The 55830-nt window shown below is 40.0% G+C and overlaps 7 protein-coding genes and 3 long non-coding RNA genes across 12 annotated transcripts; 6 read left to right on the forward strand and 4 right to left on the reverse strand.

The window, feature by feature from the left end:
* Positions 1 to 2405: 2405 nt before the first annotated feature.
* On the reverse strand, positions 2406 to 5869 carry LOC125316695. Its single transcript, XR_007199782.1, has 3 exons — positions 5859 to 5869; positions 4736 to 4738; positions 2406 to 2551 (listed from the first exon to the last, which is right to left on the reverse strand). It is a non-coding gene; the product is annotated as an uncharacterized LOC125316695 (long non-coding RNA).
* A 2042-nt stretch (positions 5870 to 7911) lies between these two features.
* On the forward strand, positions 7912 to 8785 carry LOC115732166 (BON1-associated protein 2-like). The gene has a single exon (XM_030662832.2). It carries the CDS (start codon positions 8071 to 8073, stop codon positions 8617 to 8619), a length of 549 nt encoding a protein of 182 aa, XP_030518692.2. The 5' UTR covers positions 7912 to 8070; the 3' UTR covers positions 8620 to 8785.
* Positions 8786 to 9727: 942 nt separating this feature from the next.
* LOC115732167 (E3 ubiquitin-protein ligase At1g12760-like) lies at positions 9728 to 15371 on the reverse strand. 2 transcript variants are annotated; one of them, XM_048285204.1, is made up of 5 exons: positions 14574 to 15371; positions 13860 to 14021; positions 13641 to 13773; positions 10601 to 10768; positions 9728 to 10347 (listed from the first exon to the last, which is right to left on the reverse strand). In XM_048285204.1, the coding sequence occupies exons 1-5, from the start codon at positions 14960 to 14962 to the stop codon at positions 10174 to 10176; spliced, it is 1026 nt and encodes a 341-aa protein (XP_048141161.1). In that variant the 5' UTR covers positions 14963 to 15371; the 3' UTR covers positions 9728 to 10173. The 2 variants fall into 2 exon arrangements, with proteins under 2 accessions (XP_048141161.1, XP_030518693.1); XM_030662833.2 differs by having other exon boundaries at positions 13860 to 13982; positions 14574 to 15365.
* Positions 11547 to 13634, reverse strand: LOC115732168. The gene is made up of 2 exons (XR_007199689.1): positions 12932 to 13634; positions 11547 to 11746 (listed from the first exon to the last, which is right to left on the reverse strand). It is a non-coding gene; the product is annotated as an uncharacterized LOC115732168 (long non-coding RNA).
* Positions 15372 to 16374: 1003 nt separating the features above from the next.
* Positions 16375 to 21013, forward strand: LOC115737081 (replication factor C subunit 2). The gene is made up of 7 exons (XM_030669042.2): positions 16375 to 16654; positions 17216 to 17322; positions 17405 to 17506; positions 17727 to 17922; positions 20161 to 20289; positions 20369 to 20563; positions 20641 to 21013. The coding sequence occupies exons 1-7, from the start codon at positions 16487 to 16489 to the stop codon at positions 20749 to 20751; spliced, it is 1008 nt and encodes a 335-aa protein (XP_030524902.2). The 5' UTR covers positions 16375 to 16486; the 3' UTR covers positions 20752 to 21013.
* A 1518-nt stretch (positions 21014 to 22531) lies between these two features.
* LOC115737026 (60S ribosomal protein L24-like) lies at positions 22532 to 24326 on the forward strand. Of its 2 annotated transcripts, none has more exons than XM_030668971.2 (5): positions 22532 to 22674; positions 23384 to 23459; positions 23543 to 23644; positions 23762 to 23910; positions 24005 to 24326. In XM_030668971.2, the coding sequence occupies exons 1-5, from the start codon at positions 22664 to 22666 to the stop codon at positions 24159 to 24161; spliced, it is 495 nt and encodes a 164-aa protein (XP_030524831.2). In that variant the 5' UTR covers positions 22532 to 22663; the 3' UTR covers positions 24162 to 24326. The 2 variants fall into 2 exon arrangements, with proteins under 2 accessions (XP_030524831.2, XP_048141282.1); XM_048285325.1 differs by lacking the exon at positions 22532 to 22674 and adding an exon at positions 22885 to 23166.
* Positions 24327 to 27816: 3490 nt separating this feature from the next.
* LOC115737027 (RHOMBOID-like protein 2) lies at positions 27817 to 29816 on the forward strand. The gene is made up of 5 exons (XM_030668972.2): positions 27817 to 28112; positions 28642 to 28805; positions 28941 to 29104; positions 29197 to 29450; positions 29578 to 29816. The coding sequence occupies exons 1-5, from the start codon at positions 27817 to 27819 to the stop codon at positions 29690 to 29692; spliced, it is 993 nt and encodes a 330-aa protein (XP_030524832.2). The 3' UTR covers positions 29693 to 29816.
* Positions 29817 to 30960: 1144 nt separating this feature from the next.
* On the forward strand, positions 30961 to 39931 carry LOC115737024 (protein HAPLESS 2). Its single transcript, XM_030668969.2, has 18 exons — positions 30961 to 31273; positions 31602 to 31745; positions 32102 to 32190; positions 32652 to 32691; positions 33138 to 33195; positions 33282 to 33342; positions 33922 to 34000; positions 34437 to 34571; positions 35376 to 35570; positions 35950 to 36030; positions 36105 to 36205; positions 36709 to 36826; positions 37637 to 37669; positions 37746 to 37839; positions 37937 to 38025; positions 38370 to 38485; positions 39145 to 39245; positions 39331 to 39931. Exons 1-18 carry the CDS (start codon positions 31079 to 31081, stop codon positions 39843 to 39845), a joined length of 2244 nt encoding a protein of 747 aa, XP_030524829.2. The 5' UTR covers positions 30961 to 31078; the 3' UTR covers positions 39846 to 39931.
* A 320-nt stretch (positions 39932 to 40251) lies between these two features.
* Positions 40252 to 42211, forward strand: LOC125316590. Its single transcript, XR_007199718.1, has 6 exons — positions 40252 to 40364; positions 40593 to 40705; positions 40823 to 40942; positions 41065 to 41244; positions 41410 to 41518; positions 42097 to 42211. It is a non-coding gene; the product is annotated as an uncharacterized LOC125316590 (long non-coding RNA).
* LOC115737025 (cytochrome P450 87A3) lies at positions 40361 to 42695 on the reverse strand. Its single transcript, XM_030668970.2, has 9 exons — positions 42460 to 42695; positions 42029 to 42350; positions 41794 to 41943; positions 41395 to 41646; positions 41208 to 41297; positions 41043 to 41121; positions 40848 to 40954; positions 40576 to 40703; positions 40361 to 40493 (listed from the first exon to the last, which is right to left on the reverse strand). The coding sequence occupies exons 1-9, from the start codon at positions 42657 to 42659 to the stop codon at positions 40361 to 40363; spliced, it is 1461 nt and encodes a 486-aa protein (XP_030524830.2). The 5' UTR covers positions 42660 to 42695.
* Positions 42696 to 55830: the final 13135 nt, after the last annotated feature.

Raw genomic sequence — 55830 nt, forward strand, 5'->3', positions numbered from 1 at the left:
TAAACTTATTTATTACCCATTTAACAAATATAATTCATCAACCTTGAAGTATGGATTCTGCCAAAAAAAAAAAAAAAACCATGAAGTATGGATATATATAATTGACTTTGAGGGGACTACGTTGGTCCAACGAAGAGATGACAATACATTGGTCCATGCTCAAGCGACCACAGGGTCAACGTCCTTAACCCTTTGAGCTGTCCATCGTGATTGTCATGTGTCGGAAGCAATTTCTACACGGAATGAGGTCAACATCTTCCTCACTAAAGATCAAACGATGTTTTAGTCGTCAAGAATTGTTCAAAACGTTATAAATTCATTATACAACGAGGCCTAATAATTCGATATTTAATCCTAAGTTTTTTTAAAGATTTGTGAATGTAGTCATTTCGATCAATTTTAACCGAAAATCATTGATGTGGACTACAATCCAACGTGGTACGGTCGACAAGAGACATTGACTAGATCGACATATTAGCGGTTTCTGGTCAAAATTGAACGAAAGGACTATATTTACAAGTGACTAAATTAGTTAAATTGAAAAGCTTAAGACCGACAAATCGGCTTAGTACAAATATCTTTTGGACGATTATTTCATGCAAACTAGCCATTGGTTTAAGTATCTTTTGATTTATTTAGTCTTTTTTAAAGTCTACATCCATTCCATTCCATTCCATTGCTTGGCGAACTCAATGACGAAATTGAAAGGCGTGAAATTCTTTCGCGGAAAGGACATGCGATCGTTTCCCACCATATGCAGCGCAAAAAGATCTGTGAACACGTTGACGTCTTTGGGAGTATTGCTTGGAACATCACCCTCTGGTGCTGATACATAAATTAATGAAAATTATGGATGATGCTGATTGAAGCAAGGACAAAGAAAAAAAGTAATTAATTAACTTTGCAATTCTATTTAAAAAAAAAAAATCATGAAAAAATTCTCAAACTATGCCCGCTATAATATATTTCCTCTGAACTTTTTTGTTCTAACATCCAAAATCTTAAACTATGCTCACTATGAGACATTTACCCTAAAATTTCTTACCGTGATATAAAAAACTCCAAACTTGTACCTATGTGATACATTTACCGTCCATCATGATTCCTTCGGATGATTTTTCAGTCAAAATAACGTCATTTTTATTTCACTTAAGCATATCAACACCGTTTCCATGTAAACAGATTTTTAACAATCCTCATCAATGGAACTTTAACGGAAGGTAAATGTGCCACACATGTACAAATTTAGGAATACAATTTGCTTTCAAGCATCCATGTAGGCAGAGTTTTAGTAGTTCTCATCAACAGAACTTTGACAGAAGGTAAATGTATTACACATGTACAAGTCAAGGATTTTTGGGTGTCTAGAATAAAGTTTAGGGTAAATGTGCCCTAATAAGCATAGTTTGAAATTTTTTTTATGGCTTTTGCCTTATATTTATGAAAAGAAGAATTCCACTGATACATGGGTAAGTTTCGACAGTGCTTCACGTATAGAAAGGACGGTTTGCTAGGAAGCTGAAAGCAACCTTCGGTTTTGACAACTCCTCAAAGACGATGTATTGAGGTTTCAATGCCCTATTGACTTTTTCATCCTCAAAAGAGTTTTCGATTTGACTCGGAAAGGTGTTTTTTTGGCAAGAAGTATAAAAAAATTGACTGAGTGAACCAGCCTTAGAAAGGTTGGGGTTAAATTTAGGGGGGTTCTTTTTTAGGTCAAGAAGTCATAAAATAAATAGCATAGAACTAAAAAAAAAACCACTTTTTAATAAATATAAATACGAGTATACGAATTATCTAGGAAAATTACTTGCATGGAACAATCTTAATTGTTAATGGTAAAAAGGTAACAAGACGATAGCATGATTTTTGTATTGATTTAGAAAAGGATTTAAAGGAAAATTTGTTGCATAGTATGGGCCACTGGTGCAAATATGAAAACTTGGGAATAGTGCCGAATGACTAATTTAACTTCGTTATGGAAATTTGAGAGACTAGAATGAATAAATTAAAAATTTAGGGACTACATTAAACATTAGTGAATAATCCAATGACCATATTTGATGAATTAAATTTCAAATGATGACGTTGTACATTAATCTAAAATTTAGATACTAGGGCTAATTTCCTAAAAAAGCACTAACTTTAGGTTTAATGACAATTCCGGCATGAACTTTTTTTTTTTTGTCCATAAAAAATCATCCACTTTAACTCGAGTCCCAACTCGCGAACCGAAAAATCAGCTGCGACGATGTTTCGATCCCCGTATATTCAACTCATCCAACGAGAAACTGAACCAAACGAAACGGTCCCATCGGTCGGGGTTCAAGGATTCTATCTTGTGCACATGGAAAGAGAGAAAGCGATAAAAAGAAAAACGAGCCTCCAGCACCGGCATTGCATTCAAATGCACGAGTACGAGGAACGAACCTGGGGTAGGGTGCCCGGCGCCTTTGTCGGTTACGGGCTACAATGGAGGAGAAGATTTGCAGCGCGGGTCGCGTTGCGGTGGAGGCGAACGCCAGGCCGGAACGTCGGTCGGGCCTAATCTCTTGGAGCTGCGATTGCTTTGCCCCTAAAAAAGAGAACAGCAAAGAAAAGAAATACACAAACATGACATTTGCAATTAAACTGAAACTATGCAGCAAACGGCGTAGTTTCAGTTTTAATGTATGTATACGTATGTATGTATGTATGTGTTGGATTTGGATAAATGTATTTGGCGGTGGGATTTTCGTATAATTTATTAATCACTGAGATAAACACATTATGTTACGTACGTACATACATATATATAATAATAATAAATTGATCACAAAATCAGAGTCAAATTAGTGTTGATTAATGTGTGCGAGGCTACATCGTTAGAGCTGGAGGAAAATAGTGTAAAATGCCCTCATGTTTATAGAGCTGGGATGTAATGGAAAAGGCAATACCTTGCTTTAAAAACAGGTAGGTGGAATTAAGTTTCTGACCAATAGGTATGCGACCTTACTGATAAAGAGATTGAAGATGTTAGGATGCTAGTATCAAAGGTACGGGGTCGGTTTGACTCCCGCATTATACAAAAAGGTAGAGCAAAAGTCAAAGAGATGAGAATTCGAGAAAAAATAGACATTAAAAAAAAAAAATAAATCTATGGATTTGCTTGTTCTAAGTGAGGTGCTTTCTGGGAGGAAATACATGTCTATCCTTGTCATGTCCATCAAGAATTTCTTTCTCTTTCCTTTTTTTCTAAAAGAGTATACCAAAATTGTCCTTTCATCATGCGATACCTTTTTCATTTCGGGTTCATTTGACCGTCGAAACTGTGTAGGGCTCTCTCGTGAAAGGCACGAGATCCGAAGGCTGGAATGATGCGGGCGACGGTACTTTTGGCCGCAATTTAAGAGGGGTGGCCATAGCAAGCGTCGACCATCGTGGTGGCGGTTGTGTTTGACGATGATTTGTAGGGCATCGTAACGGTCCGCGGTTCATCCACTTAAGATGGGCTATCTCATCGTTAAAAAAAAAAAAGGAGTAAAACAATCATAAGGGTGTTACGGAGAAAATTTCATGATAGAAGATTACGTTTTCGGGGAAATTATTTTTCAGGAGGATGTCATCTCCTTTTTGAACTCGAGAATTCATTTTCTTAACTTTAAACATGTACATTTTCTTTGATCATAAATGATTTTTTTGTTGATCGGTCGTTTCTAGCGAATCAAACTTTTGAAAGTCCAAAAAACTAATTCACATAAAATTCTTTTTACTCAAATAAACGCAGCTTATATCGATTTTCACAATAAACGAAAAGAGCTTTGATAGGGATATACGACCTTATGAATCACGATATTTACAAGTGATGAGCGTCGCCACAACTTTTATTTACATCGTTTTCGTTGTCTTCTTGTTCATTTGCATATGGAAATTTTTTTTTATAACCGAGGTTTCCCACATGTAATGAACTATTCCTCGAGGTGGAGGAGTTTTTGCCAATACCACTAGATAAGTCCCTCAACACGTGGTTGTTGGGAGTCGAACCTGGGATCTCATTAGTTTAATTGTTTAAAGCCCGGACGTCTTAGCAACTTGTCCAACGTCTCAGTGGCATTTGCATATGGAAGTTGCCATGTCTTTATTTGGATATAAGTGATGTAGTATGCGTTGACGGGTGAAATCACTTGACTCAGCAGCAAATAGACTATCTTGACCATGATTACCCAAATGCCACTTTCCCTCTCAATGATGAGCCGCTCACTTTGTCTGAAACCTTAAGGGTGGATTGGATCGGCCAAAAAATCGTCCGACTCAAATTGATCAATTTAACTTGTTTTGATTCATTTTCATATAATATAAATTTAGTGACCCATACCCAACCCATCTTATATCCAACACATACCCGTCCCAACCCACATTGTTAACTCACTTTCATATTTAATCAAATTCAAGAAAACTCATAAGCAAACCGAGGTAAAAGCGAGAAGTGACCGAGCACGAGATCGAGTAAGGGCAAAAGAAAGAGAGAGAGAGAGTCATAAAGACGAATTGAGTTTAAGTAAGTTATGAACTCATTTTTTAAATTTATTTATTACCCATTTAACAAATATAATTCATCAACCTTGAAGTATGGATTCTGACCAAAAAAAAAACCATGAAGTATGGATATATATATAATTGACTTTGAGGGGACTACGTTGGTCCAACGAAGAGATGACAATACATTGGTCCCTGCTCAAGCGACCACAGGGTCAACGTCCTTAACCCTTTGAGCTGTCCATCGTGATTGTCATGTGTCGGAAGCAATTTCTACACGGAATGAGGTCAACATCTTCCTCACTAAAGATCAAACGATGTCTTATTCGTCAAGAATTGTTCAAAACGTTATAAATTCATTATACAACGAGGCCTAATAATTTGATATTTAGTCCTAAGTTTTTTTAAAGATTTGTGAATATAATTATTTCGACTAATTTTAACAGAAAATTATCGACGTAGTGGACTACTATCTAACATGGTACGGTCGACAGCAGACATTGACTAGACCGACACATTAGCAGTTTATGGTTAAAATTGAACGAAAGGACTATATTCACAAGTGACTAAATTAGTTAAATTGAAAAGTTTAAGACCGGCGAATCGGCTGAGTACAAGTATCTTTTGGACGATTATTTCATGCAAACTAGCCATTGGTTTAAGTATCTTTTGATTTATTTAGTCTTTTTTAAAGTCTGCATCCATTCCATTCCACTGCTTGGCGAACTCAATGACGAAATTGAAAGGCGTGAAATTCTTTCGCGAAAAGGACATGCGATCGTTTCCCACCATATGCAGCGCAAAAAGATCTGTGAACACGTTGACGTCTTTGGGAGTATTGCTTGGAACATCACCCTCTGGTGCTGATACATAAATTAATGAAAATTATGGATGATGCTGATTGAAGCAAGGACAAAGAAAAAAAGTAATTAATTAACTTTGCATTTCTATTTAAAAAAAAAAATCATGAAAAAATTCTCAAACTATGCCCGCTATAATATATTTCCTCCGAACTTTTTTCTTCTGACATCCAAAATCCTAAACTATGCTCCTTGTGAGACATTTACCCTAAAATTTCTTACCGTGATATAAAAAACTCCAAACTTGTACCTATGTGATACATTTACCGTCCATCATGATTCCTTTAGATGATTTTTCAGTCAAAATAACGTTATTTTTATTTCACTTGAGCATGTCAACACCGTTTCCATGTAAGTAGATTTTTAATGGTCCTTATCAATGGAACTTTAACGGAAGGTAAATGTGCCACACATGTACAAATTTAGGAACACAATTTGCTTTCAAGCGTCCATGTAGGTAGAGTTTTAGTAGTTCTCATCAACGGAACTTTGACGGAAGGTAAATGTATTACACATGTACAAGTCAAGGATTTTTTGGTGTCTAGAATAAAGTTTAGGGTAAATGTGCCCTAATAAGCATAGTTTGAAATTTTTTATGGCTTTTGCCTTATATTTATGAAAAGAAAAATTCCATTGTACATGGGTAAGTTTCGACGGTGCTTCACGTATAGAAAGGACGGTTTGCTAGGAAGCTGAAAGCAACCTTCGGTTTTGACAACTCCTCAAAGACGATGTATCGAGGTTTCAATGCCCTATTGACTTTTTCATCCTCAAAAGAGTTCCGTTCTCGGCGGAGCAAGATTTGACTAGCGAAAGAAAAGGATGTTCTTTTTTAGGTCAAGAAGTCATAAAATAAACAACATAGAACCCACCCACGCATGGTGTAGTTGTTTGAGCTTGAGCCCCTCTTCCTCTCATGAAAGGTTGGGGGTTCAAAACTCCTGACCGCGTTCCGTGATTTAAGTGGGAGGCCCGACGGTGGGTTGCTAGGCCAATCCCCCTCCAAGTATAGTCATTGTTTAGCCCTCGAGCCGTACACTGGGCGAAGCCCGGTGGGGCCTGTGGATCTTGGATTATCAAAAAAATAAAAATAAAAAAATAAACATCATAGAACTAAAAAAAACACTTTTTAATAAATACAAATACCAGCATAAGAATTATCTAGTAAAATTTACTTGCATGGAACAATCTTAATTGTTAATGGTAAAAAGGTAACAAGACGATGGCATGATTTTTGTATTGATTTAGAAAAGGATTTAAAGGAAAATTTGTTGCATAGTATAGGCAACTGTGCAAATATGAAAACTTGGGAATAGTGCCGAATGACTAATTTAACTTTGTTATGGAAATTTGAGAGACTAGAATGAATAAATTAAAAATTTAGGGACTACATTGAACATTAGTGAATAATCCAATGACCATATTGGATGAATTAAATTTCAAATGATGACGTTGTACATTGATCTAAAATTTAGATACTAGGGCCAATTCCCTAAAAAAGCACTAACTTTAGGTCTAATGACGATTCTGGCCCGAATTTTTTTTTTTTTGTCTCGTAAAATATCATCCACTTTAACTTAAGTCCCAAATCTGACTCAAACTTTGTTTTGTTTCATAAAATATCACCAATTTTAACTCGAGTCCCAAATTTAGCTCAAACTTTTCTTTGTCTCGTAAAAAATCATCAACTTTAACTCAAGTCCCAAATATGCCCCCCTTAATTTGGAACCTTTAGTTGTCCAACATGACAATTCCACGTCATCAATCAATCAATCAACATGACTTAGCATGGAGTCCAAAGTCATTCCTCTCCTTCACCATGGTCACAGCTTGATTCAACGTATGGAGAGGATTGACGATTGGAACCATGCCACGAGTTTAGATTGGATTTCACGAAATTACTTTTTGATACGCATTAATGGAAAAAACAAGTTACACGAATGCATTATCATATAATAAGTATAAGATACTCAATCGAACATCATCAATGTGCAAAAATCCTATTTTATACGAATATATAAGAAAATTATTCAAATACACATCTTCCTTAATTTAGAATAATCATCTTTTAATAATTAATTAATAAAATATCTCTAGGACAAACAATCGTTGCTAAATCTCTTACATAATTTGGCTTCCAAGTAGACGTGTAGTGGCACATTGAATCTCTAACGAAATTATAGATACTCAAATTAAAGTTGGTATTTTCTTACGAGATAAAAAAGCATTGGATCAGAACCGGGACACACAGAGTTAAAGTTGAATTAAATGCTGAGACTAGATGCAGGGGGTCATCACATCGCCCCGGAAAATTTAAGCTCTTTCAAAATTATGTAATTAGGAAATACTGGGTAAGTTCTTCGTAATTTTCTGAAATTAAATCATATAAATTATAAATTGGGAATATATATTATGGATATTGATGTGGATAATAACGCCACCCACCTCACGCCAAGTGGACATTTTATTATCATTTTTCGTTCTGCGTCCTTTGTCCGAATTTGACGTGACATCACCGTCACATACCACTCAAGAGCCCCTTCCGTCTCGTTATCTGATCTAACTTTCAAGAAAATCGCCCTTCACCTTCCTCTTCGCTCTCCCATGGTCAATCTCTTCTCCTCCCCACTTCACTCACCAACTCCTCTCGAAACCCCGCTCAAACTTCTAGCTCCGAATCGAGATCTGCGTCCACATGGCGAGCGACAAGACTCGGTGTCGCCCAATCTCCGTCGAGATCACCGTCATATCGGCTCACGGCCTCAAGAACCCGACCCTGAACGCGCTCTTCTCGCGGCGCCTCAAGCCCTTCGCCACCCTCACCGCCGCGCCCTCCACGTCGCCGGTCCAAGTTCACGCCACCAGCGTCGATCCCCGGGGGGGCTCGAGCCCGACGTGGAACGAGAAGTTCCGCCTCTCCGTGGACCCCGCCTTCTTCGCCGACGTCCGGTCGTCCGTCCATCTCGCCGTCCGCGCGCGGCCGCTCGGAGGCGGCGAGGCCCTGCTGGGGTGGTGCCAGATCCCGGCCGGCGACATCCTCTCTCCGGCGGCGCCGGCGGGGCCCGTCGGGTTCCTGAGCTACCGGTTGAGGGACAGGGACGGGACGAGAGGCCACGGCACGGTGAACGTAGCGGTGAGAGTCGCGGTCGAAGAAGGGTGGGCAGGCTCCGTTGCGACGCGGGCGAGCCGTGCGGACGCGTGGCCGACGGTCATTGGCTGGCCGGTTGCGTCCGCTTGCGGGTGATCACTGATCAGTAGACGGAGCGTGGGTGGGCCCACCAACCTGATCGAGCGGTGAGGATGGGGTGAGGATGGGTCAACGATTTGATTTTTTTTTTCATATTTTTCTGTAAAAACAATGATTTGGGTTTTGCTTCAAACGATGGAGAGTTGTCTTCCCTTTTCTCATTCTTTTTGGTTTTAATCTTTTTTGTTGATTTTTTCTTTTTGCAACCAGAATTGGCCTGAAATAACCTTGTACCAGTGATAAAACATGGCATATAAATATTTAAGTGTAAAAATAATATGCTGAGATTAACAACGTTAAGACAACGTTAATCATTCAAAGCAATAATAAAACATGTAACCCAAAAATTAGTAACTTCTCATGCCAAAAGAGAGGAAACTTCGAAACATGGGCAATCGATTTCAGGGCGGGTACCTTCCAAAACAAGGATATGGAAATTTCCACGACAAAGCTGCTTCCGGTGCATGAACAAGAGTCTGGAAAATGCCATGTTAGATAGAGTTGCTTCCAAGTACTTGAAATTGGAAATTGAACCGGCTCCCTTAGGAAACAGCTTAGAACCGAACCGAACCGACTGGTTCCAGAACCTCGAGAACCAACTCCACCTTTTTTCGAAACGTAAAACAACTTTCAAGTGACATTATAATTGATTTAGGAAAACATGTCACGTTAATAGCCTCAGACATTGTGGTCAAAGCATCGTTTCACTTGATGCTTCTTGGGAAAATGGCTTTGTATTTGCGCGAAAGCTGAATCAGACGCACTTGTGACCCACGATCCATCATCCCCATACCGCGGTTAGCAATATTCCATACGAAAAAAATGAACATCTACGGTCTAGATTTCGCAGGTATCAAAGCAAGTGAGATGGGACTTAGGTATGGCGTATGGGATCCAAGGGAGTGTTGAATCTCTTGAAGAAGACAAGTAATCCAGAGATGTCAACCGTGTTAGCAGAACTAATTCCTTTCCCGAAGCTCCTGCAGTGTCCTCTACAAGCTCGAGCACATCTCGCTGCGAGCAAACACTCTCTACTCACAGATTCCTCGAGAGTTGTAACTCTCAGAGTGTACACACTCAAAAAATCGGTATGCACAAGCACAACTAGATGGAAAGCCATCTATTGAACGCATCGAATACATGTTGTCACTGTCATAAACAATGCTAGATCAACACATCACGTTGTTGGCCCGACAAAGGAAGTTAATCATCGCCTCATTTCTCACGTTTCAAGAAGTCTCATGACTCTTACGCCTTTAATTCACAAGCAGCATCTGATATTTAATCGTGCCATCATCGATGGCGAAAGCCGACAGAAGACAGCTACTTGAATCATCAGACTCCGTAAAAATCCAGACATGAACATGTACAAGGGGAGGTTGAAAACGTACATACCAAGACGGACAGAACACATGGGTATGTTTGCCATTACAGCTACCACGACGATGGAAAAGACAGCCCACAACTTGTCCTTCAACATGCTATGAAACTCGAATTCTCTTGAACTGGAAGTTCAGGAATATGTAGTTTGTGTCGGGCACTCGGACCCTTCTACACTTCCTCCGATCCATTGTTGGTACTCTTCAAGATGTTATACTTGCAGAGTGGGCAGGTAGCATTTATGTATAGCCATTTATCTACACAGGTACAATGAAAATGATGACGGCACGGAAGTTCCCTCAGATCGACCCCGTCCTCGTAAGCCGAAAGGCAAATGCAACACTCCTACAGAGAGCACAGATACCAATTTCAAACACCCAGGAATGCAATGGTGTTTCAGCGGGTTCTATATCGACCAAGGGATGGCAAAAGTCATGGAAGGAACAATTTCTATCACCAATTATCAGGTAAAAAGTTTCTAACAATTTCATCACCCATACTATTATACGAATACCAATAGAAATTTCAAGGGTTAGTTTTGATAAAACAAAGATAAAAAAGAGATCCAATGGAACTCAGAGAAAATTGGACTACGTACTGCATCATCTTGCGATAGGTAATGTTCAATGGGCGAGCCTTTGGTGCCACATTCGGTCATTATGCCTCCTAGAGGTCCCTCGACCTCAGAGATATGTTTCTCCCCGTCACCAATTTTCCGGAATTTGAACTTGGGCAGTTGCTCAATATCTTCTTTAGATGCTCCTTCCTGTATTGACGTAAAGTAGGAATATCAATGAAAACATAGTCCAAACTGCCCGCCAAAACCAAAACCAAAAGATCTCTACAGTACTAAAACATACACGTGAAATCATTGACACAGTTCCTCATATGCATGAAATATGCATGGTTGCAACATCATGAATTGCACTCATTAGTTAATAGAACACATGGTAAGAATACAAGCAAAGAGTGAATGCCACTCATCACACTTGGCTAGACAAAGAAAGTCAAATAACTAATAACTAAGCCAGAATGGAGGATAGTAACATGAGGATACTGGTTAGTCTAAGTTTATTCCAGAATACACGAAGTAAGATCCTGCTTCTCTAAACTGATGTCTCTGCGTTGCAACCTGATGTATACTACTCACCAAATTATCTTTGGTGTTAGCAAATAATAGCTTTTATATCAGCTTGCATACAGTTCCTGATAGCTCCCAACTTTTACTCTATAACAATTTATTAACAAGCAACAAATGGAACTGTAGAACTCATCTAAGAAGTTCAAGCTTCGGAAAAATGTTAGGCAAAAGTAAGTACGTTTTTACACCAAAATGACCCGACCACAAACATGAACCAGTGACATAGGACAGTGATTTCATTAGACACCATGAAAGGAATCATAATCAAAACTGGCAAGGACGTGTTAAAGGGAGATATTCTTCAACATAATCCAAATGCGATGATAAGTCTGCAACGTGATCCACAGAAATACCTCGTGTCTCCTCATTCACCACTCCTCAACAAAAACCTAAGTTTTTTCAGAAATTAATTAAGCATATGGACGTCATACTGAACATACACGACATATAAGGTATTGCAACTAACTACAGAATGACTATCCCCACCCAGATCCATAGAACTGAAAGTTCAAAGAAGGAAACAAATTTTTGACTACTAAAGACCACAATAGTTCAATACTGGTGTACCAAGAATTATGGCTTGAGCACATGTTTACGTTCAGCCTGAATCAACATCAACAACACCAACATCAACATCATCTTTATTCCAAACTGGTTGGGGTCGGCGATCAATGAACCAAAAATAAAATAAAATAAAATAAAATAAAAGCAAGATCGATGAAGGGAAAAGAAATAATTATATAAAAAATAAATATATATAAATATATATAGGGAAAAATAAACTAAAAATGATAGTCCGGAACATAACAATTCTGTCCCTTCCACAATGTTAATAGCTTTCCTCCACTTTGTCCTAAGATAAACCGTACGCCAATCTATCTTCTACTTCATTAAATCTTATTTTACTACTTTCCCCTAGGTAAGTTTCAGCCGACCTCTTCCTTTCTTTATGTCATGCTCTCATGCTCTCGGTAACAAACTTCTGTTTTTACCGAAACATCTAGGGATCTCCGAAGAATATGCCCAAACCATCTCGGTCTATGTTCTTTCATCTTTTACGCCACCGGTACTACTCCAATTTTTCGTCGAATATCTTCATTTCTTATCATATCCATCCTTGTATGATCACACATCCACTTTAACATCCTCATTTCCGCTACTCTCATTTTATGCTCATATTGCCTCTGTCTTGGCCAACATTTAGCTCTATATAGCATTGCGGGCCTTACTATTATTCTATAAAATTTTCATTTTAGTTTAAGAAGGATTTTGTGATCACACAAAAACCCCGATGCACTGCACCATTTCATCCAACCCGCTCCGATTCTATGGCTTACATCCTCATCAACCTATCCCCTCTTTTGCAATATTGATCCCAAATATCTTTTTTTTTTTTTGTCTAAAATCCCAAATATCTAAAAGAATCTTTCTTGGGTACCTCCTGTCCGAACATATTCACAGATTCTTGATCTTCTCCTCTTGCCGTGTCAAACTCACACTTCATGTATTCGGTCTTACTTCGACTTAACGTAAATCCTTTAGCCTCCAACGTGCTTCTCCATAATTTTAATTTAGCGCCAATTCCAGCTTTGGTCTTATCAATAAGTACAATATCATATGGAAATAGCATATACCACGGCACCTCATCTTGGATATCTTTTGTTAGCTCATCCATAACTAGGGCAAAAAGATAAGGACTCAAAGCAAAACCTTGGTGTAAGTCTACTGTGATTGGAAAATAACTTGATGTGCCATTACAAGCCTTCACACATGTAGTAACACCATCACATATCCTGAATATGCATATAAAAAGTAGGGGAAAAAGCATTGATTATTTCTTGTAGCCAACTAGCTCAGCATTGATTCTTCAAGGGGAAAACATCAATTATTTCCTGCAAACTACCGCTTCGACTTATGTTGTTTGTCATAGATTTTCCATGAATTTGTTGATATGGTTGCATTTGAATCAACACCATTAAATGACAAGAACAACCCAATCCTCGTAAAGAGACATTTACCATGTAAATGATTATCACATCCTAAAAAGAACATGCATCTTCAATTTCAACCCAAAAGAAACTAATAATTAGTGAAGGCAAGCCGAAACTCTTTGCAACACCAGGTGTAAAGAATGAAGACACTCTGGTAGGGCCTCCGCACCTCCAAAATCTAGTTTCAAGTAGCTACACCCTCGCGGCAAATTTTCGAAAGAGGATAGAACAACTGTGAAAGTCAGCTATATATGTCAACCAACCAATTCTGCAATCAGTTCCTTTTTTCCTTTGGCCTTTAAAAAGATGGTAGACTATTACAGCATCACAAACTTTAATGACTCGCAAGTGGCAAATAATACTAGTTCCTGTTAAGGTTCCAATGTTAGATTGCCAATACAAAATGCCCAGCATGGTTGGGCACATAAACTAGCGAGACAAGACATAGCAAAAAATCAAATTGTCAAGAAATTAAATTTTTATCCCCAGCGAGAATCAAGACGTACCTGGTCTGTCACAGCATAAAGAAGTGCAATAATACAAGGGAGACAGCAACACACAGCTATGCCAATGACACATGCCAGGGCAACACAGAAGACTACAAAGAACACATCAAACCCTAAAAAGATGATGCAAAGCCTGCATGCATAACAAGGTAGAAGAAAGTTAGATTTTCTCATTAGAGCTGTACTTTGAATCATAGCAACAAAAGAGTCAAGACAAACCAATATAGCTGAGGAGCATCATGTGCTAAAGTTTGGCCACCCGCTGAAACCCAGTAGAAACCAATGATCCACCAAACGAAGGAAAACATAGTGTTCGCTGATTCCAGATGCTTCGCTACACTACTGAAATTACATGAAAGGATGACGAGTGTCAACAAAGCCCTGCAATATCACACTAGAATAACATGTACTAAGTTATCAACCAAGGGCACTTAGCAAGCAGTGCACTATCCCTGAAAGCAACCAACTACGATCCACATCCACTGATACATTCAGACTTTCTCCATAAGAGAGTAAATCAACCACTGATCAGTACATCATTGCACAGCAATGCAGTACCATAATCGGAGCTAGATAGCAGCTGATCCGCATAAGAAAACTATTTTTCAGTGGCAAAGCATGATTTTGCCTATAGTTCAACTTCCAACTTATTTTTCTGTGCTAAAATGCAGACATGAAATATTGCTAATAACCCACTAAAGTTTTGATGATAGTCCAACTTCAAAAAAATCCAAGAAGGAAATCTATCTCCTTACTGCTCTACACTGCCCATCATTCGTTTCCTTTCACTCACACTCTTTCCGCATATACATTGACATTAAACAAACAGGCTAATAAAGAACAAACCAGCAACAATTCTCAAAATGAAAATCAAAGCACATAAATCAAGCTCAAAAACCCAATTGAACACTGACAAAAAAACCCACTAACTACCTTCTTCCCTCCTCGCTGAACTGAGCCAACGACACATACTCCCGTGGTGAATCCTCTCGAGATCCCGCCGAACTCTCCTCCTCGAGGGAGCTATCGGATCGCGGCGACTGTTGGCGCAACCGCCACCGCCGCTGCCTCCTCCTGTACTCATCCACCACGCAAACCACGTGCAAGATACACTGCAACCCGTAACCGACGATCCACACCCTCAGCGGCATCGTGGGATTCTCCCCCCGGCTCACGATCAGAACCCCCGCGGCGGCGGCAACGAAGGCGAAGTTCCAGAGCACGTCGAGCACCACCACGGGCTTCGAGTAGGCCCAGTCGCTCTGCCGCTCCTCGAGCTGCTCCGCCGCGGACTCCCGGACAAGCATCGACGGCTCGCGCATCACCCGCCGGCTGCTGGCGCGGCGCAGGAACCGCGCCGCCTCGCGCAGGCCCTGGCCGCCCCCGGCGGCCCGGGCGGCGCGCGGGGCTCGAGTTCGAGGGGTCGTCGCGGGAGCTGTTGGAGCGGGACAGGAGCGGGGTGAGGTCGACCGTGACGTCGTCGGAGGATCGGGTCGGAGATTGGGTCGTGGGGTTGGTGGTTGCGGTGGTCGATGCCATTTTCTTGTCTTGCGCGTTTGCGAGCGCCTCGGCGAGCGAGAGATCGAATTGGAGGGGTCTATTGGGTCTGGTGGGGTAGACTAGGCCATGAGAGGGGAGGTAGAAGGAGCGATTGGGTGGGTGGGTGAGTTCGCGATGAATCTTTTGAGGGAAGAAGAAGACGAAGACGACGTCGTCGGAGAGAGAGAGAGAGAGATTTTGGATGGAGAAATGGAGATTGTCTGAATCTCTGCTGTCTGTCAGGGTGCGGCTGTGTCGTGTACGATGATGGAAGGAACGGCGTGGAGGTTAACCATTGACTGTGATGAACGCTCGGTGGCCTGAAAATAACCCCTTTCTAATGACTCCCTTTTTCTTTTTTTAATATTACAAAAAACCCCAAACTATAAATTCCCCACACTAATTTTCGTCAAATTTTACTGTCAAGTCACTGATTTAGATGACACGTGACGATTAATGAGTATATCAATTTTGAGATTTTTACAACTCGTTTGTCACACATATTTGATATTTTTCACAGATATATCGATTTTGGATTGTTGATGGTCAAAAAATTAGTACGGGATATATCTATCACAAGTTTACCGATCTAAGATAAATTTATTACTAATGTATCAATTTGAGTTTTTTCATAATATTAACCCTTTCTATTTTAGTCTTCATTGTTGTTAAGTCAAAAAAATAATTTTGCAAAACCTAGCCTACAATTTTTGTCGCAAAGAGGACATAACCTCGTGGTCCTTCGTACCAAATTCATTTGGCACATTTTCCCAATTCTCACCTTTAGGAATAAATTCAAATCCTTGAATAAACTCCATGCAATCGAATAGTAAATTTTGAGCTCAAAATCGGTCCGTGTCGTAATCGAATCAGTAAATCATATGAATTCTTTTTTAAAATTTTGGTCCTTCATGATATGTCATGATAATGGAGAATTTATCGCATACTATTTACTCAAAAGTAGAAATATAAAATTCCTATGTTTTGTAATGAAATTCCACTTTTTATTCTTTAATGAATAGTCCAGTCCAAATTGAATTTTGAGTCGGCCCTATTCGGAACAAAATCGGAATTTCGGGGGTTCGGTTCGGTTGGATTCGAGCTCAACCCGGTGTGGGGAGAAACGTAATTTAACGGAAGTAGGAGGGGGCAACAGCAAATAAATACAAAGAGAAGAAGGTCCTTCCGTGGTCTTGTCTCCTGCAGCTGTACTCCACTGCGTCGACTGACCATTTTTCCCTCCAAATCTCGGAGCGCGAGAGGGGAACGGTTCGAAGGAGTTTGGCGCGCAGAGAACGACGGCGGAAATGGCTTCGTCCTCTTCTTCGTCCGGCGCCGGAGCGAGCCACTTCGACATGCCGTGGGTGGAGAAGTACCGGCCGAACAAGGCCGCCGACATCGTCGGCAACGAGGACGCTGTCTCCAGGCTTCAGGTCATCGCTCGCGACGGCAACATGCCCAATCTCATCTTGTCCGTACGTTTCTCGCCTCTACCTTGTCTTCTGTTTCAAGCTCGAGCTTGGTGTGATTGTTTTTTATTGCTCGGATCTGCTATATGGGTGGCCCTAATTTCTCCGAGGATGAGATGGGTAAATGCGGTGTCCCCAGGTGCTTGTGAAAATTCCGCGATGAAATCTGCCTTCTTACTTTGACCTCCTCTAAATCTTCTTCGCACATTCTAGGATCGCCTTTCCTGATTTGAGGTTCTGGCTCTGGTACTTGGGAAATGCGCCTAGCGATTGGCAGTAGTAGGTTGTTTATTACTAAAGTCGTCTTCTTTCAGACAGCTGCTTTCTCCATGCCTGCTTGGGTTAGACAATTGTGTGTCAATTTTCTGTGTGAAGATTTCTAATGCGATAGGAGTTGTTCATTCGAAGAAGCTGAATTTTTCTCTTCTTTTTTTCCTGCAATTCTATTGTGAAACGAAATGGAAAGCCACGCATTATTTGGTTGTGAAGTCGTTGCGCCCAACGCTCTTCTATCTCATGTTGAAGACTGCTCATGATACTTATGACTACATCTCTATGTACTTTCAGGGACCTCCTGGAACTGGTAAAACTACGAGTATACTGGCTCTCGCACATGAACTTCTTGGACCAAACTATAAGGAGGCGGTGTTGGAGCTGAATGCATCTGATGATAGGCAGGGATTTGTACTTCAAGTCTGTAACATTTCGATCTGCTGTTTCTTCCTAAAGTAATGTTCTTGTAACTTGCCTATTCAGGGGAATAGACACTGTAAGGAACAAAATCAAGATGTTTGCCCAAAAGAAAGTAACCCTTCCTCCTGGGAGGCATAAGATGGTGATATTGGATGAAGCTGACAGGTAAGACGTCTCACCTAATTAATGGCCAGACCTTATTTAGCTGATCATTAGACTGATTATTCAAGGATTGTAGAAGTTTTTCTTTTATCCTATTTTACGATATTTTTCTTTTGTCCTATCATAATTGTTGGTTCTTCGTTTTGTTGCACTCATTGAAGTATAATTCTTATACATTTTTCTTCTTTGGGTTGGTTATTGGGGTACTTTTTCTCAAAATCAGCATGACTTCTGGAGCACAGCAGGCTTTGAGGCGGACAATGGAAATATATTCAAACACCACTCGCTTTGCCCTTGCATGCAATATATCTTCAAAGATCATTGAGCCTATTCAGAGTAGATGTGCTCTTGTTCGCTTTTCACGATTATCGGACCAAGAAATTCTTGGGCGTCTCATGGTGGTGATTAAAGCAGAAAAGGTACATGTATATGTTATGTATGCTTGTCTCATTCCCACTTCTATAGATAAGCTAAACTGATCATTGCAGTGCAAGTTCAGTATTATTATTCACTTATTTCTTGCGATGACGCTACTTTGTTGGACTTGCCATAGTTTAGCTGAAGTCGTCTGTTTGATTACAGAATTGAAACCATCAAATTCTTGTTTTTAACTTAATCATACTTTCCAAGCCAGGTAAACCAATATATCTTTATGATTGGACATTCCAAACTCTACTGAGGTTTACTAGTTTGAATGTGTTATCGTTTTAAGCTGGACACGGTATTGAAGTGGAGGCTTTCTATGGCTTAATTTGGGCAATGAGATACTTATCGCATGTAGTCTAATCTCTTTGAGAGCTGCTTCTATTTGTAATTAAAGGCTAATGCTCCTTACTTCAGGATTATAAGTGACACCATGATCACAAGTTGCTTGAAGTCTCTCTGAGAAAAGTCAACAACACTTACTTTGCGGTTAGAAGCATGTGGACTGAGAATATTTGGGAACATATTGTCCTTGAACTGCTTCCTTCTAAGTTTTCAGTAGGGATAAACGCATCAGAAGTCCTAAAACTTATCGTGATCAAGTTGTGAAACTTTCAAATTACCTTTTCAAGTCCTAAAATTTGCTAGAAACTGCAATTGAATATTTCGTTAATCTCTATCTAGTTTAAGTGATAGACAATGCTGACTTGGCAGTTTTAAATAAATTTCAAGGACGTGTGATGCTAATGTGGTGTCAAATAGGTGCCACACCACTAAGATGATAAACACACACACACACAAAAAAAAAGAAAACATAAAAAGTGCCCAAAATTAGAAAACAAAGAAAAATAGAACTGGAAGAGAGATATGCATGTGACAGTGGGGTGTTTGAAGGGCAGTTACCTCCGCCAATGAGGCCCGTCAACCCTCACATCATGCATGGGTGATGAGCCTTGGTGGCGTGACTACTTGCCACCACCAAAGAAGGGTCCACCATCCCTCACGTTTGTGCTGCGAGGTTTGTGTAATTAATAAACTACCTCCAGCCTGACCTCAAGCACAGCACTTCACGATGAAGAGGACGAGCTCATCATCAATATTCATAGATTGCTCAACCACAAGAACATTTCTCCTTCATCAATTTCAAATCTTCCCTTGATTTTTCATTTTGTTTTTTCCTGGAAAATCCTTACTTTAACAATTATTATGATCTCTGTTTCTTGCCATCTGTGCTGAGCTTTTGAATCCTCCTTCAGACAAATATTCTTTCTCAAGTTTGAACATTCCCATCAATTTTGTTCATTTTCATCATCTTTAACAAGTACAACAGTAAGAACTACTATGACATCAAGAAGCTCGAGCACAAGACGGTGCCTCTCAAGGAAGACAACCTTCGACCCCCCCCAAAAAAAAGGAAGACAGCCACTGCACAAGAGCAGTGGCGCCATCATTGATGAGGAGCTTACGCCACCATGCAAACCCTCGCCCACCACCGCATGTGGCCTTCTAGTTCTCGCCTAGATTTGGGCATGAGCAAGCAGGTGTGGTGAGGACTGGTGACCCTCGCCCTCGCCCTTGCCATTGGTTGGGCAAGGGTCACCTGTGCTTGTCGAGTCCTGCTGAGAGTGGACGGCCCTCGCTGGCAAAGGTGGAGTGGTGGTGCCGCCCTTCGCCTCCTCCACACTAATGTGCCACCCCCATTGAAGACCACCTCTCTTGAATAATTCAGCAGTTGGTCTTTAGTTTTCGTTTTTGTATTTTAGTGTCTTTTGTATTGTTATTTTTTGGGCATTTTTCAGATGTGGTGGCCAAGCCGGCACCACTTAGTCTGAAAAGTATCTAAAAAAGTCATGGCAACTTTTTCGTCTGTCAAAGGGACGGGCCTGATTGATTGCACGAATGGTTAAGTTGGTCCTGTCGTGATTCCACTTTCATAACAGCAAATAGAAAAAATTACAGAAGATAAGAAGAAAGGATTCCATCCTCTTTTATTTTTTAGCTGTTGTTTTGGTGGATATATACTTAGTCTGAAAAGTATCTAAAAAAATCACGGCAACTTTTTCATCTATCAAAGGGACTGACCTGATTGATTGCACGAATGGTTAAGTTCGTCCTGTCGTGATTCCACTTGCATAACAGCAGTTACTTTGTTGTGGTTATAAGTCCATCCTCTTTTATTTTTTAGCTGCTATTTTGGTGGATATATAATTTAACTGCAGTGGTACTAAATGAAGGTACCATATGTCCCCGAAGGCCTTGAGGCTATCATCTTCACTGCTGATGGTGACATGAGGCAGGCGCTTAATAACTTGCAAGCAACATACAGCGGGTTCCGGTTTGTCAACCAGGAAAATGTTTTCAAGGTTATAAGACCACTCAAAAATTAGCACATTTGTGACTGTCAAGAATTCATAAATAATACATCATCCACTTGTTTTTCAGGTTTGTGATCAGCCACATCCATTGCATGTCAAGAATATGGTTCGCAATGTCCTAGAGGGGAAGTTTGATGATGCTTGTGCTGGTCTGAAGCAACTTTATGATCTGGGCTATTCCCCTACAGACATAATTACTACGCTATTTCGTATCATAAAGAATTATGACATGGCCGAGTATCTGAAGTTGGAGTTCATGAAGGTCTCTCTTGTGCAGTTAAGGGTTCCAGCTATATATGAAGATTGTTGATTTCTTATATGATGCACTTCTGGATGCAGGAAACTGGTTTCGCACATATGAGAATCTGTGATGGCGTTGGCTCATATCTTCAGTTATGCGGTCTTTTGGCTAAGCTAGCTGTGGTCCGTGAGACTGCTAAAGCAGCTTGAGGATCTCTGTAGCTGGGCTTGTCCTTCGCGACTCTTGTGAATGTAAGAGTGCGTACGATTTCATTATTAGGTGCGTGCAGATGAGGAGTTGAAAGAGTGGTGTTAATTTACCTCCCCCGACTTGATAGAGTTTTGTAACCTGGTGCATCTCTTGGTGATGCATAAGGTTCCCGCTTTGTTGAAAGCATAGAGTAGGGTTTTCTTTTGGAGACTCGTGCAATGGTTCTTGTACAAATGGCATCATCTCTCTGTTTTTCCCCAACTGAACTGTTTTTTGCAATCAGGTTTTGATTCCCCAACGGATCGTCCCCATCCCTGAACTCATTGTCCGCACATGGCACCATTTTGTCCTGGTCGAATTGTGGGGCGGTGTCTCTATTGACTGATTAGTACTTGACTTGTAGCTGCAAGGATTCTCTTCGTAAATTGCAGAATCAGTACTCAAGCAGAAGCACCAAATATGTGGAAGGGGAATATATGAGCAACCTCTAATCCAGTCGAATGAACTCAGTTGCGGACTTTTGACCAAAAAAAAAAAGAACTCAGTTGCGGACGAGACTTGATTTGCAGTCCTTTGAAAGGACGAAGTAATGGAATTTTCTCCCAGGTTTCATGGTGTTACACGCGAAACCGAACCATCTCGCGGCTTGCTCGAGCGCTTGGTACATGGTGGTATGTGCTGTTTCGGCAACTGGCCTTTCACATGCTTCGGACGAGTTTTAGACTAACACTTAGTTTGGATTAGTTTCGATGGAGTGATTAGAAGGGAGAAGAAATCATTAGAATGCATGATGATTAAATGCCATATTATGTACTTGTAAACAGATGGAAAAAAAAGGCCAAAAAAATGCAAAAAAAAAAAAAAAAAAGACTGTGTATTACCCCCTAATCTCTTCTCCTAAATTTTTTCCGCCGTTTCTTTCCATCGAAACATGAACATGTCTTTATGACCCCTTCTTTCCTCCATCCTAACAAACCTATATGATTAACTTTGATTTCGAAGCTATTGATTTAGTTTGCCAAAGTACAGTGAAATTGAATCCACGAATTGATAAAAAAAAAATCAACTTGAATCAAACCTATATGTGATTGGCTTAAATTGGAATTTTGTTACTCCCACCAAGATCCGCATCGACGGCCGCTTCGATCGGGCTCACACCCTAGATTTTGCAGCGACCTTCGCACCCTCCTACTCATCAAGGATCGGCACTTGCCTTGATGGCCGAGTATAGGTCGCACGCTTCAGCATCATCCATTTTTGGGGCTAGTTAATTCAACAATTTAAAGGCATATAATGCTATGGAATGTCTTCTTAAGTTTGTCGGGAAATTGATGTAGCTTTTACCTTGCTCTCGAGACATATTAATCTCCAGTACTCTCATCTGAAGAGAGCTTTGCACTTTTGACTAATTTGAAAAGACTGAAATCATACCTATTTAACTTAAATAGATGTCCGACCAAAAAAAAAAAAACTTGAATAGACGATATAAAAAGTTACCATATTTCCGAAAAACGATATCAAGAGTTCACTATTTTTATATTGGAAAATTCACCCACACTTCTTTTTATTTTATTTTTTAACAATCACCTATACTTTAATTCTTAAAAAATGCAAGTAACTTAATATTTGTAATTAATCGACCAAAAAAAAAAAAGATGTCTAATTTAAGTTCGGATTGCAATTATGATTGTTCTATTCAGGACAAGAGTGGGCCTATTGACGTCTTCTCTATGGGAGGTTGCCCGACGGGCCCAATTTGCGAGACCATTGAGCGACGGCGTCGTTTCATTGGAGCGAAGTTTTGAGTCTCCTGCTTGGGATGCATTTAGGCTAGCGCATCAGATATTAGGGTTTTCTCCACCATCAGCAGGCGCGCCGAGACCCAAGCTCCAGCAGCCTCCTTCGCTCACCATGGTCCTCAAGTAGGCCCCTCCATCTCTCTCTCAATCTCGACGTAATGCTGCTTATCATTTTGTGACTCGGTCGTCTGTGTGTTATTGCTTGATGTGGGAGGGTTTTGTTTCGGTCTGAGTTCATGCGCAGATTGTGAAGCTTGCGTCTTTGGCGTGGCAATTTTCCTTTTTTTCCCCCCTTTTGTTGTGGATTTTGTAGTGTCTTGCTCGTGGAAGTTTCAAAAGATCTCCGAAACTGCGTAATCTGCGAAACATTTGAACTTTCAAGGCTTATGTTTGCGACTGTTTTGCTATTGCAATGGAAGTAAGAACAGTGGGGGTCGGGGAGGATTGCCGAATAAAGATGTGTCCGAGATGCCGAGTAGCAGGAGTTGGAACAAATTTTTGGACCTGATTGGTTCTGGATCTTCAGCTATAGATGTGTACAATGTTGACAGATCAATACTTGTGCGGCTTTATTACATGGGTGGATATTGCATTAGCGGCTGTTCTCACTTCTCTGTGAGTTGTGACCGTGGCAGGAATGTTGTTAGTCTCGTGTTTTGATACTTGAGTGTTTGATGTGTAGTTTATTGACCCTAGTGTGCATAATCGGAAGTATGCGTTCTATCTCTTGATATTTTCTGCTACATGTCGATAGAGTATTACTGCATTGCTTTGCGCCTGCGAGATTTGTCGTGCTTAATACAGTTTGTTTCCCATTATTTTGATATTCTAGGACTGAACTCTGCCGCTTTAGCGGTGCCAAGATTTACCCCGGCAAGGGAATCAGATTCATTCGCTCGGATTCCCAGGTGAGATTTTGAATGGTTCTACGTGACGGCCTTGCCAGTCATCGTTTCTTACGTGAATTGTCTTGTCTACTTTGCATGTGTAGGTTTTCCTGTTTGCCAATTCTAAATGCAAGAGGTACTTCCACAACCGCCTGAAGCCTTTGAAGCTTACATGGACAGCCATGTACAGGAAGCAACATAAGAAGGTGAAGAATCGACCAGAAGGCTTTTTAGCATAGCTGTTTTGCTTGACCTGAATGGTGTGCTGTATATGGTTCTCGGGGTTGTCACAATTTGACTCTTTCTATTAATCACATTTGCAGGATATCGCTGCCGAGGCTGTGAAGAAGAAGCGCCGAGCCACTAGGAAGCCTTACTCGAGGTCCATTGTCGGTGCCACCTTGGAAGTTATTCAGAAGAAAAGGACTGAGAAGCCAGAAGTCCGTGATGCTGCACGTGAGGCTGCTCTCAGGTATGAGCTCTTGTCCTGTCACAGTCACCGTTGAGGTTTTTGCTGTCCTTGCTCTCTATCACGCTGCTTTGCATGACGCTTTCTTGGTTTGCAGGGAAGTCAAGGAAAGGATCAAGAAGACAAAGGATGAGAAGAAGGCAAAGAAAGCTGAGACGATGGCCAAGTCTTCAAAGACCCAATCCAAGGGGAACATGCCTAAGGGTGCTGCACCGAAGGGCCCCAAGCTCGGAGGTGGCGGTGGGAAACGATAAATTCGTTTGCCCTGCTTTCTTGTAATCCAGTACCATCTGGCATCTACAGTTTAGATTATTTGTTTCAATTTCTGCTTCGATCAACTCACATATTTTACCGAGGTTCTTTTTGTCAGATTCAGTTTGATTTTGTTTAATGCACGTCAGTTCGGAGTTTGTTGATCATGCTGTGCTTTTACTATTCCACATAGCCTATAAGCAGTAGGTACTTTGGTTCCAGTTCTGATGACTACACAGAATCTTTGACATAAGTTTTTTGTCGACTTCCTTTGCGAACTAGAGCTGTCTTTGTGCAGGAAATAGTTTTGCGCATAGTATGTGAGTTGGGTTTTTTTCGTGACAATGAGTGAGCGGGGTCATCACTTTTCTAATCGGGTCACAAGTGCAGTATATGCCTTTTCATAATCCTGTTCTCAAATTTTATAGGATTTCTTTCAAACTTTGAAAGATTTGTTGGAAAAGGCTGAGCTGTTTTATGATGGAAGAGATGCTATCTACAGTTAATTCTTGTCCTTTTTCCCCTTCTAATATTCTGTGAATCAATTATCTCGCATCTAAAAGATTAAGGCCGCTTTCGAAATTTGGAGTTCATAAGGAATGTTATATGTTCTTGGATATGTATTGGCAACTCCACTAGTAAAGAAAGCATTGCGCTTTAAAATTGGGAAATGGTTGGTCTGTTGTTTGTTCGAGTCTTATCAATCCTTCCTTACCCATATGTGAAATGGCTAGTCACGTCCGGGGGCGAAAGTTACTTGGCCGGACGATTTTCTTGGATCGAGCGCTACCTTTGGGCATCTTTCGAAGGCGGAGCAACTTGTTAAGCTCCTAATTCCGGCTTTATGTCATTTGATCCTTCCTAAGCACCATTTCCAGACCCAATAGATGCGTTTTAGCTGGCCAAAAGAGCCAATCAATCTTGTTCCGCCGGACGTTTCGGCTTTAGAAAATGGTCATTGCTTAGGCCACTATCCTACCTGAAAAATCAATCTTTAGGTGTCTGCGCTTGTGCGCTCGTCATACAGAGAGAGAGGGAGAGAAAAGTAACCATCTTCTCGTTCATTTAGGTGAATGATGATAGGGCATACGGTGGTCATTCTTATTTTGGTTGGAGCGCGTTTTGTCTTTTAAAAATTGATTGCTTACATCGCTTATGAATATAGACGAACAGAAAATATTTCCATCATCAGCTCGACTCAATGTGAACTCTCGTTGCTTAAAAAAAGGTGTTCTTTGCTTTATAGGTGGCGCCCCAGACCATAACTCTTTCCAATCGAAGGATCCCACTACGTTTCTCATCTGACTCTGCATGATAAGAACAGAAAATAGTTTGACAGCCTCGTTAATCACTTCTCGCGACCCTATAAACCTCCACCGCCCTTACATAACCCAGCCTTAATACGTGAACAACGCGCTAGGATCCTCCCACTGGTTCTTTCCGTCGCAGTTCGGAAGAAGGGCCTATGTTGATGTCGAACCTAGTGGTCGAGAGAGGGATGGGAAGTGGCGACGCCGATAGTATGGGCGCCAATGAAGCGAGATGGGTGCTGACCATACACTTTGAGAGGTTTGCCTCCGGCGGCGAGTGGAGGCTGTGGTTGACCCTCGTGTTCTACTTTGCCAATGCGCGCAGCCTTCGCCGCCGCCTTTTACTTCACCCTTTGCCTCGGTAGTCAGGTAGAATCATGGTGGAGTATCTCCCATTCAGTGTAAGTTGTGATCTGTTAATTCCTTCCCTTTCCTTTTTCTCCTGTATATGAACACTTTCGTTTTCCTCGACGAAGAATGAAGTTGTTGTGCTGATAACAGATGATTGAAATCCTGGAGCCATCCCTCTTTTCATCCTTTTTTTTTCTCTGTTCCTGTCTGTGTAGATTGGACAAGATGGGGGCTTTGGAGTGGTACAAGATGGTGCACCAGAAACAAGCTCGGAGAATGCTCACTTCCATGGGGTTGTATGGGCGTGGTTCATCTGCTCTCGACCAACTTGACCTTGACCTTGTTCTGTCTTGGCCTCGAACAATGGTTCGGTTTCGGTTTGTGGTCGCTTTTTCATCTTCTGCAGTATTAGAAGAGGATGACTCTATTCGTTACTCGAAGCTATATTAGTAATGCATCTTTGCCTTTTCAAAATGCTGAACCATATTGATCGGATTTGTCGTAATTTCATCTTATGGGGTTACAATTGGTGCTGGAAGTGCGATTCGGAACGATCTACCTGTTGTCCGGAGTTGGCACAAGCATTCTGTCTCTGCTTTTTGTTCAGGAAGGAATGGCCTTTGGTGCTTCCGGTGCCATCTTTGGAGTCTTCGGCGCGAAGATATCCGAGTTCATCACCAACTGGACCATCCATGCCAACAAGGTCAACAAACCTGATAGCGCCTTCTGCTAAATTTCCATTCTTGTGCTAACTCGAGACTCTGACTTGCCTTTATGTTGTGAGTTTATACTGTGAAATTTATCATTGAATCGCTTGTGTTTCTGTATTGTTTTTCTTGTTTTTCAGGGTGCTCGTCTGTCTATACTGATGTGCTTGTCAGCACTTGGTTTCGGATTCACAGTCCTCTGTTCATACATGGATAATTTCGGCCATGTCGGAGGGCTACTAACCAGGTTCCTTCCCGGCTTCGTGATACTCATCCGTCCCTGGCACGAGTGGGCAAGTTGCCGAGACCGTACCGACGATGCTCATGCCGATGAGCCTAATTACAAGATGTACCAATACACGCTATGTCTTCTCGGCCTAGTTCGACTGATCACCGGGTAAGTTGAAACATCTAATATATACATGGAAAAGTAATATCCTCCGGTGATTTCATAGATCTGAACAAGAATGGGTTGCGCTTGGTATCGATGTCGCAACACTAATTTATAAATGAATGAATCGGATATGGAACTTTTTATTCTCTTACTGTTTTGAAAAATTCATTGAGGAAGGAGTCGTCTCCTTCATCTCCCAACTTGCAGCTAGCAATGCATAAACAATTGCAAACAAGCCTGGTGGCTGAAGCTTTCTTCATAACAATGGCCATTAGACCATTTCAAAGAAATCAATACATTTAGGCCGGTTGAAACAGTCCCACCCACCAGATGGATACTGGAAATACAGTTAAAATCAGCGAAAACAGGATCGTGATCCTCCGCATTTTAATTTTCTCTGCAGATGGAAATTTCGATACGTGGTGTCTTGAGGGTCGGATTCGGATTCCACCGGCGGGGGACGGTGTGGTAAGCCGATAGTAATGTTTGTCGGATACCGTGTCTTGACGAGTCGAGGCTGTCCAATGTATTTTACCTTAGTTTATTCGAATTAAACCATCTGCTCCACATCCATATTCGAAAATGTTAAAGAAATCTGTCGGAGTAACAAATTAAAACAACAAAGGTGTGAGATTTCCAAGTATTTTCCAGTGTCTTAAGCTCATGCACTTTGCTTAGACACCGCGTACCACAGTCAACTCTGAAGCTTATCCCAGGGATTATATATAGCACGACGACACAGTCTCTCTGCTACAGTTGAATCTGCCAACGCTAATTCAAGAAATCTCCTCTCTGTCCCCTTCTCTTCACCCACCACTCGGCACTCCACCTTCTCACGTTCATCCACATACTCGTCGTAAGCGTTTCTTCGAGCATTCCTGGAGAGAGAGAAGCGATGTCGAACTCGAACCGAGATCTCGAGCTAGGAGCTGAAAAGAAGAGACCCTGGAAAGCCGACAACCATTACTACGCCGCGGCGACCACCTATGTGGAGGAGGATGGCGAGTGGACCCCGTGGCTGATCCCCATGTTCATCTTGGCCAGCGTCGTGCTCTTCGTCGCCGTCATGTACGTCAACGACTGCCCCGAGAAGAGCTTGCGCACCTACGGCGGCTGTGTCGCCAAGTTCCTGGGCCGGATCTCGTTCCAGCCTCTCAAAGAGAATCCTCTCTTCGGTCCCTCTTCTTCTACGTAAGCACACAAGTTCATTTCCATTTTTAATTTCTTCTCTCTTTTCACTGTTCTGACTTTGTCTTACGTAATGTTATGACTGAGTGGTTTCATGTTGATTGGAGCTTGTCTCTTGGCATTTGTGAAACTTCGATGGCAGTTTCCATGGACGTGTACTGAAGACGTTTGGCGATGTTCTAGGAAGTGAAATGGTCGGATGACTCAGAAACGTTGACTTCTTCTTAATAATTTGCAATTTTTGGAGTTTCCTACTTAACAAAACATCACTCTCCAGCTTGCAATAGGATAGATTTTTGTCAACCTTTGATGAAATACACGTCTAATTTATAGTCCCTAATTCGATATGATTCACTGCGTAGTCCATCATCGGCTAAGTCGATCCAGTTTCTTTTCGCTATTCAAGAATTTGCTAAGGCAGAAGATATGGTTCGTTCTATGAATAATTAGTTACCCATTATTTGTGATCCATGTGTGATTTTCTTATGTGAATTTGAATTTTCGAGCAACCTTTGCTGCTGTTTGTATACAGATTGGACAGGATGGGGGCTCTGGACTGGAACAAGATAGTGCACCAGAAACAAGGTTGGAGACTGATCACTTGTATGTGGTTGCACGCCGGCGTCATTCATCTGCTTGCCAACATGTTGTGCTTGGCCTTCGTTGGCATCTGCCTCGAGCAGCAATTCGGCTTCGGTAAAATCTCAAGGACTTGTGCGGGCTTTTTTAGTTTTATTTTAGGACTTGAAAAAGGATGATTTGTCTTCATTTTCTCGTGCCAAATTTTTGACATTAACATCTTGTGGGGCTGTGCGATGATGATTCGGGCAGTGCGGGTGGCGACGATCTACCTATTGTCTGGATTTGGCGGAAGCATTCTTTCTTCGCTTTTCATTCAGAGCCGAATATCAGTCGGTGCTTCCGGTGCTCTCTTCGGCCTCGTAGGAGCCATGGTTTCCGAGCTCATCACTAACTGGACCATCTACACCAACAAGGTCGATAAACCCGCCAATCTTTTTATTTGGGGTCGATCATTGAACTATGGATCCTTTAAATCTCAATGCTCTTTTGTGTTTGATATTTGCAGGCTGCAGCTCTTTTCATGCTGATCATCATAATAGCGCTCAATTTAGGACTCGGAGTCCTTCCTCACGTAGACAACTTTGCCCACATCGGCGGGCTATTGACGGGCTTCCTTCTCGGCTTCATCCTCCTCGTTCGCCCCCAGTTCGGGTGGGTGGATCGTCAGTACCTTGGAGCTGAGGCTCATGCCAAGAAGTCGAAGCACAAGGCTTACCAGTACTTGCTGTGGCTTCTTGCCCTTGTTCTATTGATCATCGGGTAAGTCGACAATAATAGTAAAAGCGTGGTGTTTTATCAAATTTTGGACAAGAATGCCTTGTGTTACTTTCGACATCGGAAATGAAAACTACTAACGTCTTTTCTGGTTTTGGAAATTCCGTAGCAGATTCATAATCGGGCTGGTGATGCTGTTTAAAGGAGAGTCCGCGAATGATCATTGCAGTTGGTGCCATTACCTGAGCTGCGTGCCGACGTCAAAATGGCACTGCGGGAACCGATGAAATCTGCAGATGAACTACCATTCCTTGTCATCGATCTCCCGTGCTTTTTTTTTTTTTCTCTTTCCATGAATGTTCACCATATGTTGATTGGACTTGATTATAATGCAAAAATTTGTCATGTAAATGCTCAAATACAGAACTTGTGTACGCAATAAGGTTTCTCGGAAAACTATGCAATATATATCATCGATCGGTTTGATCTTACTAACCTCTCCTTTCTCTGTCCCTCGAGATTACTCTTTGCCGTGAAAATAGCTATATGGCTGTGTTGAAATCATTGCAACATATATACGTTCGAGCCGGCAAAGTTATCTTCCAGGCATTGGGAAGAGGGAGAGGGAGAGACAGAGAGAATTGTCCAGGGTTCATCCACAAACATCAACTGGCGACATAGTCTAATCTTCAAATTAACCGCTCCCACCATAATCGCCAAAGCGCCTTAATCTAACATCAGAAACAATTCATGAGGATTTGACAGGGCTTTAGCTTCCCATGGAGGGTGTTTTAGTGTTCCATGAATCTGCAGTGGCATTTGGCCACTCGCCACTGACAATACATTCCGATTTTCGCGACACAAAGGTGTTCTGCTCTAACTCAATGGAGCAAAACATCTTTCCAGCGCGGTGGCAAGGAAGTGGAAACTCTCAGGGTACACCTTGACCTTCCAGTTGCAAGATGACCATAACGGTGATTTGGATGGGGAGCTTGAACTGAAAATTTAAACAGCAGATCGCTTTAGAGCGTCAAGGAACGTATCGGCATCGGCGATCTAGAGTCAATTGGCTCGAGCATGGTGACGAGAACACTAAACTTTCGTGTTCCGGTGGTCCTAGAGATTGGGATGGAGGTGTTTGACCAGAATTCCTTGCTCTGTCACTGAAGAGATGAACATTGCTTTTGTTGCTGATTATTCTGCAGAAGAAGTCAAGGCAGCAGTAACGATCAGTTGGAGAGTTCCAAAGGCTCCTGGGCCTGATGGTTTACTGGAACATCCTATCAACAATACTGGGATGAGTTCTGTGATCTGATCCAGGCGGTTCGGTTCGGTTCTCAAGTCTAATCGGACTCGGTGCTCGCCCCTAATCCGGGCCCGTCCGTTGATCGGTTCTATTACGACGGCGGGCCAACCGGACTTCCCGCTTTGAGTTTCCTTAGCTTTTTCTTTTTCGATCTTGCTGAATTGAAAATATTAAAAAAAAGAAAAACTAACCTTACATTCCCGCCAAAAAAACTGCCTTGTACACACGACGCACCCCCAAGCGGTTTCATTTCGTTGTCGCGGTGGGAAAAATACACCGACTTCCTCTTTCACTCATCGAACACCATCAAACCCCATCAACTCAAACAACGCGATCGACCGGACTTCCGCGCTCTCGGGTTCAGAATATGGCGATCAAACTCGCCGGAGCGGCCACATTGCTCGTGTTCCTCCTCCTCCACCGCCTGAGCGGGTCGACGGTGTCCGGAGTGGAGATCCTCTCCAAATCGAAGCTCGACAAGTGCCAGAAGACCTCCGCCTCCGACGACAACCTCAACTGCACTAAGAAGATCGTGCTGGACTTGGCCGTTCCCAGTGGTTCCGTAAGTGATCATCGCGAGTTGTGTATTGTGGATACGAACACCTGAGGAGAAAAGATGCCCGAATGATTGCGTGATTTGATTTTCATTTTCTTTGCTTCCGCAATTTTCTTGCACGAATTGCATCGCACTGCATTGGACGCAAACAGTTGCTTTCCTTTTCTGATACCATCAAAGCCGGCGATTGAAGGAGAGATTATGAAATTGATTGGAACTGGGTCATGGAAATTTTGGTGAAAGTTGATTATATGAACTGATCATGCTATCTTAATATGTGCAAAAATTGAAATTTGGCTGCGTTGCTTATTCAATCTACTCTGGGAGATCTCAGAGTGGAGGGGACGCCTCGCTCGTTGCAGAAGTAGTAGAGGTCGAAGAGAACTCGACAAGCAAGATGCAAACTTTGCGAATCCCCCCTGTGCTGACGGTCAACAAGTCTGCCGCATATGCTCTCTACGAGCTTACGTATATAAGGGTACGGAGCCTCTCTGATCCTTGTGCTGTATAAAGCGAGAGATTTCCTTCTCAGTTATGCTTCTCCTTCTATTAGTCCCCTGACTGTATGGTCTTCTGCATTTTTCCCTGCATCTGCACCGTAGTAGTTAGGGTTTTTCTAGTGTTTTCACTTCAGGTTGCATTTTTGTTTCCTTAAGAAGCAATTGATGAGCAAACATGCTTTTACTGCCTTTCAAGTGTGAAATTCTTAGTGAGACAAGGTGCTTCATTGACTTGACACATGATTTTTCATTCATGTTCATATCATCTTTTTGTTTGTACTCAATGTTATGTTAATGCATTGAATGTACTATGTACTTATCTGACATTTTTCAGGATGTTCCATACAAACCACAAGAATATTTTGTGAAGACACGCAAATGTGAGCCAGATGCCGATTCAAAAGTTGTCAAAATATGTGAGAGGCAAGATCTCTGTCTCTGTCTCCGTCTCTCTCTCTCTCCCTCCCCAACTCTTCAGCTTCCCACACCATGCTTAAGTTTTTTGGATAGCATGGACAAGGTCAATGGTCCCCTTCTTCTGCTTCTCATAGCATTTCCTCCTCTTTGTTGGCCGCAAAATACTCGGTTAAAGCAAATGTGATAGCAAATTATTTGCAAGATTTTAGCAACATTTACGGTTTTTCAATTGTAGTTATCTAAACATCGAGCTTGCGCGCATCTAAGGCCATCATGATCTTGCACCATATTTAGCAACCTGCACTATATTGTATCTTATACCTTACGTACGAATACAACTTTGTTGCGCACAAGGGTTCTCAGTCTATACATTCAATAGGAACTTTTCTTCATTGGATTGTTGCATGAAATTAATGCAGATTGGCAGTTGACCATCATGTAACAGGATCATAGTCTATGCCTTACAGGTTGCGGGATGCCGATGGTCATATTATTGAGCATACTCAGGTGTCTTTTTCCACCACCTTTTTTCGTTTATCTCTTTGAGTCATCATAATATTCTTTTCTTTTTCTCTTCAGTATGTGGTTTCCTTTTATGTTTTACCAGATAATCCCATATCCTCCTCCAGTTTTAACTTGATTGCTTAAGATTGCTCACTTACACATGGAAATTTGTTTCCAAGGACCAAGATGAACAGCAAAAATGCTTGTAGATGTTGGGTTTATCCATGCTCAATCTCACTCCTTCCAATTTGTTCACTTTAAAATTAGTATCAGGACTTTGGAATTCACTAAACACAGGAATATATTCTGTGTAATAATAAGGACATTTTAGTTCGTTCTCCGGAGACAGTTATAATGGATCATGTTTATTGACTTGTCCCTCTTTATTAATATCATGCACCTTCCTTCTCAACTTTTTGTGTGACTTCTACAATTGTTGTTTATCCCAGCCAATCTGTTGCCCTTGCGGGCCCCAGCGGCGCGTTCCATCATCGTGCGGAAATGTCTGTGAGTGTTGTGACATATCTCTTCATTTTGGATGGATCTTTGTTTTCTAATACTTGGTTTCTATCTTTTGTTGATTCAATAATCAGTTGACAAAATGCTTAAAGGAAAGGCTAATACTGCTCATTGCCTCAGATTTCCCGGTGACTGGTATGACCACGAGTGCCTTCCTCCAAGAGAAAAAATATTGAACACTCCTACCCAAGCACGCACCCTCCTTATAACGAAATGTTGATTCCTGGATCCTTCTTTAGTGTGTCTAATGCTGAATTAAGGAGCTCTTTTTTTCTGAACTTCTGAGAATTACATCGTAGTGGATCATGGAGAAAAATGCTTGTGATTGTCATCATTTTCTAAATCTATACTGTCTTCCAAGGAAAATTTTGAAATTGGTTCTTGAATTGTCTAGAACACTTCCTCACAACTGCATTCTCTTTAGTTTGGACAAAAGAAACTGATAGTGAAAGAAATAACTTAATTGTCTACATATCTTTCCAAGCTAATATAAGTAGTGTTTAGTGCAGGCTTTGTAATACACATACAATATGCCTATAGAGTTGATTTGTGGTTATTGCTTAAATTAACATAAGTAGACAGACGAAGTTGCTTCTGTAACTTCTAATTATAATAGCCAAGATGCTAGTTGTACTTCTGAGGATTTCCTTGTTATCCACTCTTATTTAGTTTATCGTTAGTCACATCCTAACTAGAAACTGTTCTCTGGTGAAGGTTCCATGTTTTTGGTATTGGACAACGATCAATAGGATTCAGTGTCCGAATTGAAGTGAAAACAGGAACAAAAATTTCGGTATGATTATGCTTCATATTGTTTTCAGCTTTTTGTCTCAAGGAAATGTTAGCTGATATAAAACAATTTGCTATTCAACTTTTTGTTTTGTTATATTGTCTTGCTCGTTCCCTTAACAATTTGTAATTTATAGTTTTTCTTCTTTAACAGAGTTACTTAAATTCATGCTAGAATATGGGATTACTCACGCCAGATGTTTATGTCATGAAACTGTCTGGAGAAATTGGCTAGGGCAATGAAGCCCTGTAATTTCTTGTTTTATCCACATCTAATCGATTTGTTGCTTTCACTTCAGAATATTCATTTTTTCATAAGTTTAAATCTTTTGATTATTAATACCCTCTGTTGGTTTGTAAAGTTTGAATCCCTTTTTAGAGTCCACTTATGATGGATTTGCTGACAATTCTTCCCACTGTTTTCTTTCTTTGGCCTACAGGAGGTAGTTGTAGGTCCCGAAAACAGAAGTGCTATATCCGGCGATAACTTTTTAAGGGTGAACCTCATTGGAGATTTTGTTGGGTACACAAATATTCCGTCATTTGAGGACTTTTACCTGGTCATTCCAAGGCAGGCATGTCTCACATTTATTCGACTCTTATGCTAGTATTGATAGACTTGAAGTTTTTCTTCTTTCAAAGAAAGAAAAGTACAGCATATTTTATCCTTCTCACTTGGTAGTTTGGCACCATAATGACTTCTTGCATGATGTTCAATGGATTGATACTGTCCGATATGCATGATTGTGACTGCATTGAGAAGGATCGCACAGTTTCTCGTCGACAGATGTTTATTTTAGTCACTTTTCAATTTTCCTAATAATACATCATATTGCTTTAATGAATCTTTTCATCTGTGCTACTAAGCATCTAATGATTTTAGGAGAGGCAAGGTGGGTATCTACCCCACATCGTTGTTTATACAGTAAACTGGTTATTTTTTTTTTTTTTTGCTGCCCGACATGTTTGCAACTCAAGTTAATTTTGTGCATAAATTAGATGGATCTGCCTTTGTTTATAAATAGACTGAGACATGCCATGCATATGATTGGAATTGCTATAAGTATACAGATGGATGGTAATATTAGTGCTTTATGATGTTCAAATGAACTGGGATTTGTTGGTCAATATTTAAATCCAAGGTTTTTGAAGGATTCAAATTGGAAGTTCAGAATACTTTCGATCTTCAAACGTAAAATGTAAAAGGAAAAATAAAAAGAACAAGATCAACGTTGGATAGCATCTTAGCCTCATGCTATCTTTCTTTTAGAGCATGCACATATGCTTCTAACACTGCAGTGTAAATTGGTAGCCTAAATGTATATTGCCCCAGTAATTAGCCTGTTACTTATCCTGAGACATTTTTTGTTGTCTTAAAGAGTGGACCTGGTCAGCCTCAGAATTTAGGGACAAATTTTTCTATGTGGATGCTGCTTGAGAGGGTCAGATTTACCTTGGATGGCATTGAATGCAACAAGATCGGCATCACTTATGAGGCTTTCAATGGACAACCAAATTTTTGCGCCTCACCTTTTGGAAGTTGCTTGCATAATCAACTGTGGAATTTCTGGGATGTTAGTCAATTCTACCCTTTCAGCTCTAGTCTCAGGAATATGATCTGCCCTATTTTTTAAGTTAGAGCTTTTGACACATGACACTATATTGTCGGCAATGTTCGAATTGCTGCAACCTTATAGGGATATCTAGAGATTATTGTGTTATTTTCTATAGTTGGATGTGAATTTGGTAGATTTGCCTAAGCATAACAGTTCTTGCCCCCTCTTGCAAATTGTGCTCTGTATCTGCCATGTCAATTTGTTCACATCTTCTGCCTAATAAGAATCACTACGCGCTACTCAGAACATCACCACTCACAAAGATGTTGACAGATAGTGAGTGGTGTGTAATCCTGTGGCATGATTTGAAGAAGCTCTTTTTTCCTTTTAATGAAAGGCTGACCAAAATCGAGTCGGGAGGAATCAGCTGCCGCTGTATGGCGTTGAAGGAAGATTTGAAAGGATAAATCAGCATCCAGTAAGGTTTTGTAATTGAAGAATTAGGATCGTGTACTTTACTTTCTGTTGTTGACAATCTTCATTTGGATGCAGAATGCAGGGAGTCATTCTTTCTCCATAGGAGTCACTGAAGTTCTCAACACAAACCTTTTGATAGAATTAAGAGCTGATGACATTGAATATGTGTATCAGAGGTTGACCTTATTTCTGTTGTTATGTTTGTTTCACTTGCTTTGGTGAACCTAAATATTGCCTGGTGGACAGTAACTTGCATAGGGTTAGTTAGCATCTTAGTGTGTTGGTTCATTGTTTTTTGAAAAAACTTCATATGTTCCATCTGGCTTGGCATTTTTAATGGTTCTTTATATGACTCAATGGCTATGATATACAAGTTCTAGTTTTTCAAAACATTGAGATTGCCTTTACTGACTTTTGTAGATCCTCCGTCGGTATTTTCCAGTATAGTTAGAATACAGAAAAGTTGTTGTCTAGGTCTTTTTTGAACGTTTCTTCCCATGTTGTCCAATATCATCAGAAAAAAAATGTGTACTTTTCTATCTACCGCTTGGAACAATATAGGTGAAATTAAGTAAAGCCAAGTAATCTTCAGCCGTTTGTTTTACTCAAGTAAAGGAGTAATTTCAGTACATAGTATTTTATTACGTGAATAGTTGATTTGTACCTATCTTGTCTGTAGGAGCCCTGGCAAAATTTTAAGTGTTACTGTTCCGACATTTGAAGCCTTGACTCAATTTGGAGTCGCTACAATCACAACAAAGAATACCGGTGAACTTGAAGCCTCATACAGCTTAACGGTACCCTCAAAGATTAGAAATTTTAGTGCTTATATACATCATTATGTCATTAGTGATCACACTTCAGTTTATACCTCAAGTTCTGCCAGGCACATGACTGGTTCTATTCATTTATTATGCTATTCATGTACCTACAATTTAATGAGTTACGTAACACTGGAAATATGAAGCTTTTTTGTGGCAATAGTCAGCATTTTGCTCATGGAAGGATCCTCGTGGTGTGGACTTTACGGAATTTGAAACATACTCAATTGTCAGCTCTATGGTTCAGATTGATGTTTTATGAACATCAATTCTTGGATGCATTGTTGTTCTCTTATTAATATTAGTAGATTCCCCTTCATCCTTATAGCTGTAGCATAGAGGCTGCCAAACTAAATATTCCTAATCCCAGGTGTAGTTTTAATCAGTGTTCTCTTCCTTGAAATAATTATGATTAACTAATTGGGAGTTGTGCAACGGAGTTACTTTTCGGTGCTAGGATATATAACACCTTAATTTGTCTATATCATGAACCACTGCAGTGTGGAAGAAAGTGATATTCCTTATTCTTCATCAATCAAATTCTTTTGCCACTTTTGACTGAGTAAAAGTTGAGGATTTTTCAGTCATAATTATCAAATAAGTTATGCTACAAAGAAACAACTTTCATAGGATGGAATGCAAATACTCAGTAACTTTTTATAGCTTATGATTTTCAGACAGAATTTGGATAGTGCATCGTAGTTTAAATATCCATACTGCATATACGTTTGGCTGTTGTAGGAATCTACTTAATTCTCCTCTTTGACAAACTACTTCATCCGGCAGTTTGATTGCAATAGTGGTGTCACCCTCACAGAGGTACTTTTGTTTCAATTGATGTCTTTTGAACATTTAGCTTGACAATTATGTAAAAGACATTATTTTGACGTTGTAGGAACAATTTTTCATCATGAAGCCAAGTGAAATTTTGACTAGGTCATTTAAGTTGTACCCGACAACAGATCAGGCAGCAAAATATGTATGTGCAGGTATCAGTTATCATGCTTAATGCTCAGGAGGGAAATTCTGACAGAGCAACTAATGAGGATTTGATTTTATAAGCCTTCTCTGTGTTTTTTACTGCAGCTATTCTTAAGGATTCTGATTTCACTGAGGTTGATCGAGCAGAATGCCAATTTAGTACTACAGCCACTGTCCTTGACAATGGATCCCAGGTGTAATGTTTAGTGCAAAGTCATGCTCGATAAATGACATGAAATACCTGATGAATGGCGTGCTCAAAAGGATTGTCTTGGATAAAAAGTTTTGTTATTGGAAAAGCTTGTGAGATAGATGCAGAATTGATTTGTTTCTGCTTGAAGTGTCCATTTGGATAGTGAATGTGAAAAGTATTCACAAAAGGCTTTTAAGAATTGAGATCAGAAGTCTCAAGTATAATTGTTAGCCTTCAAGTGGCTGACCAATTCTGCTGTTTTGCTAATAGAGGAAGTTCAATGATACTAGCTGTAAAATTCACTTCTGTTATTTGGTGTGTCTTGAATTGATGACTTCTTTGCAGATTACACCTTTTCAATTACCAAAGACAGGTATGAGTGGGTTTTTTGATTCCATCAAGGGCATTTGGAGCAAATTATGGGCAGGTGTAATCGATTTCATCACTGGAAAAAGTTGCAGGTTAGTTTAATGTTGTTGCTCTGTCAGGCATGAAATATGTTTAGTTTACACATACTTCCCTCTCATATCTTCAGTTAAGTCAATGCATAAATTATTTGACACTTATTTTTGGCTTGAAGAAAATGTCTGTCCTCTCTTCTGGCATGGTTTGTTATGTCAAGAAGTTCATAGCCTCAATTTGGTGTGAAATCTCACAATTTTGCTTCTGGAGGATAATAGAACTGTCACTGGAACAAGGATGGAAGCGAATGATGGTATTAGGGTTTGACATAGATTATACATTTAGCATAGAGAAACATGTGTAGAACACCATTAATGCATCCAGTGCGGTATGTATTTTTGATATTAACAAGGTGTGGAATTGTATTTGATGCTTCTTGTGTTTCAGGAAATTTTGTGAAAGTTGCATAATAACACAGTCCTTGGGAACAGAGCATGTGAGCGAAAAGATGTGAAGGATAAAAGAATCTAAATGTAATAAGAAGAAATTGTACAAGGCGATGTTATTATGTTGTGAAATTCTTCTGTTAATGTTCACCTATGCATCTGTATTACTACCTACCATGCAGTCTCTGCCTTTCACCTGGGACTCTACTTTGTATGTAAGCCTGCTTTAGAATGGTTCTTTATGTCCTGCTAATGTATGGCATTGTCAACAGGAGGGAATGCTCAGGTTTTTTCGACTTCAGATGCCACATACAGTATATATGCATGAGCTGGGTCTTGATGTTTGGTCTACTGTTAGCGACGATTCCTACAGGTGATTTCACTTTTATTCTTGATAGGTAAGTTTGATTACCCTTACAAGAGAGCGTGCAATAAAACAATTATATATGGTAGTACAGTTCTTGTGTTGCTCTGGCTGCTGCATCAAAAGGGACTCTTCGACGCCCTTTATGATTGGTGGGAAGATCATTTTCAAGATGAAAGTCAGATCATCCCAGGTGCTCAAAGACATAAAATTGCTGCTAAACATACCCATATGCACCATAGGAAGCACCATAACAAGGAGGTGACGCACCCCAAGCATAATCCTTCCCACAAACGAAGTGTCCATCACTATCATGAACACAGGCATCCAAATAGGGAGCCTGAGTATTATTACTATCTTCACCATGTTCACAAGGATAATTTCAAGCATGGTCATGGAAAGAATTTAGGTATTGCACGGGAGGTTGCTTTGGATAGGTTAGAGGATGACAGAACTGGACACAGAAAGCATAGAAAGGAAAGAGGGTCTTCTGGCGGATCCTCTGAAGTGAGACAACATGCAGACAACCGACATCATGAACACAATAGATATAGCCATGGTCTACAGGAACTGACATGGTTGAGCCGGCATCTCAAGAGAAGAGAATGATGTGACAGATATTTAGCGCTGACTCTGGAGTCTTTTCAAGCTCGCTCAGAGAGATGGCTCTGTTTTGATTGATTCACTTGCTAGTTGCGGTATCTATGTTGTATGACACAGACTATAGGAAGAGAATCTTCTGAGGAATTCTTTGATGTAGAATGGACATGGAAGTTTCCACAAAGATGTAATATAGACATATACTGTTTACGCACCATTCTTGTGTAGATACTGCTGTAAGTTGGTTACATTTTGATAACTCTTCAACTTCTCAATTCCATTCAAGTTGTCACCCTTATCGGACACACTGAGACAAGTAAAGGCAAAATTTTGTACTTGTCCTTGGGCAAAATTGTTGCTTGCTTTTGTTTCTGGAAGGAGTTTTTCATTGGCTTCATGCATCTTGAAGTATATTGCTGACAATTTTTCCCTCCCTAGCTTGTCAATAGCCATTCTGATTGCAGGGCAGGAAGCTGTGATACTTTTACTTGCTGCTGAAGCAAGACTATTGACTTGGTCAGCGTTCAGGTTTGGCCATCTAGATGTACATGAATTTTCCCTTTTTGCAACTCTTTCTCCCAGATTTGAATATGAAAACCATCTGGAAATTGTAAACCTGGAGTTCGGACAGTATTGCCTCCTTTAATTGCTTGCCACCTAAAAAGTTCATTCACAAAATGGTTATTCTCTTTCCATATGTGAGGCTTATTTTTCACTATGGGACACTTGACATAATTACCTGTATCTTGTTACTAGGCAATGGAGAAACACTGCCATCTGAACCTTCGTGAAGTCGGTCCCAACACAGAACCTCATACCGCCACCAAAAGCCATAAATTGTTTAGATGCAACATGTACCTCCATCCCCTGTATGTATTGAATTTTAGTTGAAAATGGAAAATGATGAAGATTCCAAGAGATTCATTATCTGCCGTTCTTTCTTTTATTTTTTGCTGGTAGGTATTCATTTCATTATCTGTTTGCAGGTGAACAGAGAATTCTGTGACCAACCTCCCATCTCCATGGATTAAAAGTCAGAGGATCTTCATATTTTGCTGGATTTAAGTGTACAGCTGGCGGACAAACCATAACAGCCCAACCTGCTGGTATGGTGTAGCCTGTCACCAAAAAAGGGAATTTGTCAACATAGATTGTTCTTTCTTGTCGAGCATGAACTTCTGTCAGATGAGTATCATTTCAACATACCTTTGAATTGAATCTGTCTCAGTGCTTTCCGGAAGATTCCTGGAACTATATTTGCAAGCCTGACAGTTTCATTTATCACCTGCAAGTGGACTTTAGCAGTAAGAAAGCTGTTTTATGCAGGTATCATTTGAGTAGAACTTGAAGGTAGTGTAAGTTCTTGCTCGCCTGAAATGTGAATGTCATTGATTTGTACTCTTTCCAGGTAAGTGCAGAATCAGCGTCTTCCCTTTTCCTTATAATGGCCTCGTGTTCTTCCTGAGATATATTTGAGGCTTTACAGGACATTAGCCAAACAAATTGTTAAGCTTGTTATTGATTCGAAGTACCTAACATGTTGTTCGATTTCACTAACCGTCAATCTCTTCAGTGCCATGGGGTTGTCTGAAAGAAACTTCATGGCTAGTGTCAGAGCAAGTGAAGTTGTCTCAAAGCTGGCAAATAGTAACACGAACATCAAATCCAATGCAATTGCCTCCGTTAGAATTGTTCCCTCCTTTTGAAGTTCTTCAAGCACGTAATCGAAAAAATCATTTTGTTGTTTCTTGGGCATCGTCCTTCTTTCTTGCAGCAAGTTCTTCAGCTTCCTCATTGCCTTTTTCCTTCCCTTTAGAATCAGGAAAATTTTGGACCAAAATTTTTGTTAAATGTAGTTTGGTAAAACATGTCATGCAAAGTAATCCCTGTTATTGCCAAGAGGGCTAGAGTGCAAACAGAACAATTTGACAGGTAGGCTTCTGCTGGTTTTACTCACCTGTAAGCAGTCATGATAGGCGGTACCGGGAATGTCCAACGGAAAGGAAATCAATCCTCGTATAAATGAGATGAAGCTTTTCCTGAGATTTTCTGAAGAACTCTCTGAATCATAGCTTATTAACTTCTTTGCTGTCAGATGGAATATCATCTGCAATGGTGTCAATTTCTATGAGTTAGATATTATTTTGCAGCAAACATGATCGGATAAAAAGAATGGTCGCTTTGAAATTTACATTTGCTGTTTCTTCTTTTACTTCAATCATGTCCTGACAGGACCACTGCTGTAACCTTCTGCATGCAGTGTTCTCAACTTCCGGGAGCATCTTTTGGAGGCTTACCGGGCCAAAGAGATTCAGCACCATATTCTTGAGGTACTTGTACATGAAACCGTGTAGCGAACCCACATTTTGTTGGCCGAAAATTTCCGTGAAGGTATCTGGGTACCAGCTCTGGAACAAGTGTCCCTCTTGTTGGAAGACGAAGTAATTGAGATCCGGATCCGTTGATACTATCACTGGCCGTCCCACCAAACTTGTCCTGAATATTGGTCCATACCTGAAAAGCCAAAGAAATCGGTGCAAGCATTTACCATTAGAGAAGAAAGAGTAGTCGAAGTATGGAGTAACCTTCAATATAAGTAAACGCCTTGTTATCGAAGTCTTACTTCTTCATCCTCTCTTTAACGAACGGAGAGATATCATGAGAAGTGTTGGGGGTGAAGAACTGGAGGGTCTCGCCCAGGAGTGGCAAGCCCATTGACCCTGGCGGAAGCTTCCCGTCGCACCTAGGATTCCTCCACCGATAAATCCAGCACACGACAACGCCGACGACGACAGCCAAAGCGCCGACATGGCCGAGCCACATTTCCCTGAAGGGTCGTGGGCAGAATCTCAGAATGTCAGGTTGGCAAAGAAAAGAACAAGCCTACAACATGCGTGTCATTAACCATCATGAGGAGATCTTCTTATATAGGCATTGCCAGTACCCACAACTAGCAAGAAAACTACTAATTTATTAAAACTGTATCTACATATCAGGAAACGACTCTGTTCAAGTGACCCCCTAATTATTATTCGTCAACGGGCTGGCAAAAATGTATAAAATATTGTTTGTTCTTCAAGGACTGGCTAGGAACTAGGAAGCTTTCGGGATGCTTCTCTCTCTCTCTCTCTCTCTCTCTCTCTCCCTCGTGGAATTTTCTTTTTTAGTTTGTTTTTTCCTGTTTTGAGTTTTTGCGTTCAAGGTAAAACAGTAGGTGAAGCCAAAAAGGGGAGAAGCACGAGGGCATGAATGATTCAGGGACTTGCTGCATCTGAGAGGATCAGGCTTTGGGCTGCCTGAAATGGGATAATATAAAGTACCTATGATGATCTGATATGAATCCTCCATAGCAACACTAAGAAGGGACTTCTGTGGATTTCACCAACTCCCTCAAATCCCATTCAGGTATCTTTGCTAAGTCCTCCCAATAGCTGTATGCGCATAAATCCAAAAAAGAAGAAAGAATTTGGAGGTGACCACTCCCTGTTGCCTCGTTCGAATCGATCGGCATTATTTCAATTCTCTTTGGACATGACATCGCAAATTATAACGCAAGATTGTTAAACTATTTCGGAAAGGATTAATGTCACAAATGATCCCTCAACTTTAGTCCAATGTTCAATATAGTCCATGAATTGTTGGAACATGTTTAACTTAGTCCTTAAACTATATGAAATGTTCAGGTTTGTCCTCCCATTAATTCAAGTTGGGGGACTAGATTAAATATTTTCTTACAATTCAGAGACTAAATTGAACATATATCAAAGTCTAGTGATCACATTGAATAAATTAAAAGTTCGGGAATCACATCGAACATTGAGTTAAATTTCAGGGATCACATTACACATTAGGTCACAATTCGTTGACCATTTGTGTCATTTTTCCTTTTAGAAATTCAGAATCATCACAGGTAGCCAAGCTTCCCGCTTCCAATTGCAATTTCAAAGGGTTGTGAGATCTTTGAGAAATTTGCTGTGCTGTCTGTACCGCAAGATGCACGGGCATCTTTGAAACAAAAGTTAGTCTCCGGAAAAACAGTTTAAACCCTAATTTTGCGCATAGAGCAGTGCTCCATTGAGAACCCCCATTGAGCCACGGACTCTTGACCACACATGGCAATGAGTACTACAATGTCTAGGTTAGGTTCACTGTGGTCCATGACCCACCATTCTTTTCTCCATTGTTATCTACAGATATCTCTCGTAGTAAATCCTGGACTAAAGTTTCACCATGCGAAGATATAAAAAAACCAAAAAACAAAAAACCCTAAAGAGAGAGAGAGAGAGAGAGAGAGAGTTTTCAGGCTCGCGAAGCTTAAAAGGAAGAAAACACGAACGTGGGGTTCCTAAAACTTCGTCCCAAATCACGGGGAGTCTTACGAAACTCCTTTTGACCGTCCTGTGCATGTTTACTATACACGAGACCCGTGCAAGTTAACCAAGTACAGTTACAAGAAACTGTCTCGATCCGTATTCGAGTTCTTTGAAATTGCTGGAATACATATCACAGTAATGTGTGTTGCAACCGGTAAATGAGCTGATAAGAAATAAAAACTCCGGAAGAGCAATGACAAATTAACTCCGACAAATGTCGCCACGACAGAGTGAACCAACTATTGCCTAACTCTATTCCGGGCATCGACTCAAGAAAGTCCCCGGGGCCCATCTTCCTGCATAGATGCAGTCTCAAAAACGAGGAAATGCTTTCGGCACAAGAGTTCCTTTGCACGGTGAGATGAGTCCGAGGCGTGTGCGGAGCCTCGGTGGACTCTCGCCAGAAATGCATTGGCCGGCCGCCACAGTCATTCGACTTTGCTTACATCATGTGGAATAACCGAGTGGACTGTAACAAAATTAAACAGGAGATGAGGTACGGATTACCGGATCTCCTTAAGGTGGTTAGTTCCTATCAACAATGCTTTGCAAACTCAGAAACTATACCTTCCAAAATACAACACCTCAAACCAGTTCGTATTAGCACTATATGAACATGAGTCAATCGAAAAATTCTCAAAATCAGCACACCTCAAAAACGACTTCAGAAGAACTAAAGTAACGTGTCTTCTTAAAGACAATTCACGTGAACTGGAAAGACATACACTGAAGAGAAACGTGAACGAAAAAGACATATCTTGTTTTGCTCGCTTCCGTTGGTCCATTAATCCACAATTACAATAGAAATAGATAGCCATTGTATCATTTTTGCGACATCATGTGCTCCGACCTCTTACGGAACCCGACCAATATCATCGAAACGCGACAGTCGTTCGATATACTTCCGTCGGATCATTCTAACTCCCTTGGATAATTTTATTCTTGCTGATGCAGTCCTTTCTCTGTGTCGTAGCTGTCCAATGTAACAACAACGAGACAATGAGCAGCTTTACTGTCTAAAATTGCACCATTAAGAATTCACCAATTCAGCCGTGTATGATCATCACAGCCAGCAGTTTTCATGGACGGTGGTGCACCAGAACACCTCAAAAGTGTAATCTTCGGTGATTATTCATTTCCCAATTGGGACATCTTTCCTGTGGAATAAAGTGGAAGGTACATGGGCTGATATGACTTTGCTTTTCGTTGTGAACTCTGATGAAACGGATGGCTGAACTGCTGGGCAAAGGCTAGGAAATTGGGTCGTCTGAGTGGGTTCGTAGCAAGCACAGCTCAATGCTCAACTTTTTCTTTTTTTTTTTTTTTCTGTTTTTATTTAATATTGGTTTTATTCTATTATTATGTTTGCCTTTTTCTAATGCTTGGATGGATACAAAGGGTTGATTGGTGGTCAATTCGCTTTTTCCTAGACCCTGAAAATATGATGGTTTTGAATGGGAAAAAGGAGCTGCTCCTGTCTCGGGTCCTACATGTCTTCGTTTGCACACCGCCACAATTATTGTGCAGCACACGTGCAACAGAGGATTGATGGCACATGTCGCGTACTGGGTACAAGGAAGCATCGGTATTCTCTAGGGGCCTTCATGTCGTGTGTATGATATTCTTTGACACTCTCCTACATACAATCGATACGTGATCTAAGAGTGAGCAAGTTAGACCGACCAAACCGAGATTGGCCCGAACTGGACTGGACCGGTGGTTCGATTTCCAATTCCAGAGGGTGACAGCTCGATTCTAGACCCTTAAAATTAAAACCGGTGGCCGAATGGTTCGGTTTCTAGTTTTAGGGGTATAAGACCGGACCGGACCGAACCGAACCAAATTTTATTTTTTTTAAAATTTTCGGATTTTGTTTTTTCCTTACCTTGTTCTTTCTCTTTATTCAATTGTTGCTCCTATGATTTCTCTACTTGCATTATGATTTCATCATTTACAAAATCACTATATCGCGAAGTCAAATGAAATGAGATTGTATGGAAATTAGACTTCTTTCTTCATTTGGTGTTCTTTTTCCTCGATTATTGAAAATTTTACCGATTCCATTAGACCGCCCGGAAACCGCTCACCCCTAACGTGATTAGCGCTCCGGACACACCAACGACACGCGAGTCCATCATCCTAATTCCATGTCGACATGCACGGGATTAATTTTAAATATTTTCAATAAATTAGGGGTTAAAATATAAATTTATAAGAAACTATATATACTAAGTCATATACCGAGCCACCCCATAATTAATATACCCAACTAGGCCAAAAAGTACCTAATTGTGAATTCCTAACATAAGAAAAAAAAAATCATTGATGATATTTTTATATACATATAATAATTTATCTTGTATATATAAAATTATACATTTAATATATAACGTGTCAAAATTTTCTATTTGTTTAGAAATGGCGTACCAACGTGTGGCGTCGTGTCACGTGTCGGTGTCGGTGCTACTTAGATGGGTATCACAATTTTTTCGATGCGACCCGAGAATAGAATTCAAACCAAAAAATGATCCAAAATATTTTAACCTTATTGTATGGCGATCCAATTCAATCCTAAACATTTCGATTGTGCTGATTTAGTTCTAAATATTTTGACAATTTGCTAATTTAGTCCAACATTTTGATGATTTACTAATTTAGCCCTAAACCTTTTGATGTATGACTAAATTTGCAAAATTTAAAAGATTTAGGAATGAACTGACATAATTGAAAGATTTAGGACTAAATTGACAAATTGTGAAAAGGTTTAAGACTTTCTTGCCACAATTGAAAGGTATGTGATTGAATTAATTACTGTATAATAGGTTTAGGACTCCTTCGACAATTATCCCGAATTCAAACATGTTAGCATTTCTCATTTACTACTCAGAATCGGACGTTCCAGAAACACGAAACGATCAGAGGTAAGGCGGCTCGACTTGGTAGGTTTTTTAGCTTCTTCTTTTCTGTAGCGATCGACCCTTTTTTTTCAAGATGAACTCACGTACCATTTTAACCGCGACAAGAGGCGACAGGAGTTATCAGCGATGCTCCTAAGATGAAAAAAGCAGTTGACCGACCTATGAAGGCCATATATAATTCTATCTTTCAACAGTAGTTGGGGCATCCATCATATCCTATGTTATGTTTGCTTAATGGCAAGCAATTCATCTAGTCCTACGTGCAATAATTGGTATGCACCCAAAGGGAACCGCGAGCATTGCCCTAGGAAGTGCACCATTGATTCTTCATCACTTGGTTGCAGAATCACAAACCTTCCCTTTATCACGTGGAATTGCTCTTATTGTGGAGGACACAAGAACTAAGCTTTCGGGGGACAAAAAAGCTTCTTTTTTTTTTTTTAAAGTCTTTTGAAGACCTTTTTGACCTACGTTATCGAGATGAATTTGGCTTTCATGGCTACGTAAGTGGCTAAGGGCTAATTCAATCGTAGAAGCATGGTGGTTGGCCGTAGTTGAGGTGTGGATCGTGAAGCATATGGCTAGTGATACTTAGATTCTCTTAATGGTGGATTAGTGTGCTTTAGTAGCCTTGTTCGATGATTATATATGCTTATGAACAGTCACGACAGATGTCTCCTAACTCTTGTGTTAAGTTATTTGGAACTTTATGAGCTTGGAGAAGAATATTAGAGGAGATTAGATTAGACAAAGGCCTCTAGATTTACCACCAAGCATGATAGCTTGACCCAGTGGTAAAATGGCCGTAGTCTTCCATGGAAGAGACCATAAGTTCGAGCACAAATTCAAAATAAGAGTTTGAAGTGAATCACGTTTTAAGTGAGGGTCCGAAGTGGCCATGACTATTTCAAATAAGAGCCTTACCTCACCGACCAACTATATATTCTGGCCGATTAATAATGACATTTTTTTCCAAAGACAAATTTGACTAATTTTTAATTTAATTAAATTAAAAAATAAAACAACTAAAAGCTATAAAAAAAAAAATACAAGCGGGAGGTCTCGCCTGTGGCCACCAACCCTCGCCGAGGTACCGGCGAATCCACCTGGGTTTTTTCTTTTTTCATTTTTTAGTTAAGTTTTGGCTTTTTTTTTTTTTTTTTAATTTTTCTTTTCTATGGAAATTTTTTTTTTTTTTTGGATTTTTTGACCTGATTTAAGCGAGATTTTGTGTAAAAGTCCTTCGTATACGTTAGGAGTCCATTGATGAGAAGGGGCTAGGGAAAGCTTGAATCCAATTCCTACAATGATGAATAGAAGCACAATTAAAATTCCTGGGGAGTTATACATTTGTGTATTGATAAGACCATTCATTATTTCTTGAAGCTCGATCTCTCCCCTAGATAAATCATAAGCCAAGAGAAACCATGAACCAGAATAGAAGACCTTGCCCCACTCATGAGTAAATATTTCATAGTAGCCTCATTAGACCATACATCTTTCTTGGTATATCCAGATAATAGGTAGGAGCATAAACTGAAACATTCTGGAGCTACAAAGATAGTTATTAAATCGTTAGCACCGCATAAAAACATTCCTCCTAGAGTATTCCGGAATAATCTCATTTTTCAATTATTCAACCACATCTATTTAATTGGTCACATTTTTTTCATGAAATGGGTTGAATTGGTATTAGCATTCAATGTGTATTCCTGAATAATCTCATTTTTCAAGTATTCAACCACATCTATGTCAGCTTTTCTATTTGAATGCATTTAAATTCAAAAAAATTGGAACAGGTTAATCTTCGAAGTATTTTTCCTTTCCAATATTTTTCTATTCGGATTCGGATCAAAATAGCGTCGTTTTAGTGCTTTAATTGACCTACGCCAAGTAGGAGAGATAAATTAAAAAAAAAAAAACATGTGAACATTTTTTGTGAGTCAAATTGGACGGAGCTAGCGACAAGTCGAGTCCTAGACGAGAGCCGGCCTTGCCTATGGCTGGTGAGGGTTGTCCAAGCAAAGTCGGCCCTCACCTATGGCTTTCAAGGGAAGCCTTGCTCGACCATCCGGAAAGAAAAAAAATAGAAAAAAGAAAGAAATGACAAAAAAAGCCCTTGATCAACCGGTGAGGTCAGGCTCTTTTTTTATATTGACATAGCCACTTCATGCTTTTATTTGAAATAAGATCCATTTTAGGCCCTTATTTAAGAAAATAATGGCACTTCATGTCATTATTTGAAACAGACTCCACTTCAAGTCTTTATTTGAGAAGATGAAGGCTCTTCAGGCTCTAATTTGAAATTTTTCTTAAGTTCGAGCTATGTTGTGGGTGAACCTCTAACGTATTTGTGCTTTGGGAATTTTACTCCGCCTCGTGTAGAGTTCGGACAGATGGAGCAGGGTTTAGTTAGAATAAAATATTCTGTAACTAGTGCGAAATTCTTATGCTAAAATCTAGAGGTTAGCTGCGTTGGTCGTTCCTCTCCACTCTTTTAACTCGTTAAGACAAAACAGTAAGATTTGGCTTAGGTTTTCGTGGGATGGAGAGTGAGATAACAAATGTTACCCGAAAACTTGAATAAGACAAGATGCACAACATATGTCCCGAATGGTCCTCGAGCATGTGGAGTACAATGGAGATGAGTAGGGATCCTAACAGCAAAAATCTTTTATTAGATACTTGGCAAAAAAATTAAGCTAATATGATCTGATTAAATCATAAATCTTTTGTCTTAAATGTTTCGAGTGATATAAGTTTATATTTGGTAGGCTAATTAGTCAAGACTTGGCCAATAGAGCCCGGGCTCGCTCTCATGCTTTTCCTATAATGAGTTAGTTTTGCTGCATGTGCCAAAATCTCTTAAGTCTTTTTTCGGTGAGGATAGCCTGCCAGCATTCTGTCCGAAGAAAGAGACCATCGATGAAGGAAAGTTGAGAATAGTTGGTGCAGAAGAACACCTAATTATGGATTAAAAGGGGAGTTGGACTAACCTGGTAGTCTCACGAGCAAGCGAAGAAGAGACCTGTTCTATACTCGTGTTGCCTGTCACAACGAAGTTTAAGTTTTATACACATTGCATTTTTCAAGAGACAAATCACTCTAAGAAGGCAAAAAAAACAAGATCTAACTATTAAGATTGACTAACAGTCGCAGTAACATCTTGCATTAAAGAACCCTCGAGAAGTACGCATGCAAAAAGCAGTTCATGTACTTACTAATTATTTTTTAGCAAATTGGAGTACACTAGATTAATACTCCCACATAATTACTAATTAAAGTATCTTCAGACAGTTAATGAAGTGATAAATAAATCATACAAATGCACGCAAAGGTCAACCACACTTGAGACTAGTAGAAAGCTTAAGTCATTAGTCATTTTTGCCAAAATAATAGTTGGAACCAGCTCGGCTCTTGCGGTGATTACAAGTACTGGACCATATCTATTTAATAATTCAAGTATAAAGTCAACTAAGGCTTGTTAATTAATACTAAAGGAACTGAACAGAAAAAAAAAAATAGTCGCACCCATCCCTAAGAGAGCTCCCAATCCCATTTGACTGGAGATAAACATTACAATATGAAGCGTACGTGAATTTGGCCATGCTTTAACTCTATTGGTATGTGAACTTTCTTCTCTAATGACCGGGACAAGAACAGCAAGAGTACCATAAATTTCGTACGGCTATCACTTGAGTACCGTAACTTCTTATTTTTGATATTTCTAGTTGAAACGCTCTATTCTGATCTTTATGTTATGCTTAAGCATAGATAATAATACAGTGAATTTCTGAATATATCTAGTTACTGTTGGAAGCTTACTCGTCCCGGTTTCTGTCATATAAATAAAAAGAGGCCCGTATTTTTGTTTGGCCGTGATATTGTCACATTGAAATGCAATACGTGGAAGATCGGGGGACACATCTTTGAGCATAATCAAATGTTCAACAAATCGCAAAACTCGCAACTGAATTCAATCATGAAGTCAACTTTTCGAATCTTGTCCAAAAGACAGGGAATTCCATCTCAAAATGTCCATGTTTGAGGGTTGTCTTTTCTTGACCCGAAAATAAAAAAAATGGAAAAAGAGAGACGAGATGTACATAGTTGGTTGAGTGTCGGGAGATTTTGGGTAGCTGGCTCTCTGTGCTCGTAACCTGAATTATCTTTAACAAAAAAAATGTTTTAGGTACTTTGTATGCCAAGGCGATAGTTCTTATAGTTGAGTGAGCCTACTAATGTTTTGTGCTTCAAGGCATTAGGGTTTTGTTTATGAAAGTGAAACCCATACGTGATTAACCTTCTAACTCAAGCTTTTAGGTTAGAATCCTCCCATGTAAACCAGCGAAGTTTCATTTGGTTTCATTTCTTATATACTCCGCTTAATACAATATATGTTCAGAAAATTACCAAAAGAGTTGTCATCATATTATACGGATACCAATTCAGTTATAAACTTTTCCAATTTGGTCCTAAACTTTTTAACATTTGCCAATGTAGTCCTTCTAGCTAATTTTGACTGGCAACCACCGATGTGGACGTTAGCCGTCTTATGTGGCACGACCGATGCTAATATGGATGATATTTTGATTTAATTCTTCTAAATTTTCTCGTTGGCCACTAGGTGAGGGTTGGGAAGCCCTCGCCAGCCGCTAGCAAGGATTGAGGGCCGAGGTCGGCGAGGGCTTGCGAGCCTTGCCCGGTGGCGTGTGACCCTCGCCAGCCAATAATAAAAAAAGAAAAGTAAAAATACAGAATTAAAAAAAATCATGATACAAACATACATTAGCATCTTCATGTCCACGTCAACTTCTTTTCATGCTAAAATTAATTAGAAAGACTACATCGACAAATTAATGAAATGTTTAGGATTGAATTGGATAAATTAAAAAGTTTAAAACATATTGGTATCCATGTACTAAGTTTATGACGCATTTCATACTTACACTCAACGTGTAGATCCTTCTATGTGGAATTTTGCTATCTTTGGGAAAAAGTGTCTCAAAAATCCTAAACTTATTGCATTTGTGTAAATTTCGTCCTAAACCATTTGACCTAGAGCCAATTTAGTCATTCTAGATACACAGAAGGCATAACGTGAACATTTTTCATATAAAGTGGACATTTTTTATAATATTTAAGTAATTTTCTATTTTCTTATTTTTTATTTCATTTTATTTATGTCTTTCCCCCTCTTCCTCCGGCGGCCGACACGGGTTGGCCTTGCTAGGGCGAGGGTGAATGCCAGCAAGGCTGCCTTCACCGGATCCGGCTAGGCTAGTCATTGCCTGCGTAAGGTCACCCTCGCCATATTTGGGAGCCCAGCCATCCCTTAGGCGAGGTTGGCCTAACCAAATTTGGCAAGGGCCACCCTCGCCAGCCATCGGAGGAAAGAGGGGAAAAAAGACAAAAGAAAGAAAGGAAAAAAAGAAAGAAAAATAAACAAAATTCGTAAATTATTTAAATATTTTTTAAAAATGTTCACGTTAGCGTCGATCGTGCCACATAGGTCGTCCGGTGTCCGCGTCAGTAATATCTGGACAAAATTTTCCGTAATGACTATATTGGATTTAGGTCAAGAAATTTATGACTAAATTGGTAAAATTAAAAGATTTATGATTTAAATGATACCCAATGTAATAGATTTAGAACTTTTCTAACACTTTTCCCAATCCTTGTACTAATTGTTGGCCTTCTTCAGCAAGCTCGTAGGAAGATCGAGACCTCTTCAACTTCAACCACATCTTAACCGAACCTATTATTGAGAATCCTTTAAGCATGATGGGTTGAATAGAGTATTCACCATGTGTTGTTGAAAATGCGACAAATAGAATCATGGACATCTCGGGAAGACAAAACAAGAGGAAGATTTAATGAAGCATCCTTTCCCTATTAAACGTTCCATTATTAGGAGCGCTTAACACTTCAACACTTCAGCAGTTTCAGCTCATGTGCCTCCCAAGATTTAACCCAACTTCCCATCCGACCACTTTTGACTATGACTAAAGAATTCAGCTCGTTAAACGAAGCAAGGTCGACGTATGTCATTGATGACCTACTTAAATGACAATACATTAAGTTCGTGGATTGACCATGCATGATTGTTCATCGATTTCTCATTGAGACGATAATTATTAAGATATATGTATGAGTTGTGCTAGAAAAGTCCCACATCGAAGAATTGACGTGGTATTAAATAATTAATATATCTTAGTTGGTTATTGACTCATTGATTTAAGGTTTCGACTGTATATATTGACGGACTCGAATCACCGGGTGAAGGTGTTGGACTTTTACTACACGCTCCGAACTTGAGCTCTCACTTGGAGTCGGCCGATTTTGGATCCGATCACTCTTCTATGAATATACATGAAGAGAATTGGATTCTATGGAGTCAGCCGATTTTGGATCTAATCAGTCTTCTATGAATATGCATGAAGAGAATCGAATTGGATTTTTTTCCACGACCAACGCCTCTTCGGCAACGATCATCCCCAGCAGCAAAGCCGGGTATCTCTTTTGTTCTTTAATCGTTTGAATCTTTCCAACATTCGAAAGGGATCTCAACATGTTATGAAGAACTCGAGATTGATCATCAACTTTCAAGGTAACTCTCTTGGATGACCTGCATAAGTAAATCTTCAACTTGTGAAAAGAGGCTGAATAATTCCATTGTTTGCCACTTATTTACTCATTCAACAAGACAACAAGCCATACTTATTTACTCATTCAACAAGACAACGAGCAAGGCCAGCGAATCATTCTCAAAGGATTCGACTCCAAATCAAAACCCCCAGTTCTACTAGATCTGCTCAATCGATGTCGAGCTCAAATTTAAATGACATGAATCTCTGCTCAATAATAACTCGTTCATCAAAACTCATCACTCTATAATTTCTAAAGCATTATTTATGATATTTCATCAAAACATAGTCGATCTCAGCTGTGTTTTGCCACTATTTATCCTAATTTATATCCACGATTCCACCAAGTAGTAGATTGGATAAGACAAAATTCTTGGATTTCTTATGCTCTCCCGACTAAAAATCTAAATGACCAAACGCAACGTTACGTGTCGTGCGTAGCACTGGCATCTTAGAAAAGTAATAACTACTCTAAGACTACTTTATAAACAAACTTAGGGAGCGATGACATGGCAACTGTAGGACATCTAAACAAGCTGAGTCACATTGATCTCCCAATGGAAATATGCCACGTCATTTCCTCGACCAATTTCCTCTATCAATTTCGGTGCACTCGCCGTTTCTTTTTGCAGAAATATGATCTGAAAAGATTTTTTTTTTCTTGTAGTCGTTCTGGATAGACTTCGAAGTCGTACTTCAATGAGCTTTTGCCACGTCATTACTCGTCGATGAGACCTAAATATGTCCATTTTTTTTTCCTATCAACACTATAGTATTAGTTGCAAAAAACCAGAGAACAAGTAAAAGAGAAAAGAACAGGATTGGTAGATTAGCTTAAGATCCTAATCCTTTCCAAGTGTTATTTAATTCACATTTAATTGAGTAGGCATGCATTTGAAGATGACCCTACTACTAGAAATGGTGATTTTCACTTTTGAGTAATTGAGTTTAATATTAACCTGTATTTGATCGATTTCGATTGTTAACATGGAAAAAAAAACTTTGTGGTGCGTTCTGCTTTGGTTGTTTGTTCACAACTCTAGCTAACTCAAAGTCAAATCAACAAATAAATTATCTTCTCAGGCTTGATCTACTATGTTCAACTCGATAAAAGAGCTTAACATCCGCGTCTAAGATCAAGTACGTCCAAAAATCATAACCATGTAACCTCAAGCTGAGCTCGAACTCAAACTTCAAAGATTCAAAATGCAATGGAGGGGGAAAAAAAGACAATATGTTATCCATGTTTTGAAGTGAATGGACACATTAAGGTACACATGAAAACGTTTAAAAAGTTAAATACATGAGATCGAGGTCTTCAGACAATTAAGATTTTTCTCATATAGGTGTCCCTTTTCGGCCAACTTACACTTGGGCCGGGCCATAATGCAACAACTCTGGTCCATTGTTAATTGGACAAGGCCGTGAAAAAAATTGTGAATTTTAGGGGAAACTACAAGAAGTGAAAAAAGACGGTGAAGAAAGCAAAAAGAAAACAACAATGGATTTAGGTCGTAAGGGAATAGTAGATTAAAATGACCCTCATTCATTTTTGTTAAAGAAAGTAGATAATGCGAAATGAAGAGTAATTGTGCAATTTGAATTTATTTCCCGGTCATTCCCAAGTTTTGGAGGAAATACAACTTCCTTTTATATCTCCGTCCGATTAATCCTCGCTATTGTCTCTTTCACATACATCTAGGGATTTACAAGTCTGTACTTCTGGGCATGGCTCAGAAGAGTTGCGGAAATGTAAAGATCCGGACATAAGTTTTGAATGAGAATCCAAACCCAAAAAAATTAAACTGACAATTGAAGTGAGACCACATGTATATATAGAGTGTATGAACTCAATTATCAAATGATGTGTCATTTCAATGAGAGAGATGAATGTGTTTATCACTTGAGCAGCTCCTCACATCATTAGGATGAAATGAAAATGTGAGCTTGTTAATTAATCGATTATTTGACATGATATGAGATCACGTCCTTCGTTCTTTAACCACTTGAACCTTTCAAACGTTCGGAAGGGGTCTCGACATATTATAAATGACTC

Source organism: Rhodamnia argentea, chromosome 9 (genome assembly GCF_020921035.1).
Source record: "Rhodamnia argentea isolate NSW1041297 chromosome 9, ASM2092103v1, whole genome shotgun sequence".
Taxonomy (NCBI): domain Eukaryota; kingdom Viridiplantae; phylum Streptophyta; class Magnoliopsida; order Myrtales; family Myrtaceae; genus Rhodamnia; species Rhodamnia argentea.

Bases quoted from the DNA above. Each gene is read 5' to 3' on its own strand.
- LOC115732166 (XM_030662832.2), top strand. From the start codon at position 8,071: ATGGCGAGCGACAAGACTCGGTGTCGCCCAATCTCCGTCGAGATCACC.
- LOC115732167 (XM_048285204.1), bottom strand. From the start codon at position 14,962: ATGCGCGAGCCGTCGATGCTTGTCCGGGAGTCCGCGGCGGAGCAGCTC. The intron at 14,022-14,573 runs GTAGTTAGTGGG...GTGATATTGCAG, and splicing joins TTCAGCGAGGAGGGAAGAAG to GGCTTTGTTGACACTCGTCA. The intron at 10,348-10,600 runs GTACGTAGTCCA...TGCTCTCTGTAG, and splicing joins ACCTATCGCAAGATGATGCA to GAGTGTTGCATTTGCCTTTC.
- LOC115737081 (XM_030669042.2), top strand. From the start codon at position 16,487: ATGGCTTCGTCCTCTTCTTCGTCCGGCGCCGGAGCGAGCCACTTCGAC. The intron at 17,507-17,726 runs GTAAGACGTCTC...TCTCAAAATCAG, and splicing joins ATATTGGATGAAGCTGACAG to CATGACTTCTGGAGCACAGC. The intron at 17,923-20,160 runs GTACATGTATAT...TACTAAATGAAG, and splicing joins TGGTGATTAAAGCAGAAAAG to GTACCATATGTCCCCGAAGG.
- LOC115737026 (XM_048285325.1), top strand. From the start codon at position 23,084: ATGTGTACAATGTTGACAGATCAATACTTGTGCGGCTTTATTACATGG. The intron at 23,167-23,383 runs GTGAGTTGTGAC...TTGATATTCTAG, and splicing joins GCGGCTGTTCTCACTTCTCT to GACTGAACTCTGCCGCTTTA. The intron at 23,645-23,761 runs GTGAAGAATCGA...TCACATTTGCAG, and splicing joins ACAGGAAGCAACATAAGAAG to GATATCGCTGCCGAGGCTGT.
- LOC115737027 (XM_030668972.2), top strand. From the start codon at position 27,817: ATGTCGAACTCGAACCGAGATCTCGAGCTAGGAGCTGAAAAGAAGAGA. The intron at 28,806-28,940 runs GTAAAATCTCAA...TGATTCGGGCAG, and splicing joins CGAGCAGCAATTCGGCTTCG to TGCGGGTGGCGACGATCTAC. The intron at 29,105-29,196 runs GTCGATAAACCC...TGATATTTGCAG, and splicing joins GGACCATCTACACCAACAAG to GCTGCAGCTCTTTTCATGCT.
- LOC115737024 (XM_030668969.2), top strand. From the start codon at position 31,079: ATGGCGATCAAACTCGCCGGAGCGGCCACATTGCTCGTGTTCCTCCTC. The intron at 36,031-36,104 runs GTAAGGTTTTGT...ATTTGGATGCAG, and splicing joins AAAGGATAAATCAGCATCCA to AATGCAGGGAGTCATTCTTT. The intron at 39,246-39,330 runs GTGATTTCACTT...ATGGTAGTACAG, and splicing joins GTTAGCGACGATTCCTACAG to TTCTTGTGTTGCTCTGGCTG.
- LOC115737025 (XM_030668970.2), bottom strand. From the start codon at position 42,659: ATGTGGCTCGGCCATGTCGGCGCTTTGGCTGTCGTCGTCGGCGTTGTC. The intron at 42,351-42,459 runs GTAAGACTTCGA...TTGGCTTTTCAG, and splicing joins GTTAAAGAGAGGATGAAGAA to GTATGGACCAATATTCAGGA. The intron at 41,944-42,028 runs GTAAATTTCAAA...ACACCATTGCAG, and splicing joins TAAAAGAAGAAACAGCAAAT to ATGATATTCCATCTGACAGC.